This window comes from Elaeis guineensis, chromosome 16, assembly GCF_000442705.2.
Source record: "Elaeis guineensis isolate ETL-2024a chromosome 16, EG11, whole genome shotgun sequence".
Lineage (NCBI taxonomy): Eukaryota > Viridiplantae > Streptophyta > Magnoliopsida > Arecales > Arecaceae > Elaeis > Elaeis guineensis.
In genome coordinates, this window is record NC_026008.2 from 35860541 (window position 1) to 35932629 (window position 72089).

The 72089-nt window shown below is 41.9% G+C and overlaps 3 protein-coding genes across 3 annotated transcripts; 1 reads left to right on the forward strand and 2 right to left on the reverse strand.

Moving 5' to 3' along the window:
• Positions 1–5603: 5603 nt before the first annotated feature.
• Positions 5604–15630, reverse strand: LOC105059506 (uncharacterized). Its single transcript, XM_010942826.4, has 13 exons — positions 15485–15630; positions 15225–15339; positions 15078–15156; positions 14911–14986; positions 14749–14832; positions 14542–14646; positions 11180–11260; positions 10991–11055; positions 10048–10117; positions 9898–9975; positions 7339–7436; positions 7105–7240; positions 5604–6165 (listed from the first exon to the last, which is right to left on the reverse strand). The coding sequence occupies exons 1-13, from the start codon at positions 15539–15541 to the stop codon at positions 6019–6021; spliced, it is 1191 nt and encodes a 396-aa protein (XP_010941128.1). The 5' UTR covers positions 15542–15630; the 3' UTR covers positions 5604–6018.
• A 23279-nt stretch (positions 15631–38909) lies between these two features.
• Positions 38910–48001, forward strand: LOC105059507 (vesicle-associated protein 1-3). Its single transcript, XM_010942827.4, has 8 exons — positions 38910–39274; positions 42219–42289; positions 42443–42524; positions 42640–42755; positions 42855–43016; positions 43149–43193; positions 44847–44924; positions 47688–48001. The coding sequence occupies exons 1-8, from the start codon at positions 39223–39225 to the stop codon at positions 47793–47795; spliced, it is 714 nt and encodes a 237-aa protein (XP_010941129.1). The 5' UTR covers positions 38910–39222; the 3' UTR covers positions 47796–48001.
• A 3455-nt stretch (positions 48002–51456) lies between these two features.
• LOC105059719 (protein NRT1/ PTR FAMILY 6.3-like) lies at positions 51457–56344 on the reverse strand. The gene is made up of 4 exons (XM_010943135.1): positions 56224–56344; positions 55913–56130; positions 55263–55822; positions 51457–52327 (listed from the first exon to the last, which is right to left on the reverse strand). Exons 1-4 carry the CDS (start codon positions 56342–56344, stop codon positions 51457–51459), a joined length of 1770 nt encoding a protein of 589 aa, XP_010941437.1.
• Positions 56345–72089: the final 15745 nt, after the last annotated feature.

The following is a 72089-nucleotide window of genomic DNA, read 5'->3' on the forward strand; positions in this document are numbered from 1 at the left end:
CTCTAATCAGCCCAGGCAATGTACCCCTCTCTGATAGGAAAGTGGAATCTGAAAAAAATATTAATTTCAAGTTTTTTGAAAAAGAAGGGTTCACTATTGGATCAAAGATTAAGGACCAAAGATGCGAATTTTACTGCTCTTTAAAAGAAAATACATATGTTGATCTAATTAGAGAATTTTACCTAAATTTGGGGTATAGCAATGAAACAGTGAAATCTACAGTAAATGGTGTAGAAATTAGCCTGAATCCAGTGCTTTTGGGACAGATCCTACATTTGCCTTGTGAAGGGTATACCAACATGGAACTCCCTATTAAAGAAGAAGGAATCAATGTTATCTTAGGGAGAACCTTTACTGAAAGTCTGAATAAATTAGAGGTAAAGATTCTTTCTATTGAAATGAGGCTGTTACATCACATGGTAACCAAATTATTCTTCCCTAGAAGTGGTAGACATGATCTTCTTTCTGGTAGGGATATCTATATTATGTACCATGTGATCACACAAACCCCCCTGAACATCCCTGCATTGATGTTTGAGACCATGAGAGAGACCTTGAACAGGTCCAAGGCACACTTGCCTTTTAGTATGGCTCTCACCTTAGTTTTTAGGAGATTCAGAGTTAGTTTTGAGGGGGAGGCAGTTGCTAGACTATCTCACTCCGACACTATCAACCGCCACACACTGCATCGCATGGGATTTTCTAAGACTGATGGCGGTTGGACAAAAAGTGTGGAAGAGAGAGCAGAGGATAGAGCAGAGGAGGAAAGACCATCCTCATCTCTTTGTGATCACAGAGCAGCATCTCCAGATATTCAGTTTGTATCTGATCACGAGATTGGCCCTTCAGAGTCTGTGAGGAGGTATACTTCAGCTCCACAGTCAGAGAACAGGGCACATCCTTCAGAGCTCAGATTGGCAGATGATTAGATTGAGATGATGTCCCAGCGTGTAGCCTCCATTCTATCTCAGCAGTTTCCCACTTCAGTCTTTACACAGAGATCGACATCCCAGATTGACTCAGATCAGACTTTGATCCCTCACATTTCTACTGTTTTTCAGATGATCACTGATCAGTCGGTACGTATTGAGCAGCTTGAGGGATGTATTCTGAGATTGACAGGTAGAGTTTTGGATTTGCAGGGGCAAGTATTAGCTTTAGCCCATCCCCAGCCGTATGAGGATATCACGGAGGTCTCAGACCTATCTACAGAGGCGGCTAGATTTCGAAGAGTTTTAGAGAGTGATTTTGACTTTTTGAGGAGAGAGATCAGGGGCTCCAGTGAGAATGCTTCTACTCAGTTCAGTGTCCTAATACAGTCTGTATCGAGAGCCTTGGATTTTTTGGACACCATCAGACTTTCTCTTATAGCATAGTCCGTAGCTTCTCAGGCTCCAGGATCCTCTCACCCCTCTACTCGTGCTGGTACCTCTACCCATGGTCGAGGCAGACGTGGTCGAGATCGTGCTCATGGATTTGATCCTACATCTCCTCACCCTATCTCTGATTCTTCAGACACTGATCCATCCAGTCATGACATCTATTAGATCTAGATTAGTTAGACTTCTAAGTCTAGGATCTATCTTTTGGCCGTTGTACTTTGTTAGCTGATTGACTCTTGGATAGTTTCTATCCATGACTTTTGTATTAACTCATATGTATTGAAACATCTATGTATTCAGTCACTTTTTGAATATATATATGTGCTTTGACTTTCAATGAATGTTTATGATTGAAATCAAATTAAATTATTTTAATTATGAGATATGAAAAATAACTCATATTAGTGCTGAGAAATACTATGAATTACAATATCTTCTAGATGAGCAAATTGATATATCCTTTATGTTTGCTATGTTGAGGGGGAGTAGAAAAATAAGCAATCAAAGAAGGGGGCTAAAAAAGTAAAATACGGTATCAAAAAGGGAGAGAATTAAAGAAGTAAAGAAAATATGTCCTTTTTGTTATCTTTCTTTTCTTTTCTCTATCCTTAAAATCTCTTAAGATCTTAATTGATGCTATCAAAAAGGAGGAGTAAAGAAAATTTGTCCTTTTAAGATCTCTTAAAAAGGGGGAGTAGAGAATCTTAATTGATGCTGTCAAAGGAGGAGTAGAGAATCAAAATTGATTTTGAGCAATAAGCAATAAAGAAATAAGCAATAAGCAAAATTGTTAAGCAAATGTGTCAAAGAACCAAAATTGTCATTTTTTTCTTTCTCTCAAAGCAAATGAACTAATAAGCAAATTTCAAATTGATTTTCTAATTGCTTATGATGCATTTCGTTCAAATACTTGGCTATGATATTTAAGTGATGCATCTTCATAAATTTGAAATTCATGCTCAATGTTTTATATATGCTTTTGCACAAATATTTTGTCATCATAAAAAAGGGAGAGATTGTTGCTCCTTGAATTGATTTTGATGATTACAAAGTATTTGAGGGGGTTACTAATGATTTTAGCTTGAAAAAAGATTTATTGTATTTCAGGGACAAAATCATAATTTTATCAAGTTCTGATTCGGAAGCCTCAAGAGCAAGAACACAAGATTTGTAATCTATTGGAGGTAATTTCAATATTTTTGGATATGTATTTTTGAAAAAAAATTATGTTTATAAATTTGAGTCGATCCCATGAGTCGACTCATGGCAAAAAAAGCTGAACGGCATGCTGAATTTTTGGCTGGCACACCCTATGAGTTGACCCCATGAGTCGACTTCTGTGCATGAGTCGATCCTATGAGTCGACCTCTGCAGCAGTGTAGGCGAAACTTACAGAACAGTCGTTTTCTGTTCTGTGCCACAGAGGTCGACCCTATGAGTCGACCCCTGTGCATGAGTCGATCCTATGAGTCGATTTCTGCTGCAGTATAAGCCAAATTTATAGAAATCACTTTCTGTTCTGTGCCACAGAAGTCGACCCTATGAGTCGACTCATAAGCATGAGTCGACCCCTGCGACGGAAAAGTTCCGCAACGGCTAGTTTTTTGCTCATTCTGGATGCATTTAATGCCCATTTAATATGCTCTAACGGCTCTATTTCAGTCTAGATTACTCTTCACCATCATTTAAAGTTATAAAAGGCACTTAAAGGAGGGAATCAATAGTAAAGAGAAAGTTTTTGAAAAAGATTCTTCAAGCATTCATTTCAGCCCTAACAAAAGAGTCCTCTTGAAGTTAAAGAAGCTTTTATTTCAAGTTCACCAACCCCTTAAGAGCTCACTCAAGTCTTCAACCACCTTGAGGAAAATCAGAAGAGCTTGCTTTTTATTGTGTAAAGTGTATTTAAAGCTTTATTCGCTCATTAAAGGAGCTACATCTGTATTTCTGTGCAATTAACTGTCATACTCTTTTTGAGTTGTTATTTTTTGTTTTGGAAGGGTTACAAAACGTGAAAAGGTTGATCCGAACCTTGAATCGGATTGTATTGGGTTGGCTTGTACCCGGAAAACATGTGTTCTAACTTGGAATAGCTAGAGTCGGAGGTTCCGACGTTGTATTCGGGTTGAATACAGTTTAGTGGATTTGAATTCCTAAATAGGAGCTTGGGGAGTGGATGTAGGTGTAAGGTTGGCACCGAACCACTATAAATCTTCTTGTTTGTGTTGTACTTACTTGCTCTCCTTTTAAATTTCTTTATCCTCTTGCATTCTTACATCCAACTTCTACACCTTGTATAAATTACACTCTCCATACTTATCTTACTCATTGTTAAATATTCTTCATAATTGTAAGTTAAGTTTAAATTTTTAAAAATCCAAATCATCCCCTCCCCCTCTTGGGTTGCATAGCTGGGCAACAAGAAATATTATATCTACATCACCCAATATTTATTTATAGATATCAATGCAATTTTAAGGAAGTGGTATAATTACTAAGTGCCACATTAATGCTATAAAACTAATGAAATAATATAAAAGCTTCTTATAATATTTTTTATTTTTTAATAGTAAATAATGTTGTAGCTGGATGGAAGATATATGAAAAGGTAAATATTTTATTAGCATAATACGACAACTACTGATTTTAAGAATATTAAAAAAAAGAAGAAGAATATAAATTGCATCATATTTATTGCACAGTTTACATGCCAGTTTTCATCTATATTATGCAATCATCCCTGCAATAATCTTTTATGTTGTTTACACTCCCAAGGTGAATAACAACGGCATGAAGCTTTGCGCACTCAACCCATCACTTCCTTGACTGATGGCAGAAAATAGTTCGGTTTCTAATCAATAGAGAATGCAGAGACCTGTTGGCTTCGTTATCAAAGTATATTTATACACATATGCATATACATACATACAAACATACATACACACACACGTGTGTGTGTGTGTGTGTGTGTGTAGGTATGTATGTGTATATGTATGGTTGCATGTATATGTAACGCATATAAATGCGTGCAAGCTAAAGCTGCTTCCAGAAGAAACCACAATCACTCCATTTTTGAAGGTGGGCTTCTCATTAACTGTTGGCATGATGGCGTGTGAGGTTCAGGACCAGCGTTCTTAGGTGTATAAGAGATAATATGGACCTATGACAGGGACACTTTAATTAACTGTCTTTTCCACAGCATGTTCATGAGGTTTTAATCACCTGAGATCTAAGCTATTGTAATAGATCTCTGTCTTTAATTAAGGTGAAATTAATTCTTTGATCTCGTTGCAATAACTTTAACATGGATGAGACGTCCAAGTACCATATCCCCTAATAGATATTGAGCATAAATTATTTGAGCATTAAAATATATAGCACCTCATGAATCGTACTACGGGACATATTATAAATAAAATACTTGAAATGAATGTTTTGCTGCAACACTGAGACATCTAAGTACCATAGCCCCAAATGGATATGGAGCATGAATTATTTGAGTATTAAAATAGATAGCACATCATGATTCATACCAAGTGACATATAATAAATAAAATACTCGAAATGCATGTTTTGCTGCAACACCTACCAATCCTTTTGCCGTAGTTTATGTCCGATCTTCTTCAAATAACCATGGATCACCACGTATTTGTGAAACTTAAGAAATTTTGCTGATTATATGGTACTAATGTCATGATTTTTCATGGAATATATGACATACAGGCCTTCAAGAGAGAAGCGAAGGCAGGGGGATCTTGATAAGAGAATACATTAGAAAGACCAGTCAGCAAAAGGTTTAAAATTAGATTAACCTGTTTCATTACTAGTTACAGACACTGGCTCCCATCATGCGACTTACCCACATGAGTAGAACCTGCAACCACATCATGCAACTTACCCCACCAAAACTTATCCTTCGTGTGGCTCACCAGCCAACTCTGAAACATCCTCAGCCATCCCCCATGCTTTCAGGCTCTGAAGAAATTTTCTTCAGAAACCGACATTAAGGAATAATAACAGGATATTTGCTCCACAGACCTGTCTATAATGATTATGGTGTCCACCGACATCCATGACTAATTTGATGCGATGGAGGCCACAACCAAATAGCATATCTGATCTGCTAAGAATGATACAAGAGTACCGACATATTTGAGTATTCCATTGTCATTTCGATGACTACTGCCACCGGACCCAACAGGATGTGAGCTGCTCAAATTGGAGTTAAGAGAATAAAGAAATGATATATCATCAATGATAGCAATTATTTAATGTGGTTACGATCTGATACCCTCGTAACGATAACAACAAATCAGCCCAACCAACCCCTGCAGCAAATAAATAGGAGTCAATCCAAACTTCATCTGCTGCTTCACTAGTCTAATGCTATCTCCTTTGCATGCTTCCACATGTAGTTGCGATCTGATACCATAAGCACTTGCTTTATAATCCAAAAGGGGCATTTTTCAGTCATGAATACTGTAATTACCCTTAATAAAGCACTTGTAAAAAGCCTCCCATTTTGAAACGTGATGCAGCAACAGTATGGATATAAGGGAAAACAGAAAGTACAGCTTCACAAGCTTGGCATTTTTATTCACCCAACAAAAAATCACCTCTGCTGACATGGGGACTGTATTTAAACATTGGGAGGTGGCCATATCTTGGCAAAAAGCTCCTCCAGGCGCTTCGTTTGATTCACATAACCTTCCAGCCCAGCAGCCAGAAGCTCTTCAGCAGCTGGCCCCATTGCACATGCAAAGCTCATCTGGTCCCACTTTGTAAGCTGCATCATCACAAATTCATGTGTCAGTAGTTCTGTAACCTGGCCAGGAAAGGGAAGGATTGGAGAAAGGCCCCTGTATGGATGAACTGGTGACTGTCAGTAAGATTACATGCCCCTCTATGGAGTCCCGGTCAGTTCTTGATTTGCCTAAAAATATACTTCGAAACAAAGCTTAAGAACAAAGTATGAGGAACTATATCTAGATCACCATTTAACTTTCTGGAATAAGCTTAAGACCAATCAGTTTGGCTTCAGTTTTTGGAATAATGTTTGGATGATAACTTTTTTGCCCATAAAATAGGTAAAAGGAAGCCATAAAAGGTATCTTTATATGAAGGAATAGCTTATAAAAGCTCCCCCTTGGAATAATTATGCCTATCATAAGCGAGTTTGACCAGCATTACTAAATCATGCCGCCTTCTCAAATGCTGTTCGACAGGCATAAGGTTTGTTCCAAGCCTTAGGGCTGCTTTATGCCTGAACCAAAAACAGCCAAAGAAGGGTACAGTCATAAACTTTGAGGGTATAGATTATGCCTGAAAACTTAGCATCATTCAAACATTAAAATCATGATGTCGTGTACTTGCACCAACCCGTTGCTGGTTCAGAAAATAGCTATTCAAAGCGCATGAAACTATAAAGGTTGCCTACTTCCAACAAGAATTACATGAAATTAGAAAAATTCACATAAAGGTTGCACTTGCTTATATTATGAGGCCAGGGAGCAAGAAATAAAAAATATAAAGAAAGAAATAATAAAGGGGGGAAATGTTCCTAAAATATGTGAAAGTATCTATTGAGCAAATGTTTGTTTCAGGTCTTCCACTACCGAGAAACTTTTGCCATTTTCTAATGCTCAACTGGGATTCTGATTTTAGTAACACCACTTATTAATGAACAGATAATAAATTTCAGAAAACAAAGTCACTGAAAAGTTACCTCCTCTTCAGTGAAGTCATACATCCTGGCAGAGCCCGGAGATAACCTCCTGACGTAAGAGTACTTCTCCTCAGGATAGGTTACAGACTCTTTCAGAGACTGCAATATCTTCAAGGGAGCAATTATGTAATCAATCCTACAAACAAGAAAGTAAACATGAGATAAATAATTTGCACTAAACAATGCGAGTATGCAACCAACAAAAGAGAAATGTCAGAGGTCTGCTAATCATACCCAAGGAGGCTAAAGATGTCCTGTTTGTTGCGCACTGCTGCTGCCATCAGCTTTGACTTATGTCCATATTTGTGAATGTAATTATATGTTTTCTTCACCTGCATTTGGGTAAAAGACAAAATTAAAATCTAATTCATTGGAGAATTCGGCAAATAACTTCAGTTCTAGCTCTTAAGATTGATAAAATTATTAAAATTTCTACCATCTGTATGGGTCCTAATAGAATAGCCAGCATAAAAAAAAGATATTTCTAACAATATTCATTTTGCTAGTATGATATGCTAACATCTAACATTATCAAACAAGAAATTATGTTAAGAATTATATATACTCAAGACTACTCAGAAGCAAGAATATCATCATGCAGAAATTAGATCCTATAGTTCTGGCTATTTCTTGTATGAAACTTAGCTTATGTAATCAGTTATTCAAATTAATCCAAACAAATTATTCATAAAATCTTTTTTCATCTGATTTTTTTTTTTTAAATGGACAGATTTTACAGATAAGTCACATGGTAAAAGTGGCTATTGGAAAATTTAAAGTTTTCTTCAATATTACTCTTCTTTGAAAGCATCCATTATTATATATCTTTTTGAGCTTTCTTGTGACTGAACAAATTATGGATCTTTGTTTCTACAGAACTAATCCTGAATTGTTAGTTTCAGTATATGTTCCTGATGCTCGCCATTTGTCCCAATGCATTAGGTCATTACAAATTCAAACATCATGGAAGCATTTAAACAAGTACATGACTGTTAACAGCAACATCATGCAACAACAAACAAAACGATTGAGAAAATGTAAGGTCTTACAACAATAACTTACATATTTAAGGATCATACCAAGATTCGCCGTCTTGGTACCGGACCCCATACCAATAAAATTCTGCTTAATGTCGATACGCAGTTCGGTACAATACGATAATGTCGGTACGCTCCGAGATGGTGTACCGGTACAAGACCGGTATGGTATGGTACGGACAGTATGGGACAATATGGGGTGGTACAGTATTCCATCATACCTTGTCATCTGATGAAGCCATCATCCAAAAATCTGTTTCATCAAACTCTGTGTGTCATAAACTACTTGCGGTCACAACAAATGCTAGCACTCTCAAATGATTCTAATTATGTTGACTCACAATATACATGTACTTTCATGTCATGTGGTGCTCCATCATGCAAGGTGGTGAGCTTCTTCAGGCTCTCCACACTAAGGTAGACTGGTAAGTGTTCTTATACATCCTAGGATCTTTATCCCCCATGCAGTACAAGAAGCAATTTGGGAGCGTTCACCTATTCTCCTCCAATCCTTCTCAACAACATGCCTGCTTTTTTTTTCCGCATCATCATCATTCTCAGAACATCATTCCTTTAGAAATGGAGATGGAGATCCATCAGTTACTGCTCTACTAGTGGCCTCTATATATTTCTTGGAGATACTAATTTGTAAAGAAAAAACTGTAAAAGCACTTTTTGCTCGAAATTTGTATAATTTGTATAAGTATCACAAACAAACACCCAATCCCCACACTTGTGTAGTTGCAATATGTTCCCGAGGACTAAGAGTCAAGATTCATACACCAATATGTTGTTTTTCTTTTTTTAAAAACTTATTATTAATTTATTAGCTTAAAAATTATTTTATTAAATGTAGCTGGCAATGTCATTTTTTTTTCACTTTTCCCTTATGTAATGAGTTCATTAAGTTGAAGGATATCCAGTGAAAGTAGCTCCTTTTGCATGATGTTTTGGTATGCAACCCATCAAACATTTGAAATGGATGTTGGAAAAACTGGTGTAGCCTTTTTTTTCTTTTTCTGCTAACATTTTTTTCTGATGTTATCATGGTGGGATTGAACTTTTCAAAAGAAATGGCTGTCAGGTCAGGTAGTTAGGAGAGGCTGTCCAAGATGGTGCTCCAATTGAACTAGAAAGCAAGAATCCAATGCCTTTATGTCTGTATCAGTGTTTGATTCGTGTGAATGTACAATCCACTATAGGTTGAACAGTGGTTACCTATTTTAGACCCAAATATAGCCTGGTCTGGCATCCATCTCAGCACCGAGCCTGCAGCACGAGCTACAAGACAGCGGTGTAGAGGAAATGTGTGTACGCACTTCAACATACATCATTAGTATATGCATTAGTCATATCAACTAAATGTTAGCATAGTGATGCATCTAACATTGGACCCACTAATGAATAATTGCATTTACTCCTTCTTTTAAGAACTTATATAAAGAAATTGTTGTGAAGTAGCAAAGGACAAATATAACTGGTATTTATGTTCCATGAGTTTCTAATTAATAACCAAATAAGAATTTTGAAAGGAAAATGGTTTAAACTGTTAAATTTGGGGAAAAAACCCTCTAACAATCTGATATAGAAACAAAGAGCATTCTACAAAGATTTTCACACTCTCATAGAAATGCATCTTCAGGTGGTAAACTGACTTTTGCTAGTTTTGTCCATCCATGCACATGTTAAACTAGCTCAAATAAATACTCACGAAGTAGAAGTGAAAAAATTAGAAGGGAAAAGAAGAGAATCTAACCAAGGCCAACCCAGGATCTTCTCCATTTTTGCAAGCAGCTTCTATCTCAGGATCACTAGAATGATTACGAGCCCAATCCTGTAATGCATTTTAGTGATGACTTTTTATATAAAGAAATTTAAAATGATGCACTATTTATTTAGCACTTACCCTGACGCGGCCAACAAAAATCTGGATAACAGATGCACCAGCCTGAGCTGCAGCTGCTGCCTGAGAAAAGCTGTACAAGAGTGATCAAGATCAGATAGGTCTGAAGGGGTACATAATTCTAAGTTCCATGACAATAGGAATGGCAGGGAGGAAAAGATTAAGACTATCTCCAAATTCAGTAGATTATACATGTCCAAAGATCCTACAAGGAAGACCGGAAAGTGCTAAGATACTAGTTTGCAGATTTTCATTTAGAGAAATTCTTTGTGCACCGCAGGCGGTGCAGAACCATGCGCACCGTCCGCGGTGATTGGCTCACGTGCGGGGCCGGAAGAAAAAAAAATTTTTTTTGGCGCGCCGTGCCGCGGCCCTGCACATGAGCCAAGCACTGCGGGCAGTGCGCGCATTCTGCACCGCCCGCGGTGCACAAAGAATTTCTCTTTCATTTAAAAGGTAGGGCTGTAAATGGGCCAGCCCAGCCAGAAGACAGGACCAAGACAAACTGGTCCCTGGCTCAAGTTGTTAGGGCCTGGCCTGAAAATATATCCTGATTCCTGAGTCAGGTCGGGTTAGGCCTGGTCCAGGCTGGTATGGGCCAGGCTAAGGCCTGAGATTTACAATTTGGAGTTTCTGCAGGCCTAGGCCCTAGCTTGCCTGACCCAGCACATTGACACCCACTAAAAAGATGAACAAGGAAACCACACACACGTTCAACATATCCACTACAATGTTCAATAAGAAGGAAATGAAAATGTATGTATATATTGTTGTATGTTTGTAGTAGGTACATATATGTAAAAGTGTAAAGCAGATCTGACGTACACAAAAGTGCGCATGTTTTGATTATTATAATCTAACATATAACCTTGAGATAACATCAGTGACGACAATATTCAGCAATGTGGAAATTATCACATAACACAACAAAATTCCAAGTAAATACCTATAAATGAATGTTAAGTGAGTTTGTATGCCTTCTGATTCTAGCAGCCTTGATGCTTCTATCCCCTGAATGCGAAAGGAAGTTGTAATCAGACAGAGAAAAGAATGAAGCCACACATCAACCAATTTATTGCAATTTTGAATTTTCAAGATATTGAGGATGAGTAATGGAATCAACTGTATGTCTTACTTGCCAGGTTGAAGGAATTTTAAAGAGTAAACGCTGTGAAGAGACTTCCACTTCGTTGTATAGCTTCAACAGCTCATGCACCTGCAATATTTGTAAAGAAACAAGTGAGCACATCACATTTGAACTACAAGGAAAATATTTTAGCACATTATTAAAATGTAATGGTATATGAGAAGATATTTCCATGAATCGGAATGTGGAGAAATGGAGCTGCATAAGTAATTTATCAGTATTAGAAAAAGTCATGCTCTGGAAAAGCAGGGGAGCTTATCATTTGCAGATCCGAATTAGACAGCTTGCCACTGCTATCCTCCACTAGAAAGTTGGTAGACTGAACCATCATCATGGCATCATGCCATAGACAAAAATAGGAAACATCTAAAATTCAATGAAATGTGAACATCACCACTACAGTTTTATCTCCAAAAGAAAAAACAAAAAGAAGAAAAGATTCATTTTATCTTGCATCTAAAGACCTTGGAAACAAGTTGATTGAATTAAAATTATTCCACCTCTATACAGACTAAGATGGGCTCTAACAACTAATTCATACTCTGAGTAGGACTTTCAAATTTCAAAGAAATTAAGGGTATGACAGACTTGCTTACAAAATAACTAAAATTTAAAATCAGAAACTCAAAGCATGATAAATTAGATGGACACATGACAAATAGCAGAAAAAGGAAAGAAATATAATCCAACTTTAATATAATTACTAGAAATACAAAAATAAAGGACCTAAACTGTCCTTAGACTCACTAGGACTACTTAAACCTCACATAGTCAGCATATACACAGAATATTTCTATGTTTTGATTTCACAACTGACTCGAGACGTAGCAAGAGCACATACATAAATTAAAAATAGAAATGTTCATCTAAGCAATATCAAGAGTAGGTCATATGTGTCACACACACACACACATATCTTTTCCAAATCAGCATGAAGGATTGGCATGCAAAGGTTGAAAATGATACCAAGAAAAAGCCAATCCATGCAACATATGCCAACAGTCATGAAGCTACAGTCAGAAATAAATAAAACCACTGTTATTCAATAAATGGTAGAGTATTGATGGGGAAATATCACTAAAATTTCATAAATTAATGCATCAGACAATTTTGGACTTGAAAATTGCACAAAACATGTTGGTTAAGAGGTCAGGTCTATTCAAGTTGCCTGAGAAGTTCTTAAAAAATTTAAGCATAGGTGAGACACATTAAAAAAAAAAAAATGAAAGAAAGAATTTTAGCAGCCAAATGGAATTACTCCAAGAATTGCAAATGACAAATGATATCAAAAAGCCATAAAAATGTCAAAAGCTAAGGATGTAAATATTAGTAAAGTCAGCATCCAGCTTAAGATGTTATTTATGATAGATTTAGATAGGATCCAAGAGAAGGTGAGAACTATTTACATTAGCTATAATGAGGCAGAGAAACTAGAAATGAAAATTGAATTAGGTGCATTAAACTGAGAACAATATGGATTTGGTGAAAGCCGATCAATAACATAAACAGGTCATTCCCATAAGTTACCAAATAACAAATATACTACTGGCATATATTTAGATTTTAGAAGAATGAGAAGTATGGTATTTATATACCATTCAATCAGGACAGTTGAAGTAAAAAATCAACTTTGAGAAAAGAATGCCAGAAGATAATGCAAGTATTGAAAATAATTGTAGTGAGATGACTGAGTTTTCTGTAAGGATGGGCTCATGCTAACTGTGGACCAAAGCCCATATCTCCCTACAGTTTTCATAGATGAATTTACTGCAGAAATTTAAACAGATGATTTGCTATATTTCATTAGTATATAAAATGACATTATATTAATGGCATTAGAAATAAAGATAGCTTATGATGGTGTTGAACCCATTCTCAAACCATGCTCTTGCTCCTTCTCTCATTCTTACTTCTTGTGCTACTTACAACTATGAAGTTTTCTCCAATCAGATCTTGTTTCTAACCCACTCTAGTACCTCTTTTTGGCAGCATCTATACCAAACAACTCCTCTCTTGGCAGTGATAAAAACTCCTATTTTCATGAAATAAGCTTTAATTTTCCCTCTCACATGAAAGAGCAACAAAGGAGGTGCATTCAATAAAGTAGAGAACTGCTTTTATCATCTTACCATGAATCCAACTCTATCTGTTAAAGCACTAACACATGCTCTTACATGAGCACACACCAAACATACATGCACACATAATGAGTTGCCTAATTTAGTTATTATATTTTTTGCATGATTTACAGACTCTAAGAAGCCTTGGACGTTACTTGGAGAAGTTTACCTTGAAGTCATGTTAGGATCATGCACTAGGAAAGAAACTCTTATACCAAGACAACAGGACTTGATGTCTCAGATAGGTAATTAGAATTAGGAAGAAATAATAAGGGGAGATATTAGAAGAGAAAAGAGGAGATCTGATCACTTTGGGTGGGTCCAAGCTCCAAAAGCCTTAGGCTATTCTCACCTCTTTGCATGAGCTCCTGGACTGTAGGGTACTTCATATTTATATGCTTACAACTACTTGTCATTCAAGAATAAGGATGACTTGAGCTGAGCGGACAAGAGAAAATAATTCCTTCTCTCTTCAATTACAATCCATTATTATGTGTTATACAATAGATATCTAACTTTTTTTCTTTACTGAACCCTTAATAAACATAAATGACAAAGAAGTGAACTAATTAACCCCATATGCTTGTTGACAATATGCTCACTATGCACAGAAAAATGATGAGAACAAATATGAAAATGTACCATACGATGAGTAAGTGTTATAAAGTATTTGGGCAATGCATGTTAATCTAAGGTTGTGAGTTTATCTTTTCCTATATTTTCCATTATCACATCTCTTTTCATCTTTTCACTAATTACTTTTTTACGCCCTTCTTCTTCCTTGCTCTCCTCTCCTCCTAGTTTTCTTCTTTTTACTTCTTCATTTATCCTTACTCTTTATTGTCTCCTCTTCTTTCTTTTATCCAGCAACCATCTAGTTAACAAAGAAGTTGTCTAGGCAGTTGAGGTTATCCACTGCATAGGGACCGCAAGTCGATAACCTTACCTTGTGCCTTCACATCCAAAGAATTACACATATTTACAAACAATACACAGACATGATCTAAATGAGTAAATTTTAATCATACTTTCCATTAATTATCCTCACTACATCACAAACAAGTTGTATATCAAAACATGCTCATGCTGATTACATAATCCATTAAAAAAAAAAAAGTGAGAAGATTAAAAGAAACTGCAAAGATAGTTATTTCAAATTGACCACCATCATAACAACATTCTATTCTAGTTTTCAAACATCAGAAAAGCAGTTATAAGGATTAATCGTACTCTTCGAATGATTCCATGTGTATCATAAGCCAAACGAGCATCCACTTCAGTTGACACCCGTCCGGGGACTAATTTCACCAAATCAGCTCCAACATGCACCAAAGCCTGCCAATTGACAGAATTATGTATCCTCTCTTTATAAGGATCCGCAAAATGGCAACCCTGTGTAACTTCATGACAATACAAGACGAAAACAAGAGCACAAACCTTATTAAAGAAGCATGACATACGTTCACTAGGATTCTCTTTCTCATAGCATTCACTATCCGCCAGTGCTGTCTCTATAGCACTCTGCAATCAAAACCCATCCTTATCAACCTTCGTATCGAAATAATCTACCACAAATTTGAACAATTTTAAAAAGCTCACCTTGAACTTGGTGTCAGGAAGGCTGCAAAGACCCAAGAGGAACGAAGAGCTAACCGTAGCGGCCGTCGGTGGAAACCTACATTCCATGCAATAAAAAGAAGAAGAAACTCCAACAATCACATTTAAACAAGCTCAAACAGGAAACAGTTTATAGGAAAAGGGCATGCCTTTCGAAATCATCGAAAACAACGGTGTCCGGAACGATCTCACTGAAGCTCGACACCGCATCCAGCTCGGTGCTCAAATCTTGAAACCCGGAGACAATCAGAATCAGAAAACGAAGCTCGAAATATAGGCAAGAGACTGGAGCTCACCGGACTCGAGAGAAGAAGAGGCATTGCCGGCGGCGGCACTGACTCTCGGAATCGATTGCCGGAGGTGGAAGACGAGACCGGACGGCAATCGGACGGAAGAATACCGTCTTCCCACCTGATTGAGAGTCAGAAACAACCAAATCAAACGCAGAAAATTGGAAAAAAAAAAAAGGGGGGGAAATTCGGAAAATTGGATCTAGAAAGAGAGGGGGGAGAGAGAGAGAGAGAGGAAGAACTAAAGATTAGAAGAGGAGAGGGACCCTGGAAGAAGGAGGGACGAAGAGAGAAGGGGAGCAGGAGAGAAGGGAGACAGCCATTTCCGATCCCAGTGGGAGCAGTGGAGAGCGTTTCGGAGCGATCTATTGGACTTTTAAGCAGCGACACCATCGGTTGGGGAATTTCGGAAGAGAGAACAAAATATAATGCCTATTTTGCCCCCAACCGATGAGGGCATGTTCTCATCATATTGGAACTTGATCGGGGTTACAAGGTAGGGACGGAAAAGGAATTTCTGAGAATGGAATAGGGTAATATTGGAATTATGGTGAACCGGGAAGTTTTCCTACGTATTCGCTTCGGGAGTTTCTGGTTTCGATGAAAGCGAGGGAAGGAGAGATGGTGGGGGCCAGTTGAAGTTGATAGGAATTGCCATTGAGAGCGTCGTCTCTTTTGTTCACAGGAGATTTGGAGAAATGCGACATATGTGCGTATGTATGTATAGTGAAATCAAAATGAGAACAAGGCTTGGATTAATCTCTAGTGACTTCACTAATCGGTGCAATTGACACCCTACCTTTTAGAAGAGGTTATTAGACAATATTCTTTGTTGGGATATACCGATCGGTCTCTCTCATGCCGACTCACCATCAGACCCGCCTAACTAGCGCCCGACTCTACCAACCGCACCGACCGATGACTGCCGACACCGTCCGACCGAAAGTATGTCGGTTGGAAAGACCTTTTCCATTCTCGACTGGCCGAACGACAGAGTTTTCTCCGACTCCCGCAATGCGCCAGACTGACCATCGGAAGGTCCCTGGGTTTTCACCCGACATCCCACGACCGAATGCCGACGTATGGCCGGTCGGCTCCTCCAAACACCGTACGACTGCTGAGGGCCGCCGTCCTGACAAAGGCATGCGGCATAATCGCCCTGGGACATTGTCCTGTCAAGGACATTGTCCTGTCCAGGACACAGATTAATCCCAACGATTTGACAACCCATAGCGACTTGACAGCCCGCGGTGACTCTGACAGCCTCCAGCGATTTGACAACTCTCCTAATTATCTGCGTCATTAATGGCGGCACCATGCCACGCTCTACTATAAAACGGGGAAGGCAACAGTGCTATGGAGGTTCTTTCGAAGCCCCTGAACCACTCTTTCTGGTTCTCTCTCTCTCCCTCTCTCGCTGAGTTCTCCTGATTCTTTTCTACTGTTGCCTAGTCTCCTCTCTGACTTAACCGTCGGAGGATCCCCGCCGGAGGCATCTCCGGTCAGTGTGGACTTCTCTTGCAGGTGCTCGTTCTCGGCGATCAGGCGACGAGGGGATTGGCCACAACAGGTTTTGGCGCGTCAGGTAGGGGCAGGTCCAACCTCCATAGAGTTTGGAAAAATCTTTTCGAAATGACAAGAACCCGGGCTCAGCGATCGAGGGCTACTGGATCGGCGAGGCACTCTTCCCATCGGGAAGAGACCTCTCCTCCACCCTCCATGGCGGAGCCTAGCTCTCCGCATCCTGTGGTGACCACGGAGGCGCAAATCGCGGCGATTGTGCAGCAGATGAGTGTGCTGACGGATGCAGTCAAGAGCCTTCAACAACAACCAACTCGGTTGCCGCACTCGCCGGCGGGGCAACTGGCGGCACACCCGATGCCCTCCAAGAGCAGCCGCCGATACCCACGTCGGTCTCCATCTCCTCCTCGGGAGCAGCTGTCACAGCACTCCCACCGAGAGGAGGAGAGGCAGCCATGGCATGATACCCATCGGTCCCGACGACCGTCTCCTTCCCAGTTGGAACGAGCGAGGAAAGAGAAGCGGCCGTGAACACCGTCTGCCTCCCTCTCGGATTCGTCGGGAGACTCCACCCCTAGGGTCTCCCAGCACCGACGGGCCAATGACTATGAATGCAGGTTCGAGAAAATCGACCGTCGGCTCGCCCAGCTTTAGGTGGACGGGCAGAAGTCTTCGAACGACGTCGACTTCCAGACCGCCCAACCTCTCTCCCGACTCATCCTCGACGAGCCGATCCCTAGTCGGTTCAAGATGCCTAATGTGGAGCCCTATGACGGCTCCATCGACCCAGTTGACCATCTGGAGAGCTACAAGGCTCTCATGATGATCCAAGGGGCAACCGATGCCCTTCTCTGCATCGGCTTCTCCGCCACACTTTGTAAGGCCGTCAGGGCCTGGTACTCCAACCTCCGCTCAGGAAGCATCCACTCCTTCGGTCAGTTCGAGCATGTTTTCATGGCCTATTTCAGCACCAACCGAAAGCCCCCACGAACCTCGGACAGCCTTTTCTCCCTCAAGCAGAGAGAAAATGAGACGCTCTGACACTTCGTGGCGCGATTCAATGCGGCCACGCTGGAGGTTCGGGACCTCAATGAAGACATGGCTGTCTCAGCCATGAAGAGGGGGCTAAGGGGGTCCCGATTTACATACTCCTTGGACAAGACCCTCCTCCGGACATACGCTGAACTGCTGGAGCGCGCGTATAAATACATGCGTGCAGACGAAGGAGCTTCCGATCGGTGCCTGACTGAGGCCAAGGGCCCGAAGGAGAAGCGAAGGAAAGATCGGGCCCCTACCGAGCCTAACAGGCCCCCGACCAACAGACAGGTCTCACCCCAGCGACGGAGCCCGAGATCGCCCCGACGGTAAAGTCTGAGGCCGATGCGTCCCAGATATGACTCCTACACTCCCCTCTCTGCTCCTCGTGCGCAGATTTTGATGAAGATCGAAGGGGAAGAATATTTGCGACGGCCTCCGCCTTTGAAGGCAAAAGGCCTTGACCGACGAAAGTACTGCCGATTTCATCGGGGCCACGGCCACAATACCGAGCAGTGCATCCAACTCAAGGACGAGATTGAGGCCCTCATACGCCGGGGATATCTCGAAAAATTTCGAAGAAAACTGCTGACTCGACCCATCCCCGACCGATGACCCCAACCGACTGAGGAGGCAGCGAACAATCAGCCCACAACCGGGGTCATCAACATGATCTCCAAACGACTGGACCCGGGGACCACTGGTGGAGGGGAGCCGATGAAGAAGCTACGCCAAGACAATGTAATTACTTTTACAGATGAAGATGCTCGGAGAATCCAAACTCTCCATGATGACGCTGTTGTTGTCTCGGCAACAATAGCAAATTATGATGTAAGAAGGATCTTTATTGATAATGGAAGTTCGACTAATGTTTTGTTTTACTGGATCTTCTCCCAAATGCGACTGTCGGCTGATCGGCTCGAAAGAGTCTCTACGGCCATGGTGGGTTTTGCCGGGGAAGCTGTCACGGTGGAAGGAGAAGTTACTCTTCCCGTGACAGCTGAAACCGAACCACGACAAAGCACCATCCACTTAACTTTCGCGATCGTCCAAGTACCTTCGGTCTACAACGCCATACTTGGAAGACCCGGGCTAAATGCCCTCAAAGTTATAGTCTCGACTTACCACCTGCTGGTTCGGTTTTCGACCAAAAATGGAGTCGGAGAGATGCACGGGGATCAACAGCTCGCTCGGCAATGCTTTCAAATCTCTGCTCGAAGTAATGAAGTAAAGGACTCCCTGACGGCCGACAAGTTGGACCAGCAAGGGGAGGAAGAACGGGGCAAACCGACCGAATAGCTGGTTTCCATCCCGATAGCGGGGAATCCCGAACGAGTGGTCTGGGTCGAATCACAATTATCCGACCCTGAGCAATGGTAGCTAGTAGAGCTGCTGAAGGCCAATACCGACGTATTCGCTTGGTCGGCAGCGGATATGTCCGGCATCCCTCCGGAGACGATGACTCACCGACTCAACATCAACCCTAAAATGAGGCTGGTGAGGCAAAAGAAGCGGTTTTTCGCTCTTGAAAGACAGAAGGCCATCGATGAGGAAGTGGACAAGCTACTTGAGGCGGGCTTCATCAGAGAAACCACATACCCCGATTGGCTCGCCAATATTGTCATGGTAAAAAAAGCCAACGGAAAGTAAAGCATCTGCATCGACTATACCGACCTAAATCGCGCCTGCCCGAATGACAGCTTCCCATTTCCGAAAATCGACCAGCTGGTAGATGCGACGTCCGATCATCGACTGCTCAGCTTCATGGATGCCTTTGTCGGATATAATCAGATCTGGATGGCACTCGAAGATGAGGAGCACACAGCCTTTGTGACCGCTAAGGGCCTTTACTGCTACAGGGTAATGCCCTTCGGACTGAAAAATATCGGGGCCACCTACCAGCGACTTGTTAATAAGGTCTTCAAAGGCCAAATCGAGCGCAACATGGAGGTGTACGTGGATGACATGCTGGTGAAGAGTGCGCAGGTCTCGGATCATGTCCATGACCTCGAAGAAACTTTTCGCACTCTTCGACGACATCGGATGAAGTTAAATCCAACTAAACGCGCCTTCGGGGTGACTTCGGAGAAGTTCCTCAGGTTCCTCATTTCTCAGCGAGGAATTGAGGCTAACCCTGAGAAGATAAAGGCAATCATCGACATGCGGCACTCGGGCACCAAAAGGGAGCTACAGCAGCTTAACGGAAGGATCATCGCGCTCAGCCGATTCATCTCTCGATCGGTAGAGAGATGCCTCCCGTTCTTCAAGACCCGGAGAAGTCACAATCTTCGAACCTGACCCCGGGTCTACCTGGGTGTTGCACATCGACGGAGCTTCCAACGCTCGAGGGAGTGGGGCCGGGTTCCTGCTCACCAACTCAGAGGGAGTGGTTACCGAGTATGCTCTCCGATTCGACTTCAAAGCCTCCAATAATCAAGTCGAGTATGAGGCGCTCCTCGCTGGCTTGAGAGTAGTGAAGGAGCTCGAGATCGACAGTCTCAGAGTCTTCTCCGACTCCCAGCTGATTGTAGGGCAAGTTAAAGGTGACTTTGAAGTGCGAGATCTGACCATGGTGAAATATCTCCAGAAGGTGAGAGATCTCGTGACACACCTCAAGTATTTTGAGACCTCTCACATTCCCAGGTCGGAGAACGCTCGGGCCGATGCACTCTCCAGGCTTGCGACATCAGCCTACGACGCCTTGGGTCGGACATTGGTGGAGACTCTTGAGCAGCCGAGCATTGACAGGGCCAAGGAGGTGCTGCAACTAGTGGTCGAACCAAGCTGGATGGATCCGATCGTTCGGTATCTAATCGATGGAACTAGCCCTGAAGACCCCATGGAAGCCAAACGACTCCGATGGGTGGCCTCCCAATATGTGATAATAGATGGCCGACTCTACAAAAGGTCATTCTCCCTTTCCTTGCTCAGGTGTTTGGGACCGACTGACATGGACTACGCACTCAGAGAAGTGCATGAAGGGATCTGCGAAAATCACTTGGGGGGCAAATTTTTGGCCTATAAAATCCTACGGCAGGGTTATTACTGGCCCACCATGAGAAAGGATGCGGCCGAGTTGGTCCGGAGGTGTGAGCCGTGTCAAAGGTATGCTAACCTACAACACCGACCGGCCAACCAAATCACTCCTATTATCGTCCTATGGCCCTTCGCCTAATGGGGGATCGACATACTGGGCCCTTTCCCTCCGGTATCTGGCCAAAGGAAGTTCATAGTCGTCGCGATCGACTACTTCACTAAGTGGGTAGAAGCCGAACCTCTGGCATAAATCACCGAGCGGAAGATGAAAAACTTCGTCCAGAAGTCTATCATCTTCAGGTTCGGACTGCCGCACACCATCATTACCGACAATGGACGATAATTCGACAATCGGGACTTCTGAAAGTTCTGCACGAGATTTCATATCACGCACCGACTGACCTCGATCGGACACCCACAGTCCAACGGTGAGGTCGAGGTGACCAACCGGACTATTCTGCATGGACTAAAGACCCGACTGAATGAAGCCAAAGGCCTCTGGATTGAGGAATTGAATTCCATCCTTTGGGCGTACCAAACGACACCTCGTGTCCCGACCGGAGAATCTCCTTTCAACTTGGCCTATGGGTCGGAGGTGATGATCCCACTCGAGATCGGGCTACCATCGACTAGAGTCGAGCAGTACCAAGAGCCGGGCAACTCCGAGTGTCGGAGAGCCGACCTGGACCTCCTACCCGAACTCCGGTGCGAGGCTCAACTTCGCATGGCTTCCTACCGACAGAGAGTGGCCTGATACTATAACACCAAGGTTAAGCCGAAGCTTTTCAGACCCGAGGACCTGATCTTAAGAAGGGCAGAAGTTTCGAAGCCCCTAGACCAGGGAAAGTTGGCTCCGAACTGGGAAGGACCTTACAAGGTAGCGGACACCTACGGGCCGAGAGCTTACCGACTGGAGACTCTAGAAGGGAGCGTCATTCCCCGGACTTGAAATGCCGACAATCTAAAATTGTACTACCAGTAAACCCTGTATGCCCTTGTTCGGAATACAAACTCAGCTTCAAAACTTCGAAATTTAGAATCTTAGCCCTCCAACGGTGCGTCGGTGCTTGCTAGTAGTACGAACCCCGACGCCATGACTTGGGCCCAGCATTCCATTGGAAATCTGTGACCCAATCGTCGATGGCACGATCGACTCTTGCGACGACCGAAATATCTACGTTGGTGGAAGGTCGATGATGGCGATGAAACCTCCCTAAGTCTAAGCCGCGCCTCTTCCACAGCCAGCACCCGAGCAAGGCGACTGGCTAACTTGCCGACTTGGCTCCGGCCAAGAAAGGTAAAAAGCCAACGCGACCAATGTCGCATTCGCAACACACCGACCAGGTCCCAACCGATCGAAGGGTATTCAGCTTGCCACCGTTTATCGCATGTCACGACGCATACGCCCGACAGAGAATCAGACAATGGATGACCGACTTGTCATCTACTAAATGCGTCGGACATCGTTCAACTATTGGACCCTACGAGATGATCGGGTCAAAGAACTGTGCCCGACTCGACGAACATGCCCGACTTAGGTCTGGACAACGGACACTCGACTTAAACTCTTGACTGTCGGGTCATACGACAGTCGGGAGGCCGATCGAAAATCGAGGTTGCTCTGCCTTTAACATGGCGCGCGCGCTACCGACTATCCCGGCTAGCTGTCTGGGATCTTACCTAATGCGTCGGGCCTACGACTTGTACGTTCAAAGGTGTTTCGACGAAACATACATTCCAAGCACATCAAGCAATTCAAGTAAGAGAGAAAGTTAGAAAAATACATTTTCAATTTCATTCAAGCTTGAACGGAGTCTACAAAAATAGGCCGAAGCCCGACTGCAAGTACATCAAACAAAAGTAAAAACAAAACATACTCCGACTAATCACCGGAGTCGGCTTCCTCTATCAGGAGAAGACCTGGGGCGGTCGGCGTATCCACTCGAGTCGAGTTAGCGTCAGGGGTCGGAGTCGCATCGCCTTCGGCAGCTTGGTCTGCATCGGCCTCCTCCACGGCGGTGCGATCTCCCGGCGATGGGTCGGCCACCTCTCCCGCGGCTTGGCCCTCCGACTCTGGAGGGACGATGCTGATGAGATCTAGCTCCGGATACAGGCTTCGGATGGCTTCCCGAGCATCCTCGTACCCCACTCGGTACGAGAGGAAGCCGCTCTCCAGAAGTTCTTCCCGACATTCATCGGAGCCGCGGAAGTCCTCCATGGCCCGACCTATGGCCTCTCTCACCGACTCTGCCTCCGCCCTCGCAATGTCTGAGTCGGCCTGGGCAAAGGATAAGTTTTCTTCAGCCTTGGCGAGATTCCCCAAACTTATCCGGAGCTGCTCGCGCTCGGCCTTGAGTTCCTTGACGGAGTTGTCCCGCTCGCGACGCAGCCGGCGAACAGTGCGGGACTTCCGCTTGGCATCCTCGCAAGCCGACTGCAGCTCGGTCCTCGAAGCGGCCAGAGCATCGTTAAGTCGGGAGACTTCCTCGATGAGGCGAGAAATCTCCTCTTCAAGTCGGGCCTCCCGGTCGATTGACTGCCTCAGCTGGTCGACCATTACCACCTTGTCGGCCTCGGCGGCCATGGCCTTATCTTTTCAGGCCGTCCGGAGATCGTCGAATCTCCGATATCCGGCCTCCAGCTCGGACATGTTATAAATCAGCTGTAAACAACAAGATCAACCGTCAGAAAGCCGAACTTGTAGAAAAACAATGACGAAAATGAAAAGCAAAGGAGAAAGACTTATCCGGATCAGGGTCGGGTAGAAGGAGGAAAGCATGTCGGATACCCGCTGGTTCTTCATGACCTCATGGTCGGCCAGCAGGATGATCGCCTGGCACAACCTCCTGGCCAAGTCGTGGTTGGCCAGGACCGACGCTCCTTCGGGAAACAGGGAGTCGGACGACGCGTCATGGCCAGCCGACCTCCTGTCGTTGCCGGGTGCCATTGGGGCCTTCCCTCGTTCGGACACCCAAGCTCTGACATCAAAAAGGGAGGGCAGGCTTGAGCCCGACTGGGTCCCTCCCGAGGGTGCAACGGTCGTCGATGCAGGTTGATCGGGCTCGCGTGCCTCTGCCCGAACGTCTTTCGTCGGCTGAGCGACCGGCACATTCTCGACCGTCTCCTCGACCGCCCGTCCCTCGGGTGAGGCTGCTCCCTCGATCGATCGTTCCTTGGACGGGACTTCAGTGGGCACTGTCGGCACCGACAGTGCGATGATCGGCTCCCGATCCGACGTTCGTTCAGAGCCGGGCTCCGCTCCCGCCGCCACCGGCTTGCTTGGCGGTGCTACTTGGGGCCTCTTGGGAGGCCGTGATGGTTCGGCTCCATGCGCCGGCCTCTTCCATGCCGCATGTTGTCGAACATCGACCTCCGTTAACCTCACCCTTGGCGGCATGTCTGCAATGTCAACAGAGGATCAACACCAAAAAAAAAAGAGAGAGAGAAGAAAAACAGACCTAGGCGAGGAACCGAGCTAAGACCGACGTCATACAGAGCTTGCTCAGTGACGAGCTCCTTCTGCTTCGGCACCAAGATGTCCTTCAGACGGTGGAAGTCTTCTCAGTCCCCGGTCTCCACCCGACTGTTCTCATTTGGTTGGGTTCGAGGGTCCCCCCAGCGGGAAGGGAACCCCCAAGGAACGGGAGAAGAGACAAAGAAGAACTAGTTCTTCCATCCATGAATCGATGATGGAAGACCAGTGATGAAGGAAAGACCCTTCCGAGGGTTGAAATACCACCACCCTCGGACTTTAGGGTGGGGTCGGAGAATAAAAAAAGCTCGGAAGAGAAAAATACGAGGATTGGTCGGCAAAAGTCGACACAACAAAGCAAAGCTGACTACCAGTCAGATTGAGTTCGGCGCCAGCTGCGCCGGACACAGTCCATAGTAGTCCAGCACATTCCGGACAAACTCCGAAATCGGAAAGCGAAGACCGGTCCGGAGGTCCTCGACGTAAAAAGCCATCTAGCCCACGGGCGGGTTGTTAACCCGACCATCGGCTCCAGGGGCAAACAGCCGAAACTGCTCCGGGATGTAGTACTGCTCCCGGAGCCGATCGACATTCGGCCCCGAAAGTGAAGAGACCTCCACCTCCGGGGTCGACCAAGAATCGTCAGTCGGGTTCCCCGACCGACTTCCTCGTGGAGAGGTTCTGGCCATGACGCTAGAACCGAAGTCAAAGAATGAGGAGAAGAAGGAAGAGCTTTTCAAGGAAGCAAGGAGAAAACAAAAGATAACGAAAGCTCCTAGAAAACTCTCTAAGGAAGGACACGGGGACAACTACCTGAGGCAAAGGATCGCTCAGCCAGAGTCTGGACAACAGGTTTGAAAGGTAGGGTTTTGGATGCTGGTAACCCTGTATATATAGTGCCTTTCGATGGTCGGGATGAGAGCATGCCCAACGAAGATCTCCCAGATCGTGACACGTGGCAGCATCTGGCCTTCCCTCGGTCCGATAATTCGACGCACCTGCCCCAGATCGGGCCATGTCGCCTCCATCCGCCTGAACAGATTCGGCCCAATGGCCCCCCGTCACGTGGCGGAAAAGCCGTGACGGTTCGCGTTCCCGAAGAGACCGCGGAAACGGCAGTTTCTATTCCCGATAGGATGCCTGACATCGATGGGACGTCTGGCGTCTGGCGTCGGACCAATCAACAGTACGGTCGTCAGAGTCGGAGCTTAATGCGATGAATATCCACTCCTTTCGTCCGAAGCCGCCGCCCACGCAAGGATGCTGGCTAGCACGACATCCGACTCAGGAGTGGGAGGGCAACTGTTGGGATATACCGACCGGTCTCTCTCACGCCGACTCACCATCGGGCCCGCCTAACCGGCGTCCGACTCTACCGACCGCACAGACCGACGACTGCTGACACCGTCCGACCGAAGGTATGTCGGTCGGAAAGACCTTTTCCGTTCCCGACTGACCGAACGACAGAGTTTTCTCCGACTCCCGCAACGCGCCAGACTGACCATCGGAAGGTCTCTGGGTTTTCACCCGACATCCCATGACCGAATGCCGACGTATGGCCGGTCAGCTCCTCCAAACACCGTACGACTGCTGAGGGCCGCCGTCCTGACAAAGACATGCGGCATAATCATCCTGGGATATTGTCCTGTCAAGGACATAGATTAATCCCAATGATTTGACAACCCACGATGACTTGACAGCCCGCGGTGACTCTGACAGCCTCCGACGATTTGACAACTCCCCTAATTGTCTGCGCCATTAATGGCGGCACCATGCCACGCTCTACTATAAAACGGAGAAGGCAACAGTGCTGCGGAGGTTCTTTCGAAGCCCCTGAACCACTCTCTCTGGTTCTCTCTCTCTCCCTCTCTCGCTGAGTTCCCCTGATTCTTTCCTACTGTTGCCTAGTCTCCTCTCTGACTTGACTGTCGGAGGGTCTTCGTCGGAGGCATCTTCGGTCAGTGTGGACTTCTCTTGCAGGTGCTCATTCCCGGCGACCAGGCGACGAGGGGATTGGCCGCAACATTCCTCATTTGTTGCCACATAAGCTTGGCTTTGAATCACAGCAAAGATGATGGTGAGCTATTAAAATCAAGGTTAAATTCTAAGATTTTTTTAATTTAATTCAAATTTATTCATGCTTTCAAAATCTAGCAGAATGAAAAGTTTAATCCTTTAATGGAGATTCCCCTTTTAAAAACACCAACCAAATGCATAGTGCTTTGTTCTAAAAATAATATGTGGCTAGTCTTTGATAGCAAGCCATGGTGGAAGACATGGGCTCTAAGTGTCATTTGGCTCTCATTTTGTTCAGTGTTCCAAACGTTTTCTGCATCTTTTTTTTTTTTTTCCTGAAATGAAACAAGATTGCCTTTAGCAACAACATTGACCAAAAAGGACAATCAGAAAGAGAGAAGTCATACCTTCCAAAACTCCCAAAGCCACTTTTTATTCACAAACAGGAACATGGATCTCATCAACCCAATCTGTGTTCTTGAATTCTTGATGTTAGAATCCAAGTAACACTCCATCATATGATACAACTATGAAATTTATATCATCGCTCTACATTCAGCTGATGAACAAAATGAAACTGAGCTGTCAATCCATCATGTTTTTGGATTGTTAGAAATTATTTCCTTGACCTTCTGCCCACAATCTTTATTTTCTTTCACCTTCTGCGACTGCTCTACGTCACGGGTTGGAGGTGGAGATAATGGTGGTGGCACATCACGGCTGGTCAGCCGGCAGTAACCTCTGTCAACAGTTTCATTGATCTCCTTCTTCAAGCGAATATCATCAAGAATCAGCTCCCAAACAGCTTTTGCAGCCTTCTCAAGCACCGACATTCTGCAAGATTGAGGAATTCTGCATAAACTTTCTTTTATGAAGTAGAAAGATATGAATCTATGAAGTATTGTTAAAGTGGCATTCAAATAAGAGCCTAGAAAGGTTGAAATATAACCTCATCGAGTTTTGCAATTTCTGTTTTCAAACAAAACATAACAAAGGAAAAAAAAAAAAAACACATTTTTCATAATATAAAGATACACACAGAGATGATTTCTGTAAAATGGAATTAATAAGCTAAAGCTCCTAAACAGCATATTCTCATCCTCCAGTTTGAACAAAAAAATTGGTAGACATATATATCAAATACTTTTCTTCAACAAAAGAAAAATGAAATAAAAGAGAGGATGATCACCAATTTTTTCTTTGAATTTTCAATGCTAGGGTAATAATTTTAAGAAATAGAATTACCTACTCAAGTTCTTGCCATAGTGCATCAAACTGTTCCCTCTTTTTCGTTTTCTCTACACCAGGGACATGAAGTAACTAATCATGCAATGAAGTTTCTGTTAACAAAAATTTCAATCAGCAAATTGATCATTTATTTTCATGTTCAAGCTGGATGCAAAGAATGATTTAAACCAATAACATGCATAATCAGTTAAAGCATCAACTATACCATATGCTTAATATGATACTTGATCACCTTGTTCATAAGATACCTCCCTCTTGTGGTTGGCCACATTGTTGTAGTAAGGGAAGGGAAAATGAAGAGTAAAGAAAGGGTGGAGGTTGTTAGCAATTTGTAAAAAAATATCTACTGTATCAATTTGTGCCAATTATACATGACTAATATTATATTAGTATAGTATCAAGATTTATTCTGGCATATGAGTTGAATGGTCTATGCCAATGAGTAAAACCATCCCATATCAACTGGTTTCAAGCGATACCTTGACTGAAAGTGAAAAGAGTATTGAAATTCTGATGGAGTGGTATGAAAGTAATAGCTCTGTATGTTGCTCGGTGCTTGACTTGTCAGCTGGTGAAAGCTAAGCATCAGAGGCCAGCAGGACTACTGCAACACCTTCCTATTCCAGTATAGAATTGGGAGCATATAAATGGATTTTGTTTCAAGGCTACCAAGGGCTCTTAAAGGATATGATGCTATTTGGGTGATTGTAGATCGATTAACCAAATCAGCATATTTCTTACCTATCCAAGTAGATTTTTCTTTGAAAAAGCTAGCCAAGCTGTATATAGATGAAATTGTAAGACTTCATGGTACCACAATATCTATTATATCTGATAGAGACATAAAGTTTGTCTCACAATTTTAGAGAAAGTTGCATCAAGCCATAAAGACTAAGTTGAAGTTCAATATAGCCTTCTACCCTCGGACAGAAGGTCAATTAGTGAGAACAATTCCAATCCTGGATGACATGTTGGGGGCATATGTGCTAGATTTGAAAGGATCTTAGGATGAACACTTATCATTGGTAGAGTTTCCATATAACAATAGCTATCAGACTAGTATTTAGATGGCTCCCTTTGAAGCTTTATATGGGAGAAGATATAAGACCCCTATATGTTGAGATAATATCTGTGAGAGAAGACTTTTAGGATCAAATATTGTTCAGCAAACAATTGATAAAAGCCAGCTTATCAGAAAGTGGCTCCTTTCAACCCAAAGTCAACAAAAGAGCTATGCTGATAATAGAAGAAGAGAATTGGAATTCTAAGTGGGAGATTATGTGTTCCTCAAGGTATCTCCTACTAAGGGTATAATGAGTTTTGAGGAATGAGGTAAGCTAAGCCCTAGGTATGTAGGCTTCTTTAAGATCTTGGAGAAGATTAGAGTGGTACCTTACTATCTTACTATGCCGCCCTCTCTTGCCAAAGTTTGTAATGTTTTTTATATCTCCATGCTGGAAAGTATATATCGATCCTAATCATATGGTTGAGTTTAGACCGATTCAGCTTAAAAAAGATTTATCTTATAAGGAGCAGACAATGAGAATTGTGGATAGAAAGGATCAAGTTTTAAGGCAACACACAATCTCTTATGTCGAAGTATAGTGGAGCAAACATTCAAAGTGAGAAACTACTTAAGAACTTGAGGAGGACATATAAGCCAAATACCCTCGGCTATTTCATGACCCAGATATGTCAATTTCGAGGACTAAATTTTTTGAGGGGAGGATATGAAGCCTAGCCCAATTGGATTCATTTGGCGACCGTCGCTTCTTCCTTGAAGGTTGCTTTCAACGACCCATAGGTGGAGCCTCATTGGAGCCCTCGAGCTCGATCTATGTGCTAGTCTCCTATGTAGCTTCCTCACCTATCTGAACTTCTGTATGATACAAGACTTTCTGATGGCCAATCTCATCCACTACATACTCAAAATATGCCGTAGTCTCCCTGACGGACTAAAACTAGGTGATATCATGCTGCATGTACGTGTCTACTGACATATGGACTCCATCCTGAAAAGTCCGAAATCGAAAAGTCTATCAATACACCGTCGACTATCTCATCTTTGCAAAGCCGCAAGTGCTCCCGATGATGATGGATGCAGATAAGGTAAAGGAGTGCACTTTGGAGTCTCACTGCCTTGGTTATACATGTCCACAAAGATACGACCATGCTCATCGATGGTATGAAGCACTGAATTGCATATCTCTTAGATTTGGAGCCCGGATGTGGATACGAAGTTCGACTGAGCAAGACGATGAATCTGTGCAAGACTATCGCTCTAATATAGACAAATAATATCCATTAGAATAATAATAAAGTTATGAAGAAAAATAAAAAAATAAATTTTAACACTTATCAGATAGTCGAACATCGCACCACCACGACAAATAAATTGACGAGTGATCTGACGGTACCAATCCATATAAGGGTCATAATAGCCTATGGTGCGCTCAACCGCTAGATCGTCCACCACATGATCTCACCGACTCTCCTAGATCTCAATGAATTGATGATGAGTGATGCTCCAATCATGATCGATCCATCCTTTAAGATCGATATGTAGTCTAGAATTTCTATCGCAATAAAACAGAACAGCCTGCCAGATCCCAAACTGGTGTATCATTCTATTCGAAAAATGCCACTCTACAATATGAAAGCTGAGAAGTGGCACCTAGGATTGCCATATATCTTGACTATGGAAGCAATAATCTGGTAGAGGTGCAAGGACCTTCAGAATAGATGGCTGCCATATAACCTTTTTTATGAACATGATTAAATGTAGGTATTCTAAAAGTTGCTCAAAACATAATTATAAAATTTATAAATAATGGGTTAAATTATACCTGCTTAGCTCTGAGACGATCGAGCTAATAGCGATATGTCATCAATACATGGGTAGAAACCTGGGTCACTGAGAAAGCATCTCTCCACCTGCAAAAATAAATTTGATATATAAGTTATATATGATATGAAGTCTCTAGATATGAAAATTACAATAATAATATTCAATATGTGTCTCATGACTAGTGGACTATGTGGTAGTGCACCTCCATCAGGTAAATCCATAATGGGATGTAATCTATAGGCCGATCTAATTTACAAAGAGAAATAAAAGGAAACCTATCACATGCCTAGACCTGAAGTAAAATCAAAGATCCAGCGATGTCATGTGCATCTATCCTATTTAACCTACAAAGCTCTCTATACAACTAAGCTAGGCCTGTACTATCCTAACTATAGTATCCTGCAGCCTCAAAATCGATAAGTAATAGTAAAAATATGATATGCATCAGGTTCTTTGACTTGTCCGCAAACAGACAACCTCCCATCAACTGCAGAATATATATCCTAGCATACTGCTATATGACAATAACATCTACATCAAGAGCCAGTCTGTCAAAGTGCTCTTCCAACCATACCATGCCGATTCTTTTTACCAAATCTCTCAATCTTGAATCACGAAATCTTGTATTAAAGTTGCTTGCTACATGGCGCAGGCAATATACATGACATGCATAGGGTGGTTGCCAATCAAGATATTTATTTTGCATGACTAATAATATACCTGCATACTGATCAAAAATCAGACAGATCTTTCGATGTGATGTAACAAAAGTTCTCAGGCAAACGAGGAACCAACCCCAAGTATTAGTAGATTCTTCATCTACTATGGCAAATGCAAGGGAAAAAAATTGATTATTTCCATCAGCAGCAATTGCAATCATTAACTTTTCCCAATACTTTTTATATAAGAATGTAGCTTCAATACTGATTACTAGTCTACAGTGTTTGAAGCCTTCAATCGATGGTGCAAAGGCCCAGAACACGATCAAATGCAGCACATGTTGGATGACCAGCAAGAGTACTAATGAACTTCACCCAAGAATCAGGATTAAATTCCTCTACAGCATGCAACCACTTCGATAATAAATTATATGACTTGTCCCAATCTTCATATACCAAGGCCATTGTCTTTTGCTTCGCCTCCCACAACTTTCTATAATTAGACGTGTAGTTGAATCTATTCTTTACGATTGCATCAATGCTGACAATAAAAATTATGGGTACTTCTTTTACAACATCTCGTATTTTATTAGGGATGAAGTTCGAATTAAGTCCGAAATGATCCTAAGAAAGTATCACAGAAACACATGTATGTGGACCAACATACCGTGTAATTTCAAAGTAATCATATCTCTTAAGAGCTCGAAGCATTCAATTGCATCTGAACTCCCTATTTTTATATTTAACTATCCAAACCTTTGGTTGCGACTCAACAACCTTAAATTTATGATGCCGGTCAATGAAATATTGTTTTACTGCAGTTTGCAGTTTAACCTTATCTGCAAAGTGAGGTCCTTTACATAACTCCGCACCTCTTTCCCAGCTGACACGTTGCTCTAGCATTGTAGAAGACATTGATATATCGGCTACTGCCCAATCAATCGTCCTAAATGTCCCAGAAGGAGATTCAAAGACTGGTAAATTTGGGCTCTATACAACAGGAGGGCACCCTCCATCATTCGATGTACCGACTTGCTGAACATCATCATCCATGTCATCTTCATTTAGTATATTATTATTTTCAAATAATCAATTATCTATATGAACCGTATCATCGGCAACTGTATAAACTGAAGATTATCTGATGATAGTACTTGGCACAGCAATATCCATTGTAGGGAAGTGATCCTCTATCTATCTCGAACTCTGAGTCTGTGGGATATTATCAACCACATATGGACTAGAAGGTCCAATCTGTTCATTGAATTGAGTTATTCCTATGTTCCTATCAATTATTTCATAATCAACCCTACCAGAGACATGTCCAACATTTTCTATGGGTTGCACATTTAGGTATAATTCTGCACCTGATGAACATGCATGCAAGCTAATAGTTGAAAATATTATCTCAATATCTTCTTTATCAGTAATCGGAATCGGCTCATACTTTAATACTGTCGGCTATTCAACTTATGGATATCTATATATTATCGTTAGTCTATTCTTTATCTTATCTACATGTAAGACTCTGTATAACTTATCTTCTAACTCTTCAAATTTCATTCTATACTTGGTTCTAACTGTCCTTTGAGGAGGTCCATTATACTCTATGCCATATGGTCCATTAACTATAAAACCATTTATATGGCATAAGGTCGTGACAATTTCTCTCATGTTTCACTATATATATAACAAATAGATTAACATTAGCAAGCTTAGCATAAATATTAAACTATATTGCTTAATACATACAACATATCATTATGTTGATCCTTGTTCATATTTAAGTATCTTGGTAAGTATATTTGTGGAGTTGCCTTTCTTCATGTAATATCTTAATGCGGCAATAATTGACTACGACTAACTAACTAATGCAGCCCAACTTCATTTTTGGATTATGCAAAACTATTATTTTCTTTATTTTTCTATACTTGTGAAGGGATATTGACCCGCAATATGACTATATTCCAGATGGTTTAAATTGTTCATTCTCAATTTTATTCAAAACTACATAATTTTTTCATCATATCAAATATTTATACGTTAAAATTGTTCAATCATAAATATTTAGTAAATTTTAGTTATGCTTAACTAACATATTTAAAAATATGTTATGCTTAAAATTTCTGTATAAATTTAATAAATTTATCTTAAATATTTTTAAAAAAATTAAGAATAAGATGGAAACTATATCTGTATTAACACATCCAATATGGAAACAAATAAAAGATCAATAAAATATTTCAAATGCTTCGATATTATTGTTTTCTAAGCATTAAACTCGAGAAACAGGATTGATTTGGGATAGAATCTATTTACACAATATAGAGGATAGGACCGAAAGGCCTAGTTCAATGGTTTGAAAACTATAGGGTGCAGATATAATTTGAACTCTGAAATATACATGGAGTTATACTAGACATTCAAAAGATATTAATATGATCATAGTATGATCCTAAAAGCTTCTAAAATACTTAATATAACACTAATTTTTAACAAATAACACTTACCGTTCTCAGATGAGGGCACCCTAAAAACCATGTAGCGGAGAGAGGAGGGCTGGATGGGGGAGCAGATCGGGATCGAAAAGGGGGTTGGTTTGGGACACTAACGGCTGGATTGGGACTGAACGGCTTGGGACCGATCAGTTTGAGGTCGGATGGGGCCAGATCGAGAAGGGATGGGACTCGAACAAGTAAGGATGGTGGTGGCGAGGCAGCAAGGCCTGACGACATTGACCGAGCGACAAAATGGGGAACCGAGTGAAAAATCTTAGAGAGGAGAGCCGATCGATCCTTCGGAAGGTAGGGGCCCGATAACAGATGTGAGAGGGGGGATAGAAGGTGGGAAAGAACGGTCAGAGGTGGGGGGCCCGACAATAAGGAAAAGGGGGATCGAGAGTAGGAAAGCAAAAAGGGCCGGCTGGGGAAGGAAGATAGATGAAATCGTTAGGGAAGGACGTGATTTTTTGAAATTGTGTTCTCGAAATGCAATATTTTTCCAGCTCGGCCATCCAAATCGGCCACCTAGAGCCGAAATCGTGGGTTTTACCCATGATTTCGATGCACTGGCATTGTCTGCCATAGTTTCAAAAATAGTTTCAAAATAACTATATTTTAGAAATATTTTATTAAAAAATAATATTTTTTAAAAAAATTCAAAAAATCAGAGGTGAAACGGGCCTGACAACAAAGAAAAGGGGGATCGAGAGTGGGAAAGCAAAAAGGACCGGTTGGAGAAGGAAGATAGATGAAATCGTTAGGGAAGAACATAATTTTCTAAAATTGTGTTCTCAAAATGCAATATTTTTCCAGCCCGAAATATTTTATTAAAAAATAATATTTTTTTTAAAAAAACCAAGAAGTCAGGGGTGAAACGTGGGTTAGGTTAAAGGTGGCAGGCAGAATTGGATGATAACAGGACGCTGCCACTTTGCTGGTTTCATGTGAACTGGTCGTATGTGAATGGATTTGCTTCACCCGCTTTTTCTTATATATATATATATATATATATATATATGTATGTATGTATGTATGTATGTATTGTTGCTGACTTCCCGAGATAATTATTATAAAAGACAACGACCTTTTTTTTTGGGTAAATAAAAGACAAAGACATTGATCAACTCATTTCATTAAGGTACATAGCCATTATATCGTTGTTGATACGTATGAATTTAGAGGACTAACCCATGAGTCAAATTTTATATTGTTCCCATCTCCCTATCTATATGCTCCTAATGAAAATTTTGATTTTTTTATTTTTGGTACACTGGAGGATCATTAGGATCCCATGTCAAGCAAGGAAAGAGTGTATAGAATAACAAAATAGGATACGTTGAGTTTGTTCCATTGGCATCTCCCATTGCTCTCTAATCAGTGTTGAGCATAGTTGAGCCTGGGCCAACTCTGGATTGCCTTAATAAACGTAAACCTGGACTGTTACTTTCTTATGGTATATGCTTCAAGAATAAGGTTAGGTGAAGATGATGCTGAAGCCATTTCTTTGAGGTCATCGTCTCTCTCTCAAGCATGTCCAACAATCTAGTTGGCAGCTTGATTCGCTTCACGAAAGATGTAAGTTGCTTTGAAAAGAAGGATGGCCTATTTCCATGGTAATATATCCTTTGAGAGTGGATGGCCTGCATATTTTGATGAAGAGGGAGAGTTGATCTAAGATATTATAGTGGTGGAGTTACATTTGAGTCAGATTTGATGTGTTCGAAGTTGGATAGCTACTGCTTTCAAAACCTATCAAGCATCCACTCTCTGCATGTGGCACAATGTAGGGATTAAGTTGTAGTCCAGCTGCTTTCGATAATCTTCCTCATGCATCTGTTATAAGATATCATCCTGCGGTTTTTGTTGCCAATGATTGAACCATCAAAGCGTATTTTTGCAACATGAAAAAGGAGGGGGTAGGCGCCAAACCAAAGTTGTTAAATATGATGAATTGAGAAGAGTATCAGATCTACTCTCATACCTTGAGATAAAATTTTTATGATCGGACCGATATCATCTGCTACATCTCCAAAGCATGCCGTGCGCATAAGCTATAAAATATTAAAAAAATATGAATGAATAATTCTAGGAGTATTGAACAGTTTTGATAAATATCACATAATTTCATAAAATTTATCCTTTCTTATTTTTTTAATTTTTACGTGCACGCGGCGTGCTTCGGAGATAGAGCAGATGATGACAGTCCGATCATAATTTCTTCTATGGTCGGTCTGATCATAAAAGTTTTATTCCATACCTTCGGTATCTTAAGTATATATGTTGGTCAATTTTTAGAGAGTAAAAGATCATTGAAAAAACATAGTACCTATCCTATTAGCTAGCTTGTTAGGGCTGGTATGAACTCTTCCAAATAACCTTTCATTTTCGGTTTTCTAAAGCAACCAATGGTATAATGCTGCCAAGGCCTCTGTCTTCCTCTCCACCAAAGTATTAGTCAACATGTGTTGATTAGTATTGACAAAGAGGTGGGAATAGGCCTATAGTGAAACATTTTTCTAAAAATTGCCTGTGTATTTTGGCGTAGCAGCACAACAATATAACATGTTCAAGATCCTCTTCTTGGTTCGGGCATCAATCACGATATATATATGCTGGACTAATTATTTCCATTCCATATGAACGTTGTTTGCAGGGATGTTTTTCCACCAAAAAGTTTGCCTTCATTGCAACTTCAGGTTTCCAAATCCAATTAAATGGAAAGAGAGCACCTGAAGGAGCTGATTGAGATAAGATATGGCTAAGATATGGACGGAATATAGTGCTCCAGTGTAACTGATAAGTCATGATCCATGCTTCCATGCACTCAGTGGTGGAGCGTAAGAGGAACCGGAGAGAGCCACTGTCCTCTCAAAAAATTTTAAAATATTTATTATCTATATATTTATATATATGATAGTCCTCTCAATATTTTAATCTTACTCGCATTACGAGTCCATCAATTAAAAAAAAAATCATATAATTAATTTATATATTAATTTTTTATTAAACATAATAAATTTTTTAAAGAAAAAATAATTTTATTTATTCTTTAATCTTTTATTTATTCTTCAACATTTAATATAGAAAAAATTATTGAGATTTTTATACGTTCAAAATCATTTTACAGATGATATAAGATAATATTTTTATTTATTTTTATTTATATATAAAATTAAATATTTATTGATATTTTTATAATATTTTTGGATCTATATCTTTATTTTATTATTTATTATAAAAATATTTTATTTTAAATTTTTTTAATAAATTATTATTTTGTCCTGATGTAAGGCTCCGTCACTGCATGCACTATAGATATGTTGGCAACTTGAGTCATCATTCTAGTTGGGAACACCATAGTCAAGGCATGATAATTCCATGTCCTATCTAGTTTGATGTAATCTGCCACCTAAGACACCCAACAAATATATTTTGATTGTTGTTACCCCGACCCCTGCATAACTATTAAGAATCATATTACCTTTCAAAGATGACATTTTCCTTCAACGTTGCTCTTGCATTGGTATTTAATTAATCCACTATGCTTGGCATGATGTTACAAAAGATACCATGCGCATAAGACATGCCTTTGAAGGGCTGAGAAGGCCATTCATACAACGTCCAAATAAAAATTTCTATATAAATGCCTGTCCTAATTGAACAACATCACCTCAGCTGTGAATAGAATTTATAAAGGGGTTCTAATTGTTTAGTCCGTAAAACATGGGCTCATATGAGCTAGATTTTATAAATCCAACTAGCCTTGAAAGTGAAAAGTAGGCAATATCAAACGGGTTAATCGGGCAAAATTAATATATTCTTCTTAATTGAAGTCTAACGCATCATTTCAAGACTTAAAAATCTAGAATGAGTCAAAAACATAAAAAACCAACTCTGTAGATAAAATCCTGCCATGATTTGTACCATATGTTTGCATGCTTATATAGGCTAAAAGATCAACCAAACCAAATTGGTTATACGGTGATTGTATCTAACAAATGGATCAGACAGCTTCAGAATTCAACAATGGATTTAGATGGAAAAAATCCCTTCTATCACAAGCTTACATATATGGTCGGGGTCGGTTCTGATATTTTTTAAACCTGAGGCTAAATAAAAAAAAATAAAATATTTTTTATTAAAAATTAATATATTTTAAATATTAATTATCATTAAAAAATTAATCTATGTATAATAATTTTTTATAGATATATTCGTTAAGCAGCGTATAAAATTTATCATTAATCTATTTAATTATTTTTTTATTATAATATTATAGAAAATTATCTTTGTATCCTATTGGAATATCAATGATCAGAACCTAGGTCTGAGACCTGGAGCGGTCACTCAATTCGACCTACTCAGAGCCGGCTTTGGATACGGCTGATTAAAGACAACGGACTGGATGAGAGTGAAATAGCTGATCATTACTTCTAATCACATGAGAGGAGTAGAGATATATAAAAAAAAAATTATAATAAAAGAAAGGGACCTCTTCGGAATAATAAAATTGGTTTTATATTATTATTTTTAAAAATTTTATTTTATTCTAATTTTTATAGTAGATTTGCAGTATGATTAGGTAGTATTATACGATTTTAGAAGCTGTTGGAGGTTCAAAGCAAGTTAATTTAATTTAATTTTTTAAAAATTCAGACTGCAGGCTGGATAAATTTTTTCGCGCCGTCATCTGCTTGATATCTCGATTTCGGCCAAACATAACAAAACAAGCGCGAACTACGAACTCCTCACTATTCAAGCCACAGTTGAAAGGTCATGGCCCAATATTTAGGTGGGACCATCTACACGTGGTAAAAGATATTTGATTGGACGCGTACGATGAGTTAATGGTGTCCCACTCCATCATGATGATACGATTTCTTTCAAAAGCGCACGCGGTCCGCACGAGGACTATTGGTGTTCTACCCTCCACCTTCCCCAAGCGTGAGCGGGCGAACATAACAGCCGTTATAACGCCGTCGATTCAGACCATTATCGTAGATTGTTTAGTATGATCCATTAATTTCTGGCATTTGTCACTTCTAGAAAATAATGTTTATTATATCAACAATTATTTGTACAATAATTCGATTTTTTTTTTTTTTTTTCTGGTATTCATTATTCTCCTTCGTTATAATGCTTTTCCATTACAATATTGTTATTTTACTGTTACCAATAACCCTAACGGGGCAAACAGCGGCAATTATAACCGTTATAACGGTAAATGCGACTTTGGAGGGTAGCCATCGTAACGGAAGAACGCCGTTATGGAACCTTGAACGTGACGGCGTGAAGCCAGGGGTATTTTGGTCAATCGTGAGCTCAAATTATTGCATCCATGGGAGCTCGAGAGCGAGAGCGAGGAGATCACCGGTCCCAGTCTCCCAGCACTGCGTGCTGTTTCTCCTCTCTCTCCCTCCTCGCCCAGATCTACTCGAGCGCTCGATTCGAGCTTGATTGAATTAAAGAGAAGAAGAGAAGAGAGGGATATCGAGATCGAATTCGAAATCAAGCGCCAAGAAGGGGAAAAGAAATCGTTTTTCCTTCGTTAAATCTTTCTTTTTCTCTCCTCGGTCTCCATAATCTTTAGGCTCTTCAATTTGAGAGGATCGAAGGGGGAGGAGAAGTTTCTTGCTATCTTCTTCGGACGGGATCTGAGGCCATAGACATGAGTACAGGGGATTTTCTTGATATCCAGCCGATAGAGCTCAAATTTCCTTGTAAGTCTCATTTTTTCTCTGTTTTCGTTGTTCTTTGTGTAATGCATGAGTGCTCTCTTTATGGTTCCCTGTTTCCCATTTTTCGTGGATGTCATGGATTTTGTGGGATTTTTGGGGCGGGATCTTGGTTAAGCATTCGAGTATGTCGTTTTTTTTCCCCAAATATATTAGGGATGCTTGATGGGTTTATTTTGCTCGGTTGATCGCATCAAAGGTGCGATTTTGGGAGGGAAGTGATGCAGTGGCCGTGGTTTTTCTTCTGGGTTTGTAGTTTAGTTGGATTTTGGTTCGGGTTTCGTGTTCATATGTTTTTTTTCCCTTCCACATTGATTTCAAAATGAGGAAAGGCATTTGATAGGTTCAGTTGCAAATTTTTATTCAATTTTTCACAAGTGAGAGCTTTCCACAGAAATGGATAGGTTGCATTAGGAGGTTATTGACAACTCAAAAATCAGTACCTTGCTTAGTGGATGCCCGAGTAAATGGATCGAAGACAGACTGGGGTTGCAGCAAGGCGAACCTCTATTTCCAGGCTTGTTCATATTGGCCATAGATGTGTTAGCCTAGGTTCTAAAGCAAGCTTAGAGAAATGGTCTGCTCAACGATATTGGACGAGGTGATCTGCTGGGTGGCATCAGGAGCTTGCAGTTTGCCGACACTTTGCTCTTTTCCTCTTGGAATCAATTTGAACTTAATCAAAGCCATTCCTGTTGGATTTGAGAGTGCAACAGTCTTGAAAATCAATCTGTAAAAGTGTTCTTGTGTGCATGAATATCGATGAAGAAGCACAGCAAGCTGCAGCAAAGTGTATGAATTGTCATATTGGTGTATTGCCCTTCTGCTACCATGGTCTCCCTTAAGCAACAGGAAACTATGGAGAAGAAATTGGTTAGCATTGTGGGATAAAACAGAAAGAAGGCTAGCTTCTTGGAAGGGTAGATGAATATTGTGGGAGGTCAATTAACTCTTCTTGATGCTGTTATATTGGTGCTCCCAGCATATCATATGCCCCTTTTGAAGCTCCCAAATTGGGTTATGAAGAGAGAATAGATGGTTGGAGGCATGCCTTTTTATGGAAAGGTAATGAAAAATTAGTGGCTTTAATTGTTTAGTAAGCTAGGAGAATGTTTGCATGGCAAAATTTGAGGGAATTTTAGGTATAAAGAGTATAGCTGGTATGAATACTTCATTGCTTGCCCAGTGGGCGTGGAGGATCTTAGTAAAGGAAAATGGATTTTGGAAAAGGATTGTTGGTGCTTTGTATTATTTTGGAAGATTAATGGGTATGAGGAGTAGATCTCTTGCTAGAGTCTTGCCTATTTGGCAAGATATTGGTAGAACTCTAGCAGCCTTCTGGAATAGTATTTCATTCAAGCTGGGAAATGGTAAAGAAATCAGGTTTGGGAGGATGGTTGGATGGATGGAACAACATCAATGGTTGTTATCATACTCTCTACATGCATGTTGTAAGAATGAATGCACATGTTCCTTCCCAATGTAAGTGCAGAAGATTAAGTTGGCACATCTTTGTTGCTCTACCTTTGCAGAAGGAGGAGGATGAGGGATTAGAAAGATGATATTCTTTACTTCAGATAGTGTGACTGTGAAGATGCATAGACCAGGTTTTATGGAAGCTAGCAGTGGACCATTTTTTCTTAGTGAACTCCTCATATAATTTCCTAAATTTTTCCATATCCCTTCTACAATGCACCATGGAAGGCTTCCACTTCAGAGAAGTGTAAGATTTTCATGTCATTGGCAATCAAAAATCGAATGCATACTGTTGAGGTCCTTTGCAAAAATTGCTGGCTCGTCACTGCTTCATGTTCTCTATGTAATACCTTAGTGGAAGTGGGAGCACATTTATTCCTTAACTGTACCTTCAGCAAGAGCCCGTGGGCTTCTGTTAAAACTTGTTTAGGTATTAAATGTTATAGCCTTACTCTACTTCTTTATGGATCAAGGTTCGTGGGAATCGGTACCTGAAGGCACACCGACCGATGATCGATTTGGCATGGTATAGGTCTATACCATGCTGTTTGAGGCTGTACCGAAACAGGGACTCAGTTGAAGAGGGAGGGGGTGAGGGGAAGGAGAGAGAGGAAAAGAGAGAGAGGGGGAGGGAGGGAGAGGCTGTTGTTGTTGTTGAGGAGAAGAGAGAGAGGGAGGGAAAGGGAGAGAGAGGAAGGGAGAGGGAGAGGCTGTCATCGTCGTTGAGGGGGAGGGAGAGAGAGAGAGAGAGAGAGAGAGAGAGAGATTTACCTGGTGGACTTTGATGGCAGCAGCATCGTTTGGCATCGTTGTTGAGCCGGCTGCGGGCAGAGACCATTAGGATTTTGAAATAGGGGGAGGGGAAAATGAGAGAAGTGAATGCATGGAGCCTAGGGTGAGGGCACTTTGATAAACCAACCTGAGTATATTGAACTGTGCCAGTAGCTGAGTGGTCTAGTTTGATATGCCTTGAACCAGCTGGTTCGGCACAGTTCGGCTAACATTGCTATGGACAATATGGAGATCAAAGAGGCTTAGGAGCAGATTTAAAGCTGGGATTAATTGGTATTAACAATTTCCTAGAGGATTTGGGAGGAATGGGTGCATTAATTTTTTTTACACATGTCTAGCTCAGAGGTGGCTGTTTTAAGGATCTTCATGACATCATGTCCCAGGAGCAATTTGAAGATAAAGCTGAGTCATAGAAGGGCAGCTGCATCCTTGTCTTCTCTTGTTCTTGGTTTCTCGGTTCTCCTTTGTTCTCTATTCTTGTTTCCTTTGTTATGATATCTTTTCCTTCTGTTCTCTGTCTTTGTTGCGCTTCTTTCTTTTAGATTTGTTCCTCAGCAAAATCCTGTATAGTCTTTAACCTTTTAATAAATTTTCCTCAGCAAATTGTTTCTTTTTGGCTGACAAAATATGTTTACTTTGTCCTTTTTTTTGCATTGAAAAGTTGAATTGAAGAAGCAGAGCTCATGTTCCATGCGACTGACCAACAAGACTGATCAGTATGTTGCTTTCAAGGTAATTAATTTTGTAGTTCTCTAGTTTGGTATCTTAAGTTTTATTTGTTTGCCTCCCTGTTTGATGCAACATTTTCCTGTTTTATCTCTGCCATTTCTTGGTGCATATTGTTGATGCTGGAAGGCTGAATCCAAATGATTATGTTTCTTGTAGGTTAAAACAACCAACCCAAAGAAATACTGTGTTCGCCCCAACACGGGGATAGTTCTACCTGGATCAACATGTGATGTCACTGGTAAACTATCATTATTGGTCATACTACAGCTTTTCTGATGTGATTATCAATGCTTATTTATTTATTATGCGATAGAATATGATATTCACTGTTGCTTTGATTTTGGAATTGTCAGTAACAATGCAAGCCCAGAAGGAGGCTCCATCTGACATGCAATGCAAAGACAAGTTCCTCCTCCAGAGTGTTATGGTTGAACATGGTGTGACGACCAAGGATATAACCCCTGAAATGGTGGCTAGCTTTGGGCAGCTTGCTTTTTGTGGTTAAGTTTCTTTTGTTGATTTCTTTTGGGAGTGCACTGACCTGTTGAATGTCACACTGAATTGTCAGTTCAACAAAGAACATGGCAAGGTTGTTGAGGAGTTCAAGCTGCGGGTTGCTTACATTCCTGCCAATCCTCCCTCACCTGTCCCTGAAGAAGCAGAAGAAGGATCTTCCCCAAGGTCTTCTACAGTAGAAAATGGGGTTCAAAACTTATCCTTGTTTGATTCTGTAAGTGGTTGTCATTTACTGTCCTTAATATGTCATTGATTTATTTTTTTCCTTTCATTTTTTTCTCCAACAATAATTTATATCTTTTAGTTTGTAGCTCACCTAAACTGCATGCATGTGCAAAAATTGCAGGTATCAAGATCATATGAAGAACCATCCAAGGAGAAGTCCTCAGAGGTGACTTTTCATATCTTTTTTTTTTTTGGGTTGCTCTTCATCTAGAAATTGAACAACTTCTACACATCCTTTAAGGGTTTACTGTTTGTTTCTAAATCTACTTTGGGCATCTCACTTAACTGAACCTGGATGTACATCTGCCAAAAAGGCAAGAACTCAACAAGAACAGTTGACTTACAAGCATACTAGAAGTAAACGTGTGATTTTTGGGAACAGGCAAATCGTATGCTGGCTAGCAAAGAGAGCATGAGCGCACCTGACATATAAGTTCTCGTGCTTTCCTTGATTGACATTGCTGTTTAAATTACTAATAAGAGAGCATTCATTTCTGATACTGGTTCACATAAAAGCTGAAATAAGAGAGTAAACTTATTCCAGACATTTATAATAAGTTTGATGATTATGTTATATTGTAGTTTGTATACTTTTTCTCTGCCTTGGTCATTCATTTGAGAGTAAACTTGGAGGTATGTTTATCAGAACAAATGTATTTATAAGGCACAGCAACCTAAGAGGAGCACATATGAAATTTCTAATCCTGATGGTTTGTGATATTGCCCAGGATTGAAGTCACCTTTTTGGGCACATGCCCCACAGCAAATGCAGAAACCCTTAGAGGCCAACATTGTGTGCTGGATTTTGAGGCTTTTGTGTTATATATTATTGGAAAATTGATTGTCTATGAATGGTGATAGCCCTCTAACCCTAAGAAAAAGCTTTGAACTAGAAAATTGAAATTTCTTCATTTTACCCGCATTCCACGTTTGCAATTACCAAGGGGCTTTGCAACTGTAATTTGTAATGGTGATGTTAATGATGGATAATTAAATGAAGCAACAGGCATCTGGATTTATAAGGTATAATTGAGTCTCTCTGGGACTTTGGTCCTATATGGATGATAAGAATGGGTATCTTGGACATTATAAGTTGTAAATAATGAAAATTGATACATATAGCTCTAGATCTTAAAGAATGAAATAGAATGCTTAAGGCATAAATTGAAATCTCACATGTTTATTTTATTAGAAAATAGGCCTAACATGAGTCTTGGTCAACAAAGCTTTAAGGGCTGCTTTGCCCCTTGGTTGTCTATTTAGAGATATGTACATATTCTTAATGAACTCAAGGTAATTTATTCTTTTTTTTAGCTATTGATGTCTTCTTTCTAATATTTTGTTGCCTTTTTGTTAAAGGGTTTAGCACGTGGTTCCTTGACTCTTTCTATTTTGTGGCTTGTCTTTGTGTCTATTGCTAGCTTAGTTCTAGGCCTCCTTTCTCTAAACATCTGATCATAATCAGATCTCAAATCTTGTTCTTTTGAATGTTTAATTGCTTTACAGCCTTGCATATGATACAGGTGATTTGTGTATGAAAATAACTTCATAAACAATGTTCTTAAATAGGATGAATAAGGCCTTATCTCCATGCTAATTATGTTGGTTTCACTGTGTAGCACATTAGGTAAGCGAGTTGACTTTTCTTCATATTTTCATAGATAATTGAACTCTATATTCTCATTGGAAAGATGACAAGCTTACTTGACATAATATTCTTTTTATGATGCTTCAATAATGAATTCATTAGCATTTTAATTTGATTATATCAACTGTTGGCTTGTAATGGCCATAATCCAGTTGTAATCATGACATGTAGGTTCTGGCCCTGATTTCCAAGTTGACTGACGAGAAAACTACCACCATTCAGCAAAATCAGAAGCTCCGTCAAGAGCTGGTATGGATTCATCTTTGGTGCATATTTAATTTGTGCTGTGCTATGCTAAAAGATATGTTTGCATATTTAATTTGTGCTATACTAAAAGATATGTTTTAGTCTTTGGGGAGAGTATGAATTCGATCATGTCAATGGCTAGACATAAAAGTGAAATATGAAAGTGTGCCTGTACCACTAATTTGTAACTTTTGTGCGTGTATCCATTTTATGCTTATGATGTTCTCATGAGGTTCTCCACTTCCTGATCAAATATCATATTGATTCTGTGAACCCACTCTTCCTGTAAGTATTGCCTTTTCGCTTATAAGTGTGCTTATGTTCTTTCAGATGTTGTTTTTGGTTTACCTTATACCATGCAGGGATTGTTTTGAGGAGCATATATATTTCCTAACCTTATATTTTTAAAAATATATTTTGTTAAGGAGTAAAATTGTCGATCCTCTTATTAATAAACTTGTTTACTAAGAAAAAATGTGGAAGAGTTCATTCAGTCTTCAGAAACACTCCTAAGCTACATAAATAATCATTTTGGTTGTTTTAGAGTTGTTAAGTGTTTTATGTATGGCCTAACTCGTCCAATTATGCTAGGGATGCACATGATTCTTGTTAGTCTGGAGTAGCATCCAGAAAATTGGCTGATCCTGATTGGTTCCTATTTCTTTGAATCTAAATGAAACCAATTAGAATTGGAACCAAAAACTGACATAGACCATGACTCACTGATGTATAGGTAGTCTATGGTATAAATAGAAGAATAAACCTCATGCTCGTGCATGCTTGTATGGTATATTGGTTTTACCTAAGCCTTTAACCTAGAACAAACCCTAGCGATGCCAAATCCAAAAAGCAAAAAAAATTTAAGAAAAAAATAAAAAATCAATAAATTATATTTACCTATTCAGGACCACAAACTGTTGTAAGGTTAATCACGAAAATAATGGTGGTCATCATCATCATCATGACATGGATGTGAGTACAAATGAGATATCTTACTACCAATCTATGTAGCTATTAGTATGTTATACTAAAAGATGTTATTGTAATTACCAATTTGCATCAATTTTTGTGTAGCGCTATTATAAGGATCATTTTAGGGGCCATGGCCCATCAAGGACTATGTTTACTTCTTGTTTAATTGGAAAAAAAAGGAAAACTCATTTAAAATTCTACCATATAGCCTATATACTTAATAAAGAAGTGACTACAATTTGATAGCTAACAACCAATCAAAACTTCTTAAAAAATATGTATAGCTAGTTTTGGTCAGTTTCGGCCGAAACTGACTCAAATTACCAAAAACTGGCCAAAATCAATTCATTTTGGTGAAAACAGATCAATTCCAGCAGAAAGTTAAAACCTTTCATATGCCCAAACTTGACTGGGGTCTGAGCCATCAAATTTGGGAGGTCCAAGGCAACCTAGTTATATGCTTTTCTAGCCCACATGTCCTGATGTCCATACCATGGATGATGAAAGAAATAACTACTTTAGCAACAATACATCACCCTTAGGTGGAACATAGTATCAAAAACTATAAACAACCAAATCCCAAATTTTGTCCATCAAAGGTCAACATTCAAAATGACTAATAATACTTTGTGAAAGGGGCAAAGGAGCAAGGTCAGAGAACCTCAGTTTTGATTTCAGTTTCACATAGGCTTGCCCGTTTTCAGTTCTGACTTTTTCAGTACTTTGTCTGAAATTTCAAATTTTTGGCTGAAAATTAATAGAAAATGATGACAACAGGAAGTTTAACATTATGTTTATCAAATATGAACAGCATATCGTATGAATGTTTAGTTAGGCAAAGTACCAAATGTCCCATGTGATGTTTTATAGACATTAGAAAATAGCATCCAATAATGGAGCTAACAGAACATACCTGTATGCAGTATTCATGATCCCAAAGTGGCAGTAAAGTTTGCATGGATGCCAAAAAATAAAGATGCAGAAAAAAAGATTTGGAGTACATGTCAAGAAAATTTAAGTTTTATAGGTTCATACAAAATTGCTGGAAGTGTGTGGATATAAAATTTGCATCACTCGACAGGAAAGAGCATGATGATTTGATTGGCACGTGCAAATACAAATGGAGATTGGGTAGAAGTGAAGTATAAATACAGTAGTAAGACCTTAGGGAAAAAATTCCAGAAAAATAAGAATATAAATTTTTTCTGGCCTGTATTGTTGAGAAGTAAATATGTGCAAGCACCGAAGATGAATGTAGCAGTGTTAAGAACATAAAGGTGATCTGTGGAAAGCAGGAAATTTGACATAATATATTGGTAAGGTAGTGGGAGCATAGGGAGTTTTCTCTTTTTTTGGGTGAGGGGGATGATTCATGGCATATTTAACAGAAAGTCATCAGAAATTCTTGAACGAGAAGTTAAATCAATCAAAAACACCATGCCAACCGATAGATCCTCAGATATATATACGACTTGTGATTTGCCAAGGCTTTTGTTCATGTGATGAAACACCCTCGAAAGACTTGCTTGTCCTTCAATAGAAGCAGTGGTTAACGAAAATACATGTATAACACAAATTGCATTCTTCCTTTGAAGGTTTAACAATGCATAATTCAACAACTTTCTGCAAATTGCACTTCAATCCTTCTAACACATTTTTAAGAGATGAACATTAATACAAACATTTACACTGCCACTTTCTAGTGTTTGATGAATACCAATGTACCACATAAAAGTTAGTTTCATTGTGTCCTTTCTTTTCTGTTGTGACTTTTCTCTTGAATCTTTCTTGCAGGAGCTTCTAAGAAAAGCAAGCGGCAAGCATCACGGGGGTTTCTCGGTCACATTTCTGGTGCTGGTGGGTCTCCTTGGCGTCCTTATCGGCTATATCATAAAGAAATAGCAGAAGCCCATACTAATGCTCTTCATAGTATGCTTCTGTTCCCTCCTAAGTGGAGTGTTTGTTCTTAACTTCTTAGATTGTGGACTCGTTACTTTGTAAAAGAATAGTTTTACGGCCTTATGTATGTGCATTATGTTGACTCATTGCACCTATATGGAATTGTTGTAATAATTAAAAGTAATGACTCAACACACAATTTGGGACCATGATCTTGCTTTTTTCTTTTATACACAACCGAACCCTGTCTGGATTTCTTCCCTGTGATGAATGCTTGTTCCGAAAAGCTTTCATGAGAGGCTTCTAAGCATCTCTCTCTCTCTCTCTCTCTCTCTCTCTCTCTAATGTATATGTGTGCGCGTGCGTGCATTTGTGTGTGTATTTTCTCCATATAACGGATGTTTACTTGGTCCAAAGTCTTCATGAAAGGGTGCACAGCTTAGTAGGCCAGGATATGATTTCCTTATTAAAGTGTGAATCACTTTGGAAGAGAGATGATTTGAAGAAAAGCAAGCAACCAACCACAACACGGAGAACAGAAGATATGACAAAATCTCTGTAGTAGAACATACTTGTTTTCAGACTGTTCGATATATGTCATCAAACTAATACTCAAGGAAACTATGCTACAAATTTACGAAAGATTAATTTGATAAGAAAATCAAAAGAAGGGCATCCATATCAGGTCGGCACAAGGTGAACCATGTCCTCCTCCCAATAGATGTTTGCCATTGCTGCTCCAGTAAACGCAATTGTGAATCCTGCTGCTGCTGGACAGCTCATGGCCCTGCAGTAATTGACCTTGCAGGAGTACTGTTGTTTCGTCTCTCTTCCTTTCTCATCCCCATTGTTGGCACCCCTATCATCTTTGCCTCTTGTTTCCTCTCTCTCCCTGTCATCATGGCCCAGTCGTCTCTCCCCCGTTTTTCCTCTCTCTTCCGGTTGTTGTCATCAATCATCTCTTGTTTACTCTCCCTATTATCTTTCTTGATTTCTATCTCTATTTCCTTCTCATCTTTTACCTCTGCTGTTTTCTCGCCTGCCATCGCTTCCGCCTGTCTCTGCTCTTTTCCCTTGGTTAATTTTGTCCTGCTCTCCCCTACCATTTCTGCTCCTTTTCTCTTACTTCCCTTATCCTCTTCTATCTCTAACTTTCTTCCTCCTACCATCTCTCTCTCTCTCTCTCGTTTCCAGTTGCCTCTGCTTTGACCTTCCCAACTATCCGAGTCTCAATTCCTATCTCTTTCTTGTGCGTCTTCTTTTAGTACCATTATTTTTTCCCCTACCATCTCTATCTTTTCATCCTCTTTGACATTCTCATCCTCGTTTACCTCTAGTTGGCTCTCACTAACTCTCGTGTTTCTTCCGTCTTCCCTCTTTTCTTATCCTCAGTTATCTCTATTGTACTCCCCTACCAACTATCCTTGATCCCTGTTTCTTCCTGATCCTGCCTTCTACTTCTCTCCTTTCTCTCTTTCTTTTGATTCCTTTCGGGGGTGCTTGGTTCTCCACCTAAATTGGAATCGAAATGATCAAATCCCCCAAAGCATCTGTTTATGATCGAAATTGGAATAGAAAGTTGGATCCACAGGAGAGAGTGGGGATTGAGTTTTATATAGATTGGGCCATTTCCATTCCACTCCGAAATCAAAATCAAAATAAGACTCCTCCCAACTAAATGATTGGAAAGGAAGTCATTCATTCTCATTCTGAATCCAGACCCTCACTACCTCCAATCAAGCAACCCCTCATTTTCTTTCTCTTTCTCAATTACCTCCTCTTTACCATCCTCCCTCACTCTCTTCTGACCTGCGAAATTTGTAAAAAAGTAGCTTCTGTATCTGATGCAACAAATTCTTTAGCTTATCCGTTAATGTTGTCTTCCTTCTCAAATTCTTCATTGACAATGAGATACAGTACATGAGATGAGGCCGACATATCCAGACCAAACTCTTGATGACGGCCCCATCGTCGTCCGCTAACTCCTCTCAGTCAACAAGAGTCTCCCCAAAGATGGAGAATCTTGTGAGAATCGTCCGGTCGACGAGTATAGATTACTTTGTAGTCATGTTTTTCAAATGCTTGATCTTGTCTAGAGAGTGGAGAGTGAATCCATATGTCGGCCATAAAGAGATGCTTGATGAAAGCAATCTTTCTAGGTAGAATATAATCTTGCCATCTATATTTCCTCTAATTCGAGTTTTTGGAGCTTCTTCTGCAATCCTTTGTTCCCCCAAGCTATTGCTCCTTTCCTCCTCCCCCCTATCGTCCCCTAATTTCCTCGTTATGGTACTGGTAAGTGAAGTAGCTTTGGGGTTGGGATGGTTATGAGATTATAAAGGTTGTGGACTAACTCCTAATGGGATGCCTTACAACTGACTCATACTATTCTTGTAATATAATGTACATAATTTTTTTTTAAAATATTATTGATCGGTTATCGGTTTTTCACTGTAAAATTATTCTCTAAATTATTTCAAGTATCTTGTCAGTTGAATTTTCTGAATTGTTTTTCAATAATTTAGTAATCTGCATAATAACAAGTAATTCATGAAGTAATTATTCTTTGTTATTCTTTATGATTTATTGCAAGAAAAGCCTTTACTTGCCATCATATCTGCACAAGCAAATCAAATGTATACCTACTCTTTTTACCTCTCTCTCTCTCTCTCTTTTTAAATATTTTAAGATTTTTTACGCGTATATCATCCTAAATATTTCAATTTATATGAATATCCTTTCAAAATTGATATATGTATGTATATCCTTATAAAATATTTTTTTTTGTATATATACCCACATCATCTAATGTCGTTAAAAATTAATGATTTAAAATTAAAATAACTAAAATACCCTTATAGATAAATATGCAAAATAAAAAAATTATAAGAATATATATGTAAATAATAATTTTATAATATTATCATCATATTATTATATTATGTAATATGTTACTATATTATAGAGTAAGAGAGCCCAAATCTATCTAGATGAAATAGATGAAAATTAAATTAGAATTTTTTGCATGTATATCCTTCTAAATATAAATTTGTATGAATACCCTCATAAAATGACTATATATATATATATATATATATATATATATATATATATATATATCCTTGTAATTTTTTTTGCACATTTACTCATAATGGTATTTTAGTTATTTAAATTTTAAACTATTAATTTTTTAACAGCGTTATATGGTATGTGCACATATGCAATTTTTTTTTGCACATTTACTCATAATGGTATTTTAGTTATTTAAATTTTAAATTATTAATTTTTTAACAGCATTAGATGGTATGTGCACATATGCAAAAAAAAAGAATGGTATATATATAAAATAAATATTTTATGAGGATATATATATATATATATATATATATATATATATATATATATATATATATATATATATATATATGTAAATATCAATTTTGAAAAGATATTCATATAGGATATTTTATTATATTTTAATTCATATGAAATTTTAGGTGTTAATTCTTTTAAGCTAAATATTATAGGGGAGTGCTGACCTTGTGACCATGGATAAAACCATTTGCACAATCTTAGATAGCACATCAAACAAGAGGTTTTTCATGAACAACGATGTAAGAACATCAAAGTATATCATGCTCTATGCTGTTGAGTGCAAGAGGGCCTATGCACGGCTGCCTGCTTCCACCTCTGTCAACTCTAACCCAACCATGCTCCCAACCTCAACCTCCACCACCACTTCCGGGCTCTCCTTGTAGACATACCACCGTGCCGAGAGGACGTAGACCCCAAAGTTCACCAGGCTCAGCACAGCCAACAGCCAGTAGAAGTTGTAGAGCTTCCCACGATTCAGATCGTTGGCGAGCCATGCTCCATGGCCGCCACTCTCCCCCGTCACCAGGTGCACAATGGCCACCAAACCCGAGCTAACGAAGAAGCCGAGCGCCAGGGTGCTCAGGAACAGCCCTGTGCTCATGGTCTTCATCCCCTTGGGACACTCCCTCAGAAAGAAGTCCAATTGGCCAATGTAGGTGAAGGCCACCCCAGACCCCACTAAGAAGAATTGAGGAACCAACCAGAAGACTCTCAATGGAACAGTGGTCGACCGGGCCGCCTTGAGGCGCTTGATCTCGATGAGGGCAGCAGCGACCATAGCCAGCATGGAGAGAATGAGGCCGACACCGATGCGTTGGAGAGGGGTTATGCCGTAGGGGTTGCCCGTGAATCGGCGGGTGATCGGGATGATGATGCGGTCGTAGATAGGGACCGTGACAAGGATGGAGCCGACGAAGAAGGCAGTGAGGGAGCCTGAGGGAATTTCGAAAGATGGACCAATGTGACGGTCCATCTTTGTGGCCTGGGAGACGGAGAAGGTGGTCATTTGGGCATACACACACCAGAACATGATGGTTGTGGCCCAGATAGGGAGCATTCTGATCACAATTTTCACCTCCTCCACGTCTGTTAGGGTTGATAGTTCCCATTTGCTTTGTTCGGTTGTTGAGTTGACGATGACTGCTGCATGATCTAGGAAACTATAACAAATAGAAGGCATATATATTTAGAATGTAAATGCCACATAATCATTTGATGCATATAGATATCATATTTAGCATGTGAAAAATGATCTTGTGATATGAGAAAATGTTAATGACTTAATATGGATGTAGCATTATCCCATGGATCCATATTTCTGCAAGATGAGGAAGGAATGAAATAGTAACGTAAAAACAGGTACTGAGAAATAGGAGATGAAGTAAAACATGTCATCAAGCATATGGCAAATGCTTTGTGAAAGAATTTGCTGAGATGATTTAGAAGTTTATCTGAAGTTTTCTTGTATGGTAAATGACTACGAGAAAGTGGCAAAATCAGCCAACCACAGAGAAGTGGGAAATAAAAAAGATAAAGTCACCGAAAACATGTAGTGCAAAATTATAACCATGTCTTCTTCTTTCAAGGCTCAAATCAAGAAATACGTGTTATCTTTACGATTTTAAAAAGCCAATCTAGAAATGCTAAAATTATCTAGTTTTCGCCTTAGCAATACTAGAAAACAACTTGGATAAAGTTGGTGCAACACTTTTATCACCATTAAATTTAGTAAGTCCATGAAAAATCTCATAGGTCATCGAATGCCACGAGAATTACGAAAGATTGAGGGGGGGAGAGCATCAGTCTGTAGCCAGTGAGCATGCGAAGACCATAGACGCTAAGCTACTATGTCTTCTCCTCAAAATGTAGCCAATCAGAGGTTCCATAAAGGGTTTCAAGTCAATGTCCTACCTATTAGAGATAAGGATTTAAATTTAAATGATAATAGATAAACTGCATATCTCTAGCCACAATTATGCAATCTGTTTCCATTCAAATATTCAAATTATCCCTCAATCTGTAGATGTATATATAACAAGATTTGTACCTCTTTGTAAAAACATCAGAAAATATACCTTTCTATATCAGCTTTTGTTTCTACACTACCTTAGTCCAAATGCAGCCCAAAGCTACAGAGAAATGAAATGGACAGCTATTTAAATAGCCTTAGTTATCCTGGTTATGAATCAAAGTTTTCCTGTATTGGTGGTAAAATGAATTTTTTTTGTTTGTCGCATGCAGATTGGAAATTTCAAGAGTTGTATGTGGAATGCTAAACGAAAATTTTAACATTCTAATCTTCTAAGCTTATAGGAATGACATTAATTTTATTATTAAATTCAAACTTAGTTAACATAAGTATTGCTTCTTTACAATGTGGCTTGAGTTGAGTAGGCCATAGTCATACACCATGGTATGTCCAAAACTTATACCCAAAGTATGTGACGATTGTCAGTAGTTTATATACTCTCAAGTGTGCACCTCATGTTATATAAGAGAAAGTAAGGCTGAAATCAGGTCGAACATGAATTGAATACTAATATATTTATATTCATATTTGTTGTGTTTAACGAAGATAGTTACGGATACAGATATTAGTCGGATGCAAAAATTTATATCCATATTTATTCTAGACAATATATATAGAAATCATATACCCAAAGCATGGATATCAATATGGATATAATTCGGATAATTAAAGTTTAGAACCATAGATTTAAAGATATTACTATATGGATAATCAATCAAGTTAATTGTATATTAATATGATTATTTATTTTTTTAAAAAATTAAAATTAAATAAAATTATAATAGAATCAAATATTTAGATATGGATCTGATTGTTGTTTATCTACGTCCATATCTGATTGTCCCCGCGTTTTCCACCTTTTGGTTGCATGGGAAATTATTGGTTGCACGAGGTTGACCGTGGACCACAAGTATTTTATTAGTTCAAAGGAGGGAAAAATGGTCAAATACATGGTATGTTGTTGCCATACATGAAATGCAGAAAAGGAATCCAACACATTCGGTCTGATATATTTAATTTATTTTTCTTTCAATTAATAAATTATTAATGATGTACAATAAATCTAATGCAATCAATAATTTTTTCTTAAACATCTTATGTTTGATATCGAAGCATGGATCTCCTGCAGTGCGCATGGCACTGGAGGGTACAGCGCATCCATCGCATGGTGCTACAAGATGCAATGCATCTGTGGATCCCATCCATTATATGATAATGACTATCAAACAACACATACGTATCATGCATCCTATGATAGGCGGCATCCATAGATGCACTGCATCCTGCGATGCACGTGCGGATCCTGCAGAGGATCCATACTTTTTTTTTTTTTTGGTAACTAAGAGGACCATACTTTGATTTGCTGCCTTAGGTTCCCATCTTCATTATTTACATGCTTCTCTTGTTAGCCATTAATTCAAAAATAAGACTGACAAAATATGATCCAATCCATCAATCCAATCCATATTCAATCCGTCATAAACAGATTTGGATTTAGACTTAACAGATTTGAATTATAAACAGATTAATCTATTTTATCGATTTAATAAGTGAGTCAGATTTGAATTTTAGATGTCTGATCTATTTAATCTGTTAAATATTTAAATCAGATTGAGTCAGATAATCTATTTAATTTGTTTAACCTATTTTTGATCCATTTAATCCGACTTGTTTAATCCGTTTAACTCATTTAAGATCCATTTAATCTATTTAAAATCTGTTTAATATATTTCTAACTTATTTAATCTATAATCTATTTAACTTAATTTGATCTATTTAATAAATAAATTAAACAGATCGAATCGAATTACTTGTTTAATAAACAGGTCGGGTTCATGTTTGAATTTTTGACCCGTTTAATAAATAGATCGGATTTGGATTGACGATTTTTTGATCCGATCCATATTAATCTGATTCGTTTATGATCCGACCTGATTGTCACTCTATTCAAGAGATATGAAATGTGTTTAACACAAAAAAAAAAAAAAACAAAAAACAAAAAAAAAAGAGAAAGAAAAAAAAAAAAAAAAAAAAGAAACGGAGATATGAAATGAGAAGGAATTTACCGGAATTGTTTGCTGTGTGGCACCCTCTGCTTCCCTGGGCCGGTGCTGCCATCAACATCATGCAGCATCGACGGCTCCGACGGCAATTCGAGGCCCCTCTTCCTCCACGCCGCCACCGCCACCGCCGCGATCTGTGTCAGCGGACTCCCGACCAGCTTCTTGAACCGATACCGCCTCGTCCCCGACAGGAACACCACCAGGCCCACCACGATCGACGCCGCGCATATCCCGTACCCCCAGCGCCGGCCCACGTTGTCCTGAACGTACACGAGCACCGTCACCGCCACCAGCGACCCCAGGCTGATGAAGAAGAAGAACCAGTGGAAGAACCTTATCATCTGGTTCTTCTCCTCCCTGTCGTTCTCGTCGAACTGGTCCGACCCGAACCCCGACACGCTCGACTTCAACCCACCGGTTCCCAGCGCCGTTGTGTACAGCGCCAGGTAGAGCACCCCCAGTTGCACCCCAGAAGCTTTCGCGCAACCGCCCGATGCCAAGTCGGCGCACGGGGGCGGTCGCAGCCCCGGTGCAACGGTCGAGATTGCCAAGATGACCACACCCTTAATTTTTTATCAATCCAAAAATAGTAAGACATATCATTGCATGATGAGAAAAGGTAGGAGGCAGGAGGGAGAGTTGTGATGACTTACAGAGGCTTGGACGGCGGCGAAGATGGCGATGGTGACGTACCGGCCGAGGAAGGTGTCGGCGATGAAGCCGCCGAGAAGGGAGAGGATGAAGGAGGTGCCCATGAAGTTGGTGACGGCGTTGGCCGCGGCGGCGTTGCCCAGGTGCATGGTGACGGTCATGTATGTGACCAGGTTCACAGCTATGCCCAGGGTCGTCATCCTCTCATTTAGCTCCACCACTGCGTAAAATTTTGAAGGAACTTTAGATTTGGATGTGTGTAAAGATTTGGATTATGATGCAGAGATGCAGATAGTGAGAGAGGTATATGTACCTAAGATCATGGCTGCGCTGGTCCAGCCGCCGGATCGGGATTGGACGGCCGGACGGCCCTTGTGATCCCAAGCATCGGATAGGGTCTTGCTGGGTTCATTGTTTTGAGGCTGGTTGACCATCTCTAAGCTTTGGCTTTTAGTATGTGATGAAAAAGGTGGTGGGATTTATTTTTCGTTGAGAGGGTGAGGGAGATATCTGGGTGAGAGGAAGGCTGTGGTCTCCTCTGGGTGGGAATAGAGAATGGGGGCTGGGTTTTATACAGGGGGAGGCCCAGGCTGGGTTTTGGGGCAGATTCAGTCAATATGGAGGTGTGTCCGTCGCTCCCGGAAGCTTCCCACTTTTTTTAATGGCACTTGCCGGATATATAGTTTGGGATAAGATTCCATACTGAATATAGCAAGGGCGGGATGGGAAGGGTGCAGGAGATATTTTGTGAGATCGCATTTAAAAAATTATAGTGACGTCCCCTCAAAATATTTAGATTTTAAATTTTAAATTTTTTAAAATTTTTTTTATATATATATCCTTCCAAATATTTAAATTTACACAAATATTTTTTCAAAACTGATATTTACATGTATATCCTTATAAAATATTTTTTTTGCATATATATCTATATTATCTAATACTATTAAAAATTAACGATTTAAAATTAAAATAATAAAAATATCTTTATGGATTGGTGTATAAAAAAAAAAATTTATAAGAATATATATGCAAATAATAATTTTATGAGAGTATTCATATAAATTTGAATAATTGAAAAGATATACACGCAAAAAATTCTTAACATAAATACACCTCTCTTGCTTTGTTAATTCTTTGCTTATTTTAATAGAAAAAAATTAATATATATAATTAAAATAATAAATTTATTTAATTTATTAATTTTTATAGATAAAATGATCTATTTATCAAATGATAGATCAAAATTATTTTATCTATAAAATAAACAGATCGTAACTATTCATGTTTCTTCTAATGTATAATAATATGCTTCTAAAAAAAGTATCTGTTGGTGCAAAAATCTGCTCGCGCCGGAGAAGCTGGAGTTGGGGAAGCCGTGGTCGACACCGGGACCTGCAAAGAAAGTCTAAACCGGAGGTGGGGTTGCTCCGGCAAGACCCTCCGATGCTCAAGTCAGTTCTCTACCTCAACAAGAATGGAGTGCTCGAACGGAGAATTTAGCAGAGTTTTGAGATAAGAAATGAGCTTAGAGAATAGCGTATCTGGGGTTTCCCTTTTTATAGGTGGAGGGTGCCACAGACTGATAGCGACGTTCGTAACCGTCTGGTAGTGGGCCGCCCATAGTCAGGCAAAATTTATTGCGAAGGGTAGTGGAGCGAAATCATGGCTATTGCCGTAGCTCGCCACGTGGAATCAGTTGCGAGGAGTGGAGCAGCGTCCGTTGTCGTGACTTGCCAGCGGATGGGAGAATTGCGCGATATCCGTTGCAGGAGGTGGAGCAGGATCGCAGCCGTTATGTTGGCCTGCCAGGGAGTAATGGAGCTGTGCGGAATCCGTTGTAGGAAGTGGAGCAGAGCTGCGACTGTTACTGCGGCCTGTCAGGGAGTGATGGGGCAGTGCGGAATCTGCCGCAGGAAGTGGAGCAGGATCGTGGCCGTTAAAACAGCCTGTCAGGGAGTGCAGATCCATCGGCTGAAGCTCGGCAGTGGTCGGAGCTGATGACGGAGTTCGGCTCCCGTAGGAGTCCGGGCGGAGTCCTCTCGGAATTGAAATTACGGGCGGAGCCCAGCTCCCGTAGGGATCCGGGCGGAGTCCCCTGCAACTAAAGTCAGGTGGAAAGTCCGGCTCCCGTGGGAGTCCGGACGGATCTTATAATCCTGTTAGCGACGGAGTCCGGCTCTCGTGGGAGTCCGGGCGGAGTCCCCCTTGCGGTTGAAGTTGTCGTCGGAGTCCGGCTCCCGTAGGAGTCCGGACGAAGTCTGTTCTGCAGTTGTTGGAGTCGAGGGTGAAGCCCGGCTCCCGTAGGAGCCCGGGCGGAGCCTTCCTGCGATTAAAGTCAAAGGCGAGGTCCGGCTCCCGTAGGAGTCCGGACGGGGCTTACCAGCAGTTGTCGTTGAGGACGGAGCCCGGCTCCCGTAGGAGTCCGGGCGGAGTCTACTTGAGGTCGAAGTTGCCGGCGGAGTTCGGCTCCCGTAGGAGTCCGGACGAAGTCTGTCTGCAGTCGTTGGAGTCGAGGGTGAAGCCCGGCTCCCATAGGAGCCCGGGCGGAGCCTTCCTGCGATTAAAGTCAAAGACGAGGTCCGGCTCCCGTAGGAGTCCGGACGGGGCTTACCAGCAATTGTCGTTGAGGACGGAGCCCGGCTCCCGTAGGAGTCCGGGTGGAGTCTACTTGAGATCGAAGTTGCCGGCGGAGTTCGGCTCCCGTAGGAGTCCGGACGAAGTCTGTCTGCAGCCGTTGGAGTCGAGGACGAAGCCCGGCTCCTGTAGGAGTCCGGGTGAAGTCTTCCTGCAATCAAGGTTAAAGGCGAAGTCCGGCTCCCGTCGGAGTCCGGACAAGGCTTACCAGCAGTTGACGTTGAGGATGGAGCCCGGCTCCCGTGGGAGTCCGGGCGGAGTCTGCTCGCTGCTGAAGTTATCGGTGGAGTCCGGCTCCCGTAGGAGTCCGGACGCAGTCTGTCTTGCGGTAGGAGTTGTCGGCGGGGCCCGGCTCCCGTAGGAGTCCGGGCGGAGCTGTCCTGTAGCCGAAGTTGTTGGCGTCGAGGATGAAGCCCGGCTCCCGTGGGAGTCCGGGCGGAGACTTCTTTTGAGGTCGGCCTTGTTGGCGGGGCCGTTGATTCTGTGGAGGACTTCGGCTGGGGGTATTTTATACCCAACACCAGTCCCCCTACTTTCGAGTTTGAATTTCAAACGAAGGAAGTACAGAGAGATGGACATAGCCGAAGCCGTCCCTTCGAATCCTGCGCACCGCCGCCCCCAGATATTTTGGCATTTAACGTGTGCACGTCAGAGCCCGCTTTCCGGTGAAGGTGACCTGAAGAGTCTTTTCGGAACCTCCATCGGAACGCGATCCCAAGCGTCGTGCCATGGAAATTTGTGAACGGTCAACCCTCGATAGCGATGAGGGGGACATGCGCGACACATGGCACGCACCAGTTGGCCCAGGAACACCCGCCGCCATAACTGCGCTAGGATCCGTCGGCTATTTAAACCCCCTAATCTCCCTTCATGGCTTCATCCTGCTGATAGGGCGGTGCCTTTCTTTCGCCTGAGAGCCTAGGTACTCAGCTACTTCCCCCAATTCTTCTCTAAGGGGTTCCCACGCCATGTCCTCTACCCCGGAGGCCATCCTTGAAGGGATGTCTAGGGCTTGGAGGAAGGCGAGGAGGAGAACAGCGGCCGGTGAGGATCCCCATCGTTTCAAAGGGGGCTCAAGGAAGAATTCCTTCAACAACAGGGGTTTAATAACGGGGGCCGCCGGTAAAGTTATTCTGTCCGAGAATTTCGGAGTAGCAAGGCGGGGTGATACCGGTTAAGAAGGCAGAGCTGTCGTCACAAGCTGTGGTGGGATCCTTGATGCCGTCGGGGCCGAGGGACCAGAAGCGGTCGGCGTCGACGGTGGGGCAGTGGAATTTGTTGCGGGGACGATGGAAGTAGCGCATGCCGACCTTACCGGAGTATTTTGGGTGGCGGCTGTCGCGGAGCATTCGGAGATGGAGCATATCTCTGGCATCACCGCAGCCTCCAAGGTGACTCCGGCTCTTCTTGAAACAGGTCTCGTCACTGCTGCCGTTGCCCTTACCGCCCCCAGGAATCTATCCCACCCTTTTCCCCCTAGGATTGGGACTTCGGAGATGGAGCGAAGCGAGATGGGACGAGAGCCGATAGGTCCGTTACACGCACTGGAGAACGCGGCTGAGAAGGACAGAGACGGGAAGAGGAGTTTGCAGCTTGGAGCGGCCTCCGGTATATCCTTTCCAAACCGTGTTCGCGAGGCTTGCAATGATGTATATCTTTTTTTTTTCTTGACCCACCGGGTCTTGTAACGTATATCTTATTAAATGAAAAGGAGATTTTATTACCTTGTCTGCATCTTGCATCGAATAGTTGTCTGTCGAACTTCTTCATTTTCCTTTCCTCTTTCTTCCTCCTTTTCTTCTTTTCTTTTTCACGTTGTCCTAAGGTCATCGACGACCTCTTTTATTCGTGTAGGGTTGTTATTTGCCGAGCTCCTTTTCGACTTTTACGTCATTCGAAGATACCCGGTTGTCATTCCGTCAATGGCTGCAGGTTCGCTTGGGGCCATTCGGGCCCGGGGTCCCTCCTAGGGCCTGAATTCGGGGATCCGAGCCTCTGTCACCCTAAGTGAGTTATCCTATTTCGCATCGAAAGCTTCCTTGAAAGCTGGGGCTCCCATCGGGAGTTCCAATCCTTGCTGTGACAGGGTTTTTTATGCCTTGGGCGCTGTTTGTTTTCCAATCGTCACTGTTGTGATCCATTGCCTTTTTCGCTTGGAGTTTTTCTCTGCTGACGCCGAGGCGAAGTTCGGCTCCCGTGGGAGTCCGGACGGAGAATCCTCCTCGAGGTTGGAGTTGTGGGCGGAGCCCGGCTCCCGTAGGAGTCCGGGCAGGGTCCTCTCGGAGTTGATGTTGCGGGCAGAGCCCGACTCCCGTGGGAGTCCGGGCGGAGCCTTCCTTGGCGTCGTGGACAGAGCCCGGCTCCCGTAGGAGTCAGGGCGAAGTCTTCCTGCAATCAAAGTCATAGGTGAAGTCCGGCTCCCGTAGGAGTCCAGACAAGGCTTACCGGCAGCTGCTGTTGTCGGCGGAGTCCGGCTCCCGTAAGAGTCCGGACGAAGCTTACCGGCAGTCGAGGTTGGCGACGAAGCCCGACTCCCGTAGGAGTCCGGGCGGAGCTATCTTGTAGTCGAAGTCGGTGACGGAGCCCGGCTCCCGTAGGAGTCTGGGCTGGGTTTACCACCGGTCGAAGTTGCTTAAGCTAGGGCAAGGTTTTCCTCCTGGGGGGCGCATATGGGCGTTGCAGGGCCTCTCCCCCTATCCAGTCTAAAAGAACCGAGCCTTTAACTTTGTTCATGTCAGGACGAGGTCCTCCTCCTGTTCCTGACATGGCTGCGGGGGCACATATGGGTGTTGCAAGGCCTCTCCCCCCATCCGGTCTAAATGGAACCGGGCCTTCGACTTTGCTCAAGTTAGGGAAAGGTTCTCCTCCTGTCCCTAACAGGGCTGTGGGGGCACATATAGGCATTGTAAGGCCTCTCCCCCCATCTGGTCTAAATAGAACCGGGCCTTCGACTTTGCTCAAGTTAGGGCGAGGTTCTCCTCCTGTCCCTAACAGGGCTGTGGGGGCACATATGGACGTTGTAAGGCCTCTCCCCCCATCCGGTCTAAATGGAACCGGGCTTTCGACTTTGCTCAAGTTAGGGCGAGGTTCTCCTCCTGTCCCTAACAGGGCTGTGGGGGCACATATGGGCGTTGTAAAGCCTCTCCCCCCATCCAGTCTAAATGAAACCGGGCCTTCGACTTTGCTCAAGTTAGGGCGAGGTTCTCCTCCTGTCCCTAACGGGGCTGTGGGGGCACATATGGGCGTTGTAAGGCCTCTCCCCCCATCCGGTTTAAATGGAACCGGGCCTTCGACTTTATGAGGTTGCCCTTTTATTTTTGATACAGTTTGTTTGAATTGTCCAAAGACGTATGGGTATGCGATTATTGATTAAAACGAAGTCACTGGTAGTACATCCGCAAGTTTTCTGAGCTCCACGATCGCGGGAGGTCGGCTCCTCCGAGCTCCTTAAGATAATAAGTTCCGGGCCGGACTACTTCTTTGACCTCATAAGGTCCTTCCCAGTTTGGGGCGAGCTTCCCCCGGTCCTGAGGTTGCGAGACAGCAGCTCGTCGAAGCACTAGATCTCCTATTTTAAAGGCTTTGTTCTTGACCCGGGCATTGTAATATCGAGCAACTTTCTGTCTGTAGGCTGCCATTCGATCCTGAGCGATCTCCCGTCTTTCTTCCAGCAGGTCGAGGTTGGCTCTAAGACTTTATGAATTTTGGTGTTCGTCGAATGCCACGACTCGTGCCGACGGGAGTTTAAGCTCGATCGGGATGACGGCTTCCGTTCCGAAGGCTAAAGCAAAGGGGGTCTCCCCTGTAGGTAACCTCTGGGTAGTTCGATACGCCCATTTTGCCATTCTTCCGGAGGCGTCAGCCCGGTGCAAAACCGCCTTGATCGGTTGATCGGTGAGTAGCGTCACAGTGTGCCCTTGAAAGTAGGGTCGGAGCCTCCGAGCTGCAACCAACAAGGCATAGGTCAGTTTTTCTAATTTGGTGTACCTGGTCTCGGCATCCCTCAGCGCGTGGCTAATGTAGTAGACTGGTCGCTGGACTTTCGTTTCTTCTTTGACAAAGACGGCCGCAAGGGCCATGGGAGAGACCGCCAGGTATAAGAATAGTTCCTCCCCAGGTTCAGGCTTTGCCAGCAGCGAGGGTGAGCTAAGGTAGTTTTTTAATTCTTCGAACGCCTGTTGGCATTCAGAGGTCCAACAGAAGTTCTTCGGCTGCTTGAGGATTTGAAAGAAGGGCAAACATCGTTCGGCCGACCTCGCGACGAAGCGATTAAGAGCCGCTATCCTCCCTGTGAGGCGCTGAACCTCCTTGATCGACTTTGGGGTGGTCATCTCTTGGATGGCGTGAATTTTCTCTGGATTGGCCTCAATCCCGCGCCCTGATACCATGAAGCCCAGAAACTTTCCTGAGGTTACCCCAAAAGCGCATTTAGTTGGGTTCAGCTTCATTCTATACTTTCGAAGAGCGTCAAAGGTTTCCTCGAGGTCGGCGATATGATTTCTGGAAGACTTGCTTTTTACAAGCATATCGTCCACGTAGACCTCCATGTTTCGGCCGATCTGCTCTTTGAAGATTTTGTTCACCAGCCGTTGGTAGGTTGCGCTCGTATTTTTGAGGCCGAATGGCATGACCCTGTAGCAGTAAAGGCCGCGATTAGTGATGAAAGCTGTCTTTTCTTCATCTTCCGATGCCATTCTAATTTGATTATAGCCGGAGAACGCATCCATAAAAGTGAGGAGCTCATGGCCTGAGGTAGCGTCCACCAGTTGGTCGATTCTGGGAAGGGGATAGCTGTACTTTGGACAAGCCTTATTCAGCTTTTTAAAGTCTATACATATCCTCCACTTGCCGTTTGCTTTCTTGACCAAAACAACATTGAAAATCCAATCAGGATAATTGACTTCCTTAATGAATCCGGCCTTGAGAAGCTTATCCACTTCCTCGGCTATCGCCTTCTGCCTCTCCGGGGCATGACTCCGAATTTTTTCTTTTGTCGGCCGATGCTTCGGATCGACTGCCAGATGATGCTCCATGACTTTCGTGTCAATTCCCGGCATGTCCGCTGGAACCCAAGCGAAAATGTCCGTATTCCTTCGGAGGAAATCAATAAGATGCGTCCGCACCTCCTCCCCCAGGTTAGAGCCAATTAACACCACATGCTCCGCGTTCCCATCATTCAGGGGAACCGGTACCAGATGTTCGATTGGGCCGCCCCTTTCTTCGGTGAGGTCGTCGCGAGCATCCAATCCATCGACGGGATAGGGGTCAGTCCGGTCGCTTCTTTGCAAGGCGATGTTGTAGCAATGTCTGGCCAGGGCTTGGTCTCCCCGGACCTCTCCGATCCCCTGGTTGGTGGGGAACTTCAATTTCAAATGGTAGGTTGAAACGACAGCTCTGAGAGCATTGAGGCCGGGTCGGCCAAGGATTGCATTGTAGGCGGATGACGCCTTCACCACCAAGAAATTCATCAGGGCCCTGGATTGCCTTGGATATTGACCCGCGGCCACAGTCAAAGCTATCATCCCTTCTGTCGGGACGGCATCACCAGTAAACCCTATCAAGGGGGAGCAAATCGGTCTCACATGACCGCCAAGAGTGGACATTCTTGAAAAGGTGTTGTAGAACAAGATATCGGCCGAACTCCCGTTGTCGACGAAAATGCGACGGACGTCGTAATTTGCTATGTTCAAGGAAACTACGACCGCGTCGTTATGAGGGAATTGGACTCCCTGGGTGTCTTCTTCGGTGAAGGTTATGGGTTCTTCAACTTTTTGCCGCTTGGGGGATGCAGCTGGTACGTTGGTTGCCTCCCGCCGGGATTCCCTCGAGACGGTATTGACGGAACCCGACAGAGGCCGATCACCCGGCCACTCCTCATCGGTGACCATAGCCGGAGGCAGTTGTGCAAAGACCTCGTGAGAAGGCATCAGATGAGGGAAGGAGGAGTGGGTGTCGGAAAAGATGGCCGGAAGCGGATCCGTTGAGCACTCCTTTAAGAACAAGGGTACTGCAAAGGTTCAGCCCCCTTCCTCTAGCGCCAATCCTGTTGGTGCAAAAATCTGCTCGCGCCGGAGAAGCTGGAGTTGGGGAAGCCGTGGTCGCCGCCGGGACTTGCAAAGAAAGTCTAAACCGGAGGTGGGGTTGCTCCGGCAAGACCCTCCAACGTTCAAGTCAGTTCTCTGTCTTAACAAGAATGGAGTGCTCGAACGGAGAATTTAGCAGAGTTTTGAGATAAGAAATGAGCTTAGAGAATAGCGTATCTGGGGTTCCCCTTTTTATAGGTGGAGGGTGCCACATACTGATAGCGACGTTCGTAACCGTCTGGTAGTGGACCGCCCATAGTCAGGCAGAATTTATTGCGAAGGGTAGTGGAGCGAAATCGTGGCTATTGCCGTAGCTCGCCACGTGGAATCAGTTGCGAGGAGTGGAGCAGCGTCCATTGTCGTGACTTGCCAGCGGATGGGAGAATTGCGCGATATCCATCGCAGGAGGTGGAGCAGGATCGCAGCCGTTATGTTGGCCTGCCAGGGAGTAGTGGAGCTGTGCGAAATCCGTTGTAGGAAGTGGAGCAGAGCTGCGACTGTTACTGCGGCCTGTCAGGGAGTGATGGGGCTGCGTGGAATCCGCCGCAGTAAGTGGAGCAGGATCGTGGCCGTTAAAACAGCCTGTTAGGGAGTGCAGATCCATCGGCTGAAGCTCGGCAGTGGTCGGAGCTGATGACGGAGTTCGGCTCCTGTAGGAGTCCGGGCGGAGTCCTCTCGGAGTTGAAATTACGGGCGGAGCCCGGCTCCCGTAGGGATCCGGGCGGAGTCCCCTGCAACTAAAGTCAGGTGGAAAGTCCGGCTCCCGTGGGAGTCCGGACGGATCTTATAATCCTGTTAGCGACGGAGTCCGGCTCTCGTGGGAGTCCGGGCGGAGTCTCCCTTGCGGTTGAAGTTGTCGTCAGAGTCCGGCTCCCGTAGGAGTCCGGACGAAGTCTGTTCTGCAGTTGTTGGAGTCGAGGGTGAAGCCCGGCTCCCGTAGGAGCCCGGGTGGAGCCTTCCTGCGATTAAAGTCAAAGGCGAGGTCCGGCTCCCGTAGGAGTCCGGACGGGGCTTACCAGCAGTTATCGTTGAGGACGGAGCCTGGCTCCCGTAGGAGTCCGGGCGGAGTCTACTTGAGGTCGAAGTTGCCGGCGGAGTTCGGCTCCCGTAGGAGTCCGGACGAAGTCTGTCTGCAGCCGTTGGAGTCGAGGGTGAAGCCCGGCTCCCGTAGGAGCCCGGGCGGAGCCTTCCTGCGATTAAAGTCAAAGGCGAGGTCCGGCTCCCGTAGGAGTCCGGACGGGGCTTACCAGCAGTTGTCGTTGAGGACGGAGCCCGGCTCCCGTAGGAGTCCGGGCGGAGTCTACTTGAGGTCGAAGTTGCCGGCGGAGTTCGACTCCCGTAGGAGTCCGAACGAAGTCTGTCTGCAGCCGTTGGAGTCGAGGACGAAGCCCGGCTCCCGTAGGAGTCCGGACGAAGTCTTCCTGCAATCAAGGTTAAAGGCAAAGTCCGGCTCCCGTCGGAGTCCGGACAAGGCTTACCAGCAGTTGACGTTGAGGACGGAGCCCGGCTCCCGTGGGAGTCCGGGCGGAGTCTGCTCGCTGCTGAAGTTATCGGCGGAGTCCGGCTCCCGTAGGAGTCCGGACGCAGTCTGTCTTGCGGTAGGAGTTGTCGGCGGGGCCCGGCTCCTGTAGGAGTCCGGGCGGAGCTGTCCTGTAGCTGAAGTTGTTGGCGTCGAGGATGAAGTCCGGCTCCCGTGGGAGTCCGGGCGGAGACTTCTTTTGAGGTCGGCCTTGTTGGCGGGGCCGTTGATTCTGTGGAGGACTTCGGCTGGGGGTATTTTATACCCAACAGTATCTAAACATGATATTAGATGAATAACTGGTACATTTGTATAGAATAGATATAGTTATAGATTTAGATATCATATAATAATAAAAATTTATAATCTTTTTATATTTTATTTTAAAATTTTTTTATCGAAAATATTTTTGTGAAGTATATAAAGTATACCATGTTATTATAAGATGGATATAATCATCCCATCTTACATAAAAATAAAATATAATATAATATTTTAATATATAAAGTATTATATTATATCATCATTATGTTGTTATATTATATAATATGTTACTACATTATAGAGTAAGAGAGTTTGAATCCATTTAGATGAAATAGATAAAAATTAAATTAAAATTTTTTACATGTATATCCTTTTAAATATTCAAATTTGTATGAATACCTTTATGAAATTGCTATTTATATAAATATCTTTATAAATTTTTTTCACACATCTACCCATAAAGATATTTTAGTTATTTAAATTTTAAACTATTAATTTTTTAATGGCATTAAATGATGTGGGTACATATATAAAAAATAAAAAAAAAAGATATACACGCAAAATAAGTATGTTATGAGAATATATATACAAATATCAATTTTGAAAGAATATTCATGAAAATTTGATTATTTAGAAGGGTATACATGTAAAAAAAATTTATTTTTTTAATAAAGTCCTAAAATATAATTTTTCATTATGTGGCTCAGCTATTTATCTCTATTAGAATCTATGGATATATGACTGTGACGTCATATTGAATCAAACTCCTGTTGCTTTAGTATCCTTCCTACGTAGATTAGTAATATGTCAGAGGAATTAGTTTTTCTCACATGAGAGGAAAATAGATGGTGTGGTGGTCATGTAACTTTTCCTTGTTTCTCTTTCTTTTTTGAACTATGTTTTTGCCCCAATCTGATCGAGTCTGACGATGAAGAGAGGACAAGAGAGTGGAGGGAGAGAAAAGAATAAGGAAATTAGCCAAAGCAAATGATTTTAGGAGGCATTTGATTTGTGGTGATGATCTCAAAATTAAGGATGATCTGGATAGAGATGATGAAATCACTTTATTTGATTGTATTTAGTAGTCCAATGTGACAGTAATCTTAGATCATCTCATTTCTTAAATCATCATCCTAAAAAATTCACTCTTGAGGATGGGTATCTAACATCACTCCATCGTGATCTTAGATTAAAATATGTTAACCAAAATATCTCTCATAATCACGAGAGACTTTATTGAAAAGAAAATCATTCTTTTTTGCTGCGATTCTTTTTTTATATGTAGAGGGGCGGTTGGGGCATCACCTCCACAGTAGAGAAAAAGATCTTTTCTTTTCTGACAGTGGTGATTAGAAAGAAGAGAAATCTTCTTTATTAGGCTTTTTCTAAGATTTTCTCTACCCCAATCCTCAATTCCAACTCCTAAAACTTTATTGAGAGGGAGTAGTGATCTTGCTTCCTTGATCCAATTATAACAATCCGATGCTTTCCTCTTCTTCCATCTCTCCTCTTTCATTTTTTTCCTTTCGATCTTAGAATTTTTTACGTGTATACTCTCCTAAACATTCAAATTTACATGAATTTTCTTTCAAAATTGATATTTATATGTATACCATTATAAAATACTTATTTTGTATGTATATCTTTTTTTTTTATTTTTTATATTTGTACCCATATTATTTAATATCATTAAAAAATTAATGGTTTAAAATTTAAATCACTAAAATATCCTTATGTATAGATGTGCAAAAAAAAATTTATAAAGATATATATATAAATAGTAATTTTATGAGGATATTCATGCAAATTTGAATATTTAGAAGGATATACATGCAAAAAATTTTAATTTAATTTTTATCTATTTCATTTAGACGGATTCAGACCTTCTTACTCTATAATGTAGTAATATATTACATAATATCACAACATAATGATGATATTATAATATATTTTATATATTAAAATATTATATTATATTTCATTTTTATGCAAGATGGGATGATTATATTTATAACAACATGATATACCTCATACACTTCATAAAGATATTTTCAATAAAAATTTTTAAAATAAAATATAATAAAATTTTAAATTTTTATTGTTATATAGTATCCAAATCCACAACTATATCTATTCTATACAAATGTACAAGCTATTCATATAATATTAGGTTTAGATACTTTTCTTAGAAGTATATTAGTATATATTAGAGAGGAGACATAAATGGTTACGATCTGTTTATTTTCTAGATAAAATAATTTTAATCTATCATTTGATAAAAAGATCAATTTATCTATATAAATTAATAAATTAAATAAATTTATAATTTTAGTTGTATATGTTAATTTTTTTATTAAAATAAGAAAAAAATTAACAAACCAAGAGAGATTTATTTATGTTAAGAACTTTTTACGTATATACCCTTCCAAATATTCAAATTTACATGAATATCCTCATAAAATTGCTATTTGCACATATATCCTTATAAATTTTTTTTTGCGCATCTATCCATAAAGATATTTTAGTCATTTAAATTTTAAACCGATAATTTTTAACGGTGTTAGATGATATGGGTATATATGCAAAAAAAATATATTTTATGAAGATATATACATAAATATCAATTTTGAAAGGATATTTATGTAAATTTTAATATTTAGAAAGATATACATGTAAAAAACTCTTGATTTTATATCACTCTTTCTTCTCCAAAAGGTTAAACATGAAATGTTATTTGGGGAGAATAAATAGCAGTATAGTTACTTGTGATTTCCTTGTCATGTTTATGGTAAAGATCATTTTAGTATAGTATCGCCCCTGCTATTTAATATTTGCCGAATCAATGATTTCTTAGTGTTGTAGAACAGTAGATCTGTTGTTTTAAGAAAATTTGAGAAGTTTAAATGTCTCATTATCTTGGATTCTAGATTCAAGCTGGCATTGGTTTGTGTCATTTATAACTTTCTTTTATTCATTTATCAGGTCATTCTTAGTTGATCATAATATCTTTTTTTAAGAACATTCTTTTTTCGGTTCTGACTTTTTTCAGCTGAATATTTATCGCTTCTTTTATTAGTTCTGATTTTTTCGGCTGAACATTCATGCATACTGATTGTCCTTCACATGGCAAACACACCAAGCTCACAGTATCCATTCCATTGGATACCCTTCTTCCAGTTGCTTCAATCCTCATCATCTCTGTTTGGTTGGAGCACAGAGGCAGATATTGGTTTCTTCTCAGCCATTCGTTTTCATGCTAGCAGAACAAGATGAAAACATGTGGGATGGGTGAAAGATGGGGAAAACTCCAAATTAAAATTTCAAAGTGGGATGGGTGAATATGATAGGTACCTAGGTCTCTTCAGGGACTGAAAGGATTGCCTACTTCTGATTTCCTCTTTTGACTTTCCTAGCTTTATTAGTTTGCTTAATTAGAAATAAGTTATTCTATGACTCTCTTTACTAGGCACATGGCTTAATACCGCATACGTTGCAGTTTTGGTAGGAGTGAAAATTATGGCTTATCAATAAAACTGCTGGTCCTTTTTTGCTGGTTTTAGCATTAAAAAGCTAATAAATAGTATCTATGAGAACGGGTCCGAACGGACCCATGCAACGTGAAAAAGGAAAGAAGAAAAGAAGGAAACAGAGAAGAAGATCGGAACAAGAGAAGCTTATCCCTTGTCCAATCTCGTGCAATGGTTGGGGATAAGGCCGTGAAGGTGGCCGATTTTATGGAGAATGGCTGAAGGTATTTGGATGGGTTATGCCGGTGAAGAACTACTGACCTTATCCGCAGATCGATCAAGCTGTTGCGGTCAATCTCCTCATCGTCTGGTCACCGGGAACGAGCACCTGCAAAGAAAATCCACACTGACCGGAGATGACTCCGGCGGGGACCCTCCGACGGTCAAGTCAGAGAGGAGACTAGGCAACAGTAGAAAAGAATCAAGGAGCTCAGCGAGAGAGAGAGAGGGAGAGTAAGCCCAAGGATTTTGAAGGGACCTTCTCCAGCACTATTGCCTTCCCCGTTTTATAGTAGAGCGCGGCATGACGCCGTCATTAATGGCGCAGACAATGGAAGAGTTGTCAGATCGCCGTGTCAGAGTCGCCGTGGGACTGTCAAATCATCATGGGGCCGTCAAATCACTAGGGTTAACCCCTGTCTAGGGTAGAACGACGTCCCAGGGCGGCTATGACGCACGCCTCTGTCAGGACGGACGGCCTTCAGCAGTCGTACGGCGTTTGGAGGAGCCGACCGACTATACGTCGGCGTCTGGTTGTGGAATGTCGGGTGAAAATCCAGGGACCCTCCGTCGGTCAGTCGGGCGCGTTGCGGAAGTCGGATATCGGGCTCCGCAGTTTCGGCCAGTCAAAAACGGAGAGGGTCTGCCCGACCGACATATACTCGATCGGACGGTGTCGGCAGTCGTCGGTCGGTGCGGTCAGTAGAGTCGGGTGCCGGTCAGGCAGGCCCGATGGTGAGTCGGCGTGAGAGGGACCGGTCGGTATATCCCAACAGTTGCCCCCCCACTCCTGAGTCGGATGGCGTGCTGGCCAGCATCCTTGCGTGGGCGGCGGCGTCGGGCGAAAGGAGTGGATATCCATCACATTATGCTCCGACTCTGGCCACCGTATCATCGTTCGATCTGGCGCCAGACGTCTTACGGATGTCAGGCGACTCGTCGGTGTCAGACGTCCCGTCGGTGTCAGGCATCCCATCGATGTCAGGCGTCCTATCGGGAATGGAAACCGTCGTTTCCGCCGTCTCTTCGGGAACGCGAACCGCCACGGCTTTTTCGCCGCGTGGCAGGGGGCTATTGGGCTGGATCTGCTTAAGTGGATGGCGGTGATGTGGCCTGATCTGAGGGCAGGTGCGTCGAATCATCGGGTCGAAGGAGGGCCCAGATATCGCCACGTGTCACGATCTGGGAGATCCTCGCTGGTCGCGCTTTCATCTCGACCGTCGGGGGGCACTATATATACAGGGTCACCTGCATCCGGATTTTTACTTTTCAAACTTGCTGTCGAGACTCTAGTTGAGCGGTCCCTTGCCTCAGGTAATCGTCCTTGTTTCCTCCCTCAGTGAGCCTTCATCGTTGTCCTTTGTCTTCTTCCTCGCTTCCTCGTAGTCCTCTTCCTTCTTCCTCTTATTCTTTGACTCCTGTTCCAGCGTAATGGCTAGAACATCTCCACGAGGGAGTCGGTCGGGGAACCCGACTGATGATTCTCGGTCGACCCCGGAGGTGGAGGTTTCTTCACTTTCGGGGCCGAACGTTGATCGGCTTCGGGAACAGTAATGCATCTCAGAGTAGTTTCAGCTATTCGCCCCTGGAGCCAATGGTCGGGTTAACAATCCGCCTGCGGGCCAGGTGGCCTTCTACGTCGAGGACCTCCAGGCCGATCTTCACTTTTCGATTTCGGAGTTCGTCCAGAACGTGCTGGACTACTACGAGCTGTGTCCGACGCAGCTTGCACCGAACTCGGTACGGCTGGTAGTCAGCTTTGCTCTGTTGTGTCGGCTTTTGCCGACCAATCCTCACTTTTCACTCTTCCAAGCTTTTTTTATTTTCCGACCCCATCCTAAAGCCCGAGGGTGGTGGTATTTCAACCCTCGGAAGGGTCTCTCCTTTATTACTGGTCTTCCATCATTGATTCATGGATGGAAGAACCAGT

Excerpts from the sequence above, each read along its gene's own strand:
- LOC105059506 (XM_010942826.4), bottom strand. The coding sequence starts at position 15,541 with ATGGCTGTCTCCCTTCTCTCCTGCTCCCCTTCTCTCTTCGTCCCTCCT. Across the intron at positions 7,437-9,897 it reads AAGATCCTGGGTTGGCCTTG|GTGAAGAAAACATATAATTA; the intron begins GTTAGATTCTCT and ends ACCCAAATGCAG. Across the intron at positions 7,241-7,338 it reads GACATCTTTAGCCTCCTTGG|GATTGATTACATAATTGCTC; the intron begins GTATGATTAGCA and ends TCTTGTTTGTAG.
- LOC105059507 (XM_010942827.4), top strand. The coding sequence starts at position 39,223 with ATGAGTACAGGGGATTTTCTTGATATCCAGCCGATAGAGCTCAAATTT. Across the intron at positions 39,275-42,218 it reads GATAGAGCTCAAATTTCCTT|TTGAATTGAAGAAGCAGAGC; the intron begins GTAAGTCTCATT and ends TGCATTGAAAAG. Across the intron at positions 44,925-47,687 it reads AGAAGCTCCGTCAAGAGCTG|GAGCTTCTAAGAAAAGCAAG; the intron begins GTATGGATTCAT and ends TCTTTCTTGCAG.
- LOC105059719 (XM_010943135.1), bottom strand. The coding sequence starts at position 56,344 with ATGGTCAACCAGCCTCAAAACAATGAACCCAGCAAGACCCTATCCGAT. Across the intron at positions 56,131-56,223 it reads CAGCGCAGCCATGATCTTAG|TGGTGGAGCTAAATGAGAGG; the intron begins GTACATATACCT and ends AATTTTACGCAG. Across the intron at positions 55,823-55,912 it reads TCGCCGCCGTCCAAGCCTCT|GGTGTGGTCATCTTGGCAAT; the intron begins GTAAGTCATCAC and ends TAAAAAATTAAG.